The sequence below is a fragment of the Centropristis striata genome, chromosome 4 (assembly GCF_030273125.1).
Source record: "Centropristis striata isolate RG_2023a ecotype Rhode Island chromosome 4, C.striata_1.0, whole genome shotgun sequence".
NCBI classification, from domain to species: domain Eukaryota; kingdom Metazoa; phylum Chordata; class Actinopteri; order Perciformes; family Serranidae; genus Centropristis; species Centropristis striata.
This window is the reverse complement of record NC_081520.1, coordinates 17847068-17919156: the sequence shown is the minus strand read 5'-3', so window position 1 is coordinate 17919156 and position 72089 is coordinate 17847068. Positions and strand designations below refer to the sequence as shown.

Below are 72089 nucleotides of genomic sequence, written 5' to 3'. Positions count from 1 at the left end.
TACAAAAATCCTGGTTAGTTGTTATAAAAGAGCTAAGTAGTTACCAGGCGGCAACTTCCGGGTCTGAGCAAGGAGGCAAACCAGAAAGTGCCTTAAGCTGCATTCTACCAAAAATTCCAGCAGGGGGCGCTAAGTTTGGCTGCAAAAACATTTCTGTCCATCCATTTCAGTGCAAAATGAGAAAACTTCTCACTTGATTTATTACCTCAGAAATGTTTTTTAGGACAACACTATGGTCTCAATCACTAGTAAAAAACTTCTTCAAGACAATTTGATGTTAATAGTGTAAATAATGGCCCCATTTAGAATAAAATAGAAGATAAAGAATCGTATGATTTGGGGCGTGGCTACCTTTGATCGACAGGTCACTAACAAGGCGAGGCGTCATCAGGTGAGAAGCAGAACAATGCGTATCCACGGCAATGTGTCAATAAAGTTATATATAACGTTATATAGATATAAAAAAAGGAGGTTTAGCGGTTTTGTCTCATAACTTTGACGCTTTTACTGTATTTTCACTTAATGACAGTTTATTTGAACATTTTGTTCATTAAATGTCTTGTTCAGCGTTTGGTTGAACTAACAGACACTCCAAGGAGTCGCTTCTCAGTTTTCTGAGGTCAGTAACAAACATTTTGTTTTTGTTTTTTGCTAGCCAAAAATGGTTTTCGATCGCCCCGTAACCGCTTAGAGACCGTTTCGACCGTGACATCACATAAGCGACAGATTAAACATGGGAGACTCAACTGTGGCCGCTGTTGCTAACTGCACAACATCAGCAGCTGATCATAAACAAAGCAGCATGGCTAATTATGCACAGCGTCTCAGCTGATCATAAACATTGTGATGGTGAATTAACTGGCATCGCTAACTGTGCACAGAGTGTCCGGTGCTTGTTGTAAACAAACAGAGATCACTAAGTGAACACCTCCTCCCTATCAGCAATTTGCAGACTGGACACTAAGGGGTTAACATCCCCTCCGGCTCTGCAGCTGGGAGAGACTGCTGCAGGAGGACTGTGCCGCTGGCTTGTTAAGAAGAGTAAGAACGAGTCTCCAAAAGTCTCCAATAACACCAGAAAAAGTCGCTGGATTTGTCTCCAGCCGCTTTTTGGAACAATAGCCGCTAAGAGGTTCTGAAAAGTCGCTAAATATAGCAACAAAGTCGCTAAGTTGGCAACACTGCTTCACCGGCTTTTACAAATGTTGCGTGTTGTTGTGGCGTCGAGTACTACGTCACATCCTACTTAGCGTTCTATCCAATCAGCAACCAGGCTTTTTTCAGGGGAGAAAAAAAACGGCCTTGCTCTTCTACAGGGACGAAAAAAGTCCCGTCAAAAGTCCGCTCAGGACGGCTCGTATTCAAATTAGGGGCATTTCAGTGAGTGAGACCCGCCTCATTCCGGGTATTGGGCGGTAGTGGAAACAGCCCTAATAAGACACTAAAATTTCCAGCTCTTTACCAGATTATGATCAATCTCAAGGAGTTCCAGATGTGACCAAACATGAAAATACTGAATATGTACTTGGACAACAATAACGACCAAATAACCATCTGGTACACTTTCTACCAATTAAGTCTCACAGCACAGTAACATAGAGTCTCTGACAGACTTTAGATTGCGCTTTAGTTCATCAAACCACAGAACAGTCATATCATAAGAGCAACTACTCAATATAATATATCTTATGACGCAAGATGAACATTCAGCCACATGCAACATGTTCCTCTTTGTGTCCCAAAGCAGGTTATCCCAGGTATAAATATCAGCAAAACAAACAAACAAATTCAATCAAATTTTCTTGCAATAAGCTTTTCTAAAATAATTAAAATATTAGAACTGCATTTACCACCAAACATGTGAATCACACGATGGAGCCATGAGTAGAACAAAGAGCATAAATGGCAGTAGTTTGAGTCTGAAATAGCTGAAAAAGGTGCAGTGATCACGGTGGATGATGCCTTCAATTCTAACAAACTTCGGTTGATTTTACTTTTACAGAATGAATTTTGAACTAACCCACAAGTTATCAAACAGTTTGAACTGAGGCAAAGTACCTTCACAGTCGATAATCTTTCTATGTGACTAAGAAAATGTTTTTGTCATATGACAATTCTTTAATCCACTAAAATGTGCTCCTGTTTTTTTTTTGTTTGTTTTTTTGTTTTTTTCTACTAGTTGTTACTGTTGTTTTATTGATTTTATTGTTATGGTTATGGTATTGACATCAACCTGCCAAAGGGACTAAAGATGGAAATTAGCCGTTGGCTATAATCTTGCATATTTACATGTATATGTTAGAGTTGTCAAAAGTATCAATACTCAAAAAAGTATGGATACTAAAATGTTGTATCCGGATACGATACTCATTTTCAAAAGTGTCGAGTATCTAAAGCTTGTTATCATAGTTGCAGTTTCTTTTTGCACAACTGTTTTTTTATTATAAATATTTAACCTGTGGTTCTGTTAATATTTACAAATTACATTTTTCTTGTTAATAAAAATATTTCTGTTAAATTTTGGGGTATGTTTTTATCCTTGTGGTATCGAAAATGGTATTGAGTATCGAATATTTTCCTGATCATTGGTATCGAGTTGAAAATTTACTACATTAAAGTGGCAAATCTACAAGAAAAAAACTTGCAGACTTAAGAGATTTAAAGGAGATTTGTGGCAAATTTGCACAAAAAAAGCCGCAGATTCACCACTTTAAATCTCATAAATCTGCGCATTTTTTTCTCGTAGATTTGCCACTTTAATCTCGTAAACTTTTTTGTCAAAATATTACCCCCCTTCCCCGGGGGGGGGACATTCTGGCTGTATGTAATATCCTCCAATATTCTCTAGGGTTGAAATTTGGAATTTGCAAGTATTTCAATGAGTGCCCTATAAAGGATTAACATGTATTGTCCCTGTTTTAAATAAATAAACTCAAACTCAAACTCCAGTAAGACAGTAATTGATCCTGACCTGCATTGGAGGAAGGCGTCCAGGTGACTCTGAATATTCCTCGCAGACACTCGCACATGGTCGGCAGCAGGAGGCCGATGGAGGAGACGCCGACGGAGCAGCCTAGTCGAGGGCTGTGGGGCTGGGAGAGCTGGGAGAGCTGGGAGAGCTGGGTGGCAGCGCTGGGGGAGGCAGGTGGGCGTCAGAGGCGATCTGGGGATCGGTTTGACCGTTCGGGGCCCACGAGAGACCAAGCTACACTGTCAGTGTGGATCACAAATAGAAAGAAAGTGAGAGAGACAAAAAAGGGTGGAGGGGTCCCGGGATCGGGGGATAGAGGGATGGATGGAGGGAGGAAGAGGGATAGAGAGGAGGGGGGTTAATAGAAAGAGAGACAGAAAGACAGAAGAAGAGAGGGACTATCTCATCAGTGTGTGTACATATCAACATATGGACCACTGAACTTTCTTTTTCTTCTGCAAAAGCACCATAAAGTGAGCGATAGACATGGGGTATGTAGGTGTGAGTGTGTGTGAGGGAGAGGCGACAGCAGCGAGACGGGACAGAATAGGGGTGTATTAGCACTAGTGGACAGTCAGCAGTTTGCTCCAGCCCTTTGTAAAGCCCTGCTCCATTGTTTGTGCTGCTGGAGGCTTTAGCTGTGGCCCAGCAGGGCCTTGTTACTGGGCTTAGAGGGGCTGGACACTGGATACCAGTCAGACACAACCGCAGCCAACACAACCTCTGCTTATGGCACTGTGTCACTGAATGATCAGAAACTGTTTTATTTATTTGAGGCTGGCTATATTTTTTAATTAGGGCGCGTTAATTAAGATTAATTAAATACACAAAAATTAACGCTTTAAAAAAAATTGACGCATTTTAACGCACTTATTTTTGCATCGCGGAACGTTTCTCACTGGATGAGTTTCAGGCGGACTGATTATACTGGAGCACCAACTAGCGTTGATGAGTTCAGACAACAACAAACCACAGTGAACATGAAGGAAGAAGCTGATGAGACGCTTTGGTTGGCCCCGTGGATGATGGGACATTTTGTTAAAAAACCAACGGATGGAAGCGTCAATAAGAGCATGGTTGTGTTGCTATGCAACAAGGAATTCACATATCACCGCAGCACATCCAGCCTCAAGTATCACCTCAATGCTAAACATATAGCAGCTAGCGGCTAGTGTGCTAGCTAGCGTGGATTGTGTTTTACTTAAAAAACAAAGTATTCTAGTTTACAGAAGGTCTACCTACCTATAGGCTTCCTGAATTTATGAAATGTACTATATTTCTAAATATGCTATTGCTACACTTAATGGCAAAAATTGCACTGGTCTGTTGGACTTGAACAAAATAAACAATATTTTTGTTGCTTAAGCTCATGTATTCAGTCATTATTCAATGGTATACTAAAAATCCATGTGAAAAAAATTACTTCTCACTGTTCTCAGGTCAAATATTTATATGCGATTAAAATGCGATTAATTTCGATTAATTAATTACAAAGCCTCTAATTAATTAGATTAATTTTTGAATCGAGTCCCGGCCCTATTTTTAATATATGATAAAAACAAAACCAGAAATAACTTTCAAGTCCACTGGTTCCTATTGAAACAAGTGGAAACAGTGTTCTCCGCATCAACAGCTGAATCTGGTGCCTCTAAACCAGGGGTCTCAAACTTGCGGCCCGCGGGCCAATTGCGGCCCTCGTGACAATATTTTGTGGCCCCCACCTTGATATGAAAGTTTAATGTGAGTTTTATATGAATGGCACTTTACCGTGTTGTGTGTGGAAGGTCCCTTTAATTACTTTTTTTGGTCATTTTGTGTCTTTTTTAATAATTTTGTGTCTTTTTAAATAATTTTGTGTCTTTTTAAAATAATGTTTCTCTTTTTGTAATTTTGTGTCCTTTTCGGCCATTTTGTGTCTTTTTTTGGTCATTTTGTGGGTTTTTTTTTGTAATTTTGTGTGACATTTTTGTCATTAAGTGAAAATACAGTGAACGGGTCAAAGTTATGAGACCAAACCGCTAAATGTCCTTTTTTATATCTATATAACGTTATATATAACTTTATTGACACATTGCCGTGGATACGCATTGTTCTGCTTCTCTCCTGATGACGGCTCGCCTTGTTAGTGACCTGTCAATCAAAGGTAGCCCCGCCCCAAATCAAACGATTCTTTATCTTCTATTTTCTTCTAAATGGGGCCATTATTTACACTATTAACATCAAATTGTCTTGAAGAAGATTTTTTTTACTAGTGATTGAGACCATAGTGTCTCAAAATTCTGAGGTAATAAATCAAGTGAGAAGTTTTCTCATTTTGCACTAAAATGAATGGACAGAATGTTTTTGAAGCCAAACATAGCGCCCCCTGCTGGAATTTTCCTGGTTTGCCTCCCTGCTCAGACTCAGAGGTTGCCGCCTGGGTTCACCCAGAACAGATCTCCAAACTATCATAGAGACAGACAATCACACTCTCATACACACCTACGGGCAATTTAGTCACCAATTCAACCTAAGTGCATGTTTTTGGACTGTGGGAGGAAGCCGGAGAACCCACGCTGTGAGGCAAGAGTGCTAACCACTACACCACCGTGTACAAAAGTACCCAGAGAGTTTTTGTGTAATAGCATTCAATGCCAGAGAGGAGAAACAAAAGTTTGGCACTATAGATTTATAAGATACCTTACTGTAGTTTGCTCTGGGGAAAACAAATGTGTAATGCTTGGAAGCAGACATGATGAATGAGATGGGAGGCACCAGCGGCTGATTAGAGATTTGTAGTCACTAAAAATAAGTTATCCATGTTGCTTTTAATAGTATATTATGTGAACAACTGTGAGAATGTATTTATACATTATTATATATTATATTTCAATTCTATATATTTCAACATATTGCATCAGTAGCTGATGACTGTGGATTTATTGGTAGATTTATTTATAACTATTTAAAACATACATCTTAGTGTTATAACATCTTCTCTTTTATTTACTTATTTATTTGCTACTATTTATTAGTCTATACATATATATATATATATATATATATATATATATATATATATATATATATATATATATATTATCATGCTCTATTTCTAAATTATTTATTTATTGTTTTATCTTTTTTATCTAGCTTTTGTAAATTTATTTTTAAATTTACTTTCCATTGTTTTTATTGACTTTTACTTTATTTATTTATTATTATTATTATATTTATTTTTTTTAATCTTATTTTATTTTATCTTATCTTACTCTATTTTTTAATCTAATTAATTTCTAAACTGCCTCCAGTGTTTCCTCACTGCTCCATGTTGAGATGGCGCTTCCTCAGTTTGTGCTTTGTTTTTAATAGGATGGGTGGGTGGGGTGGAGGGTGTTTGCTTGTTTCTATGAATAATTTTTAAATTTTTTATTATTATTGGTATTTTCTCCTTTTTTATGTAAAGCGCTTTGTGTTGCATCTCTCTTGTATGAAAAGTGCTATATAAATAAAGTCTGATTTATTGTTAGATTTATTTATTGGTGGCTACAGTGGATGTGATAATAAGACCTTTGAGACAGATGATGTCATTCAGAAAGCTGCACAGCTTTGGGGCCTGTTAGTCCAACAGTGTTTCTAGGCCAAGTCATTACCTCTCCACGTCTCCATCCTCGCTCCTCGCTCCTGCTCATGTCCCCGTCCTTTCTGTGCCTCTGTCTAATCAGAGGAAGAAGAGCTCTCAGCCTGAGCTGCAGCTCGTCACACAGCTGGCTCATCCTGTTAGAGAGGATGTCATGTTGATGCTGCATCATGAACCAGGGAGCCTCTGTGACGAGCTTCATTTCTATAACTAATACATGTTGCACACTTAAATGTCATGCAAAGACCAAGCAGATTGTATATTTTGCAGGTGTTGTGTATTTATAAAGCTACACTGCAAAAAAGGTGAGTCTAAAAACAAGATAAAAACACTAAATCTGAGGGAAATGATCTTGCTGCATGGACAGATAATTTCACTTGACAAGATTTCTTAAATTAAGATTATTAAATCTAGAAATAAACATGTTGAGCACTTAAAATAAGAAATTAATTCTTAAAACAAGATGAATTAAAGCTGCAAGCAGCGATGAACTGGCCCAAGCAGAGTGACCTGATGATTATTTGTTTCTTATCAAGATAAAAAAACTTTTTGTGTCTTTTTGGTCTTTTTATGTCTTTTTTTGGACTTTTATGTCTTTTTTTGTGTGTTTTTTGGTCATTTTGTGTCTTTTTTTGGACATTTTGTTTCTTTTTTTGGTCATTTTTTGTCTTTTTACATCTTCTTTTGACCAAAAAATACAAAAAATGTACAAAACAGATCAAATTAAAGCTGCCAGCAGCGATGAACTGGCCCGAGCAGAGTGCACTGACAATTATTTGTTTCTTACCAAGATAAACAACTTTAGAAGTATACGAGTTATTATCTTATTATAAGTGTTCAACATGCTTATTTCTAGATTTATTAATCTTAATTTAAGAAATCTTGTGAAATTAGTGAAGTGAAATTATCTGTCCATGCTGCAAGATCATTTCCCTCAGATTTACTGTTTTTATCTTGTTTTTAGACTCACCTTTTTTTGCAGTGTACTGACCCATGTGCTATATGTTCATTTGTATGAGAGCTTATAAAGTATTATATGGTTTGTTGTTAAATCTTTGAATCTGAGTTGCATTGCTGCAGTTTTAACCATGTTAGTGTTGTGACACAAACTACTTGGTAAGGCAACAAAACGAAATGGTTTAAGGGACATTTATTGCCCAAATAAAAAGTACATATTTATTTTCTTACCTGTTGTGCTTTTTATTGCTTATTTTTGTGTGAGTGGCCCAGTTTTGGAGATTGCTCAAGTGCTGAAAAAAAGAATACATCCAGTGAACCAGAAAGCAATGCCTCTTTCCAGGAACCATGACCCGATTATTCAAGTGTCACATTCACAGCTAGTGAATGCGGGCAACAAGTGAAGCGGCTGAAAAACAGGTAAAGCAGGCAGATGGGATCATTTCAGTTTTATTTTTAATGGCCATATGAGAATATAAAGCTTAAAGAATGATGAAATTGGTCAGGGTCAAAACAGGACAGGCAAACAAATCTCCGTTCAATAAATGAATGCAAAATATATACTAAATGTATTACTTTTTGCGATTGACATTGGACAATTGTGACATATGACCATGAGCTACTCACTGAGCATGAGCGGCTCACTCGCCGAAACGCCCCTAATTTGAATACGAGCCGTTCAGAGCAGACTTTTGTCTGGACTTTTTTAGTCCCTGTAGAAGAGCAGGGCCGTTTTTCTCCCCTGAAAAAAGCCTGGTTGCTGATCGGATAGAACGCTAAGTAGGATGTGACGTAGTACTCGACGAGACAACAACACGCACCATTTGTAAAAGCCGGTGAAGCAGTGTTGCCAACTTAGTAACTTTGTTGCTATATTTTGCAACTTTTCAGACCCCCTTAGTGACTATTTTTCAAAAAAAGTGACTGGAGACAAATCCAGAGACTTTTTCTGGTGTTATTGGAGACTTTTGTAGACTCGTTCTTAAAAACGTAAGAACGAGTCGAAGCGGCACAGTCCTCCTGCAGCAGTCTCTGCCAGCTGCAGAGCCAGAGGGGATGTTAACCCCTTAGCGTCCAGTCTGCAAATTGCTAACAGGCTAACAGTTAGCTCTGTAGCAGTACAGTGTGTATGTGCTGCTGCTGTAGGAGGTGTTCACTTAGTGATCTCTGTTTGTTTACAACAAGCACCAGACACTCTGTGCACAGTTAGTGATGCCGGTTAATTCACGATCACGATATTCATGATCAGCGGAGACGCTGTGCATAATAAGCCATGCTGCTCATCTCGTAAATCCCTCTGGGGGCCTTTTTGTAATGGAGACACGTAGAGTGAACAGACATTTGAGAGGTTGTGACCTGAGACTTTCCTGGTGGCCACTTTTCCCCCTAGTGGAAATACGGCTTTTGTGGACAATTTTCTGCCGACTCTGACTCTGACTGGCTGGCAGGTCGAGGTTTTTAAATGTAAAGATTAATGTAGAATTGAACTTGTGCTCGCTGCTTTACTGAAGAAGCCTCTTTGCATTTGTACACCAGTTAAAGTACGAGAACCAGAGATGAGAGCAGTTCAATAATTTATTTTCTATTCACAGGATATTCATTCAAAATCAAATCAAAACATTAATTTATAAAGTGCTGTCATCAAACAAAATAATCCGACATCTGTTAAAAGTTCACAGCGTTAAAAACAAACAGTAAATTATTCAAAAGCCTTCCCCTCAAAAGCATTAAAACCTGAATTCATTTTGTTCCATTATAATCCTTTTTAAGACTGTTGTTTTATTGAAGAGATTGACCTTTTATTCTGAAAATGAGTGTTTTCTGCCCCACACAGAGAGAACGTGTGATGCTTCACCAGGTCTCAGGGTGATAAATGTAGTTTCTGTACTCATTAAAGGCTGTGTTTGTCTGCCACATGCCTCAGTTAATCCCTACAAAGTGCAGAGTAGTTGAGAGCTGAGTCATCGAGGATAGAGCCAGCGTGCAGCCACACACACACGCACACACACACACACACTGACTTCACACACAGCTAAAGCCCTGAGAATCCTGTGGGTTTAACAGAAAGTGACTCAGAAGGATCACACAGGTTTTTCTTCTCCCGATGCCCACTCACAGCTCAGACCTTCCAGCTTAAAAATGTAGTCGACAGCCCTCCTCTACTTTCCCACCGTTCAGACGGATGAATCATTTTGTTTTGAGCGATGACATGTCATTTCTCTAAAGACACAACTGCTGCTGTCAGAAATGCCACCAGAGGGGGAAAAGGAATGCAAAGAAACCAAAGCACATTTATGAACGGCAGAGTGTTTGTTTACTGGACAAATATTACACAGATTTCAGGGCCACGACACAGAAAACTAGGAAACTTTTGGGGCATCTCTAATCTGCAAAAACACCTGAGAGGGTTCCACGTGCATGGCAAAAAAGGTGTGTCTAAAAACAAGATAAAAACACTAAATCTGAGGGAAATTATCTTGCTGCATGGATAGATAATTTCACTTGACAAGATTTTTTAATTAAGATTATTCAATCTAGAAATAAGCATGTTGAATGCTTAAAATAGGAAATTAACTCTTCAAACAAGAATAAAACCAGAATAAAACCCACATAAACCAGAATAAAACCAGTTAAAACCAGAATAAATCCACAAAAAAACAGAATTAAACCAGTTCAAACCACTTAAAACCATTTAAAACCAGAATAAAACCAAGAGATTTCTTAAATTAAGTTTGTTAAATCTAGAAATAAGCATGGTGGACACTTAAAATAGGAAATTAACTCTTAAAACAAGATAAATTATCTAACACTTCTAAATCTAAAGTTTTTTTTTATCTTGGTAAGAAACAAATAATTGTCAGGTCACTCTGTTGGGGCCAGTTCATCGCTGCTTAATTTCTTATTTTAAGTGTTCAACATGCTTTTTTCTAGATTTAATAAACTTAATTTAAGAACTCTTGTCCAGTGAAATTATCTGTCCATGCAGCAAGATCATTTCCCTCAGATTTAGTGTTTTTATCTGGTTTTAGACACACCTTTTCTGCAGTGTGTTGAAAGAACAACCACTTTGCATATCTGACACTTTGTTCATCCAAACCACTTCACTCTTGGTGGGTTTATTTCTGAGCAGCAGATGAAGTGCAGTGTGGAGGGCGAGCTCTTGAGGACAATAGGGCACATTTCTTAGAAGTGCATTATGTTCACACTGTGTGGTGTATTGACAGGAGCCATTCAGCTGTCACAGCCCAACAGCATGCTGGCTACAGCTCATTCAAATGTAGTGATGACATGGTTCAAGACTATTACAGTTAAACATGCAATAAATCACAAAACCTTTATGGACCAAAAACAGCAATGGATGGCTCCTCTCTCTCTGCTGCAGGACGGAGAGATTCAAAAGATCCTTCTCTGGTTTCTGGTTTTACGATTCAAAATAAAACACATACTGACAAAGATAGGTTAGAATAGGTGTTGTGAGCCGGGATTGGCGTGGCGCTTTTATTTTGAAAGTGTCGACAAAAACTAAGGAGCAATAGACGGTGCATGGTGGTCCAGAGTAATTAACCAGTTTATTGGACATTAATACACATTCTTAATTGCCCCATAAGTGGGTAAATAAACTCATTTGAAATTGAAATAAAATAACAGACTACCATATGGTATTTTCCTCTCAACATACCTCTCAGCGATCAGTCTACTCATAAATAAATGCTTAAAATAAACCTTCTTCATATGTTATTTTGTCTTCTTAATATATATTATGATTAACTGATAAGATTATGTAAATAACTTTGATTGATTCTGATTAATCTGATTGATTGTCGGCATCACCGTGCAGGAATTGTGGCAGATTTTATGAACATATTTTGCCAATCCTCTTTGGTGTTTCAGAAAACATATATTTTGTGAGTTTAAGACCTAAAACAAGTCGCCATGGAGACCTGGTGAAACAGGATGATGTCAGCACTACAGAGCCACTGACGGCCAATCACATTACAGGAGAGAATTGATAAACGATGCAAATTAGTTGATAATATTCAGAAGCACGAGGGGATGAAATCTCAGGAACAGAATGCTTTATTTCCTTCCTCAGAACAAAACGAGACAACAAGACGGTTAAGACTTTGTTTTTGTATTTGGTCCCATTGGATTATTTACTAGAAAACATACAGAATAGGTCAATTATACACATCTTTATCAGTGACAAGTGATAATAAGGAGACACTTACTACACTGCAAAAAAGGTGTGTCTAAAACAAGATAAAAACACTAAATCTGAGGGAAATGATCTTGCTGCATGGACAGAAAATTTAACTTGACAAATTTTTTTTAAATTAAGATGATTAAATCTAGAAATAAGCATGTTGAACGCTTAAAATAAGAAATTAACTCTTAAAACAAGATCAATTAAAGCTGCAAGCAGCGAGTCAAGTGACATTATCTGTCCATGCAGCAAGATCATTTCCATCAGATTTACTGTTTTTATCTTGTTTTTAGACACACCTTTTTGCAGTGTATAAACTGCATTAGCTTTATACAATAACTCTTCCGCTAAACACAGTAAATATAATTTAATCTGAAGTTGTGATGCTGCGGTTCTTCTCCAGCGGTTCCAGTGTGATCTTACCTGGAGGAGAGAGAGAGTAAAACATAAATTATCACAGTTCAAGAGATTTGTTTCAGGGTCAAACCTGGATACGGTTCAGGGCCACATTCAGTTAAATGACAAGTAAAATTAAATTATGATAAGAAGAGTCGAAGAATCTTTATTATTAATGACCTACACAACCCAGTCACCAGGATAAAAGGTTGCCATGGTTTCTGCAAACCACAGATATGTTGAGTTTTTTAACATTTCTGATCTGCTGCAAACTCTTTTCATTCAGCGTGTCGACACTTTGTCAAGAGCCCTGAGCAACACTTTCTGACAAACTTTGTAAATTGGCAACAAAACTCCTTGGTTAAGGTTCAGAAAAACATCAGAATTACTTTCGTACATAATTAGACAAAACAACTAAACGCAACAGATGGTGATGTAGAGTTTGACATCATGATGGAAGTTAATTTTTTGGTTAATTTAAAATAACAATGTTGATTTTTGGTTTCTCACAGGAGAAAGTGTCAAATAATGTTCACAATGCCTCCACCTGCTACACAAGCTTAACAGTTTTATAGTGAGTATATAAGAGTGTGTATAAGAGCCTGGTGGGAAGTATTTTATCATTTAATATGATCATGTGGTACAGAAACCTGAATATTAAAGAGAGAAACAACCTGCAGAAAATATTGAACGTGGCCTCTAAGATTTTAGGGAAGCCACAGAAACATTTGAGCTGTCTTTATGATGAATTAATTAGAAGTAAAGCTGAGAAGATAATTAATGACTCCTCTCATCCCATGTACAATGAATTCAAGCTTTTGCCTTCAGGGAAGCAGTCTAGGCTCCCGACGGCAGGAAGAACCTCTACAAACAGTCCTTTGTCCCAGAAGCTGTCAACGCAATAAATAAGAGCAGAATACGGTAGATATTTACCCTTATTACTCCTGTTTTTTCCTTTGCTGAGGGTTTTATTCTCTGAATAAATCAGGTCTCAAGCCTACAGTTGTAAACTTGATTTGTACTATAGTGTGCTTTTATGTAATTATGTACTTGAATGGGTGATGTGTGAAGTACAGTTATTGCTGTAGGCTATTTTATATTTTTCTATCCTTGAATTGTTTTCTTTATTGTGTCACTATTTGTTCTGTTGTTTTTAGACATGTCTACGGTGAAACCAGAGAGAAATTTACACTCAGTGGATAATAAAGTTTTCGTTATCGCAATATTGACGTGGATGGTTTTATATTGTAGTATGCTTCATATTAATGTATCTGTGGTTTGCAGAATCGGACCTTGCCATCTTTTTTTGGTGACTGCGCAGGATTTACAAGTGCAGGTGTGTTAATTTAGGAAATTATAAACTTGTTGCCCTTAATTAAGGACCTGTCACTTACTGATTAACCTGTTGTGTTAAAAGTTAATAAAAGTGTCATGGATTTCTCAAAGAGCCATCAATTAAAACCCCAGCTGAAGGTATAGGGCTAAATAAACGCTGTTCTTATTACTTATAACCTATAACTCTATAAAGTTTCCCATCAGAGTCACATAATAAACATCATCCAGCAGCAGTGAGTGTGGTGGGGCCCCAGGGACATCAGACAGGTACGATCAGCACCAGCCGTGTAACAGACGGGACTCCACCTTTACTGTCTGCACCCTCGTCACCACATCTGTCCACTGAGAGGACACCATGGTAATTAAAGTGCAAAAACACACAAACACACACATACAAACACCACCCTGGTCATTATCACCTTCACCAGCAGTTAAACTGGAGAACTTCTGATCTGATTTGAAGAAGTTAACACAGGGGCACGGGGAGGGGCTGCAGAATGTAAAGTGCTATGTGGTATTTTCCTATTTTTTCATCTAGGTGCTTAAGACTTATCTTTTAAATTAAGGATCGCTGAATCACTGAATTCTTTTAAGTTACTTCTCATTTTTACAGACTTGCATTCACGTGATGTTGGTCTTTCTAACTTGGTATATGTATATATATATATATATATATATATATATATATATATATATATATATATATATATATAGAAACAAATAAGAAACAAATAATTGACAGGTCACTCTGCTCGGGCCAGTTCATCGCTACTTGCAGCTTTAATTTTATCTGTTTTGTACATCTTCGGAAACAAAAGATGTAAAATCACAAAAAAGACATGAAAAGACACAAAAAAAGAAACAAAAAAGATGTAAAAACACCAAAAAAAGACACAAAAAGTTTTTTTTTATCTTGGTAAGAACCAAATAATTGTCAGGTCACTCTGTTCGGGCCAGTTCATCGCTGCTTGCAGCTTTAATTTATCTTGTTTTAAGCGTTAATTTCTTATTTTAAGTGTTCAACATGCTTATTTCTAGATTTAATAATCTTAAATTAAGAAATCTTGTCAAGGTAAATTATCTGTCCATGCAGCAACATCATTTCCCTCAGATTTACTGTTTTATCTGGTTTATAGAAACACCTTTTTTAGCTTAGTCATTCTTCACTAATACTGAGTATTTTTTCTCTAAATCTATATATTTTTTTTTTACATAATCTTCAGCTTAATTTGCTAAAAGTAAGAAAACAGAATATGTAATTGCTTATATTTAGTGTATTTATTTGTATTATCTTAAAACCAGCATCTTATGCTTATTTTAAGCCTTCTAAATGCACCTGTAGACATGCTTATTTCTAGATTTAACAATGTTTTTTTTTATCTTGTTTTTAGACACCACTTTTTTGCAGTGCACACAAACACACACACACACACACACACACACACACACACACACCGTACCTGCTGTAGGTTCATCCTGCAGCATCTTGGAGCTGCAACATCTGCAAGAAGAGAAACACAAACAAAACTGATATAATCTGTCACAACACTTTAGTACATGAGTCAGTTTTACTGGGTGGTCCTCAGGGCAGCACACACACACAGACACACACACACACACACACACACACTGGAGTCATCCCCTGGCAGCAGAGACTCTTTCCATTACAGCATTATTATGGGTGGTGCAGCTCGAGGCTGCAGTGATAAGATGCAGATGTGAATAAACTAAATATTTCTTCACTGTTCGTCCCACCAGAGAAGAATTATTTTGGTTTTGTGATGTCTGTATGTTTATTTTTCCTTATTCCTCATGTTAGCACGACGGGTATTCTTTAATAATACAGTTTTCATGGAGTTTTATTATTTACAATTATGGTAGTACAATATCAATTACTGCTCGATAGCAGAATATCAAAAAAATAAAATAAAAATAACAATACACTGTAAAAAATGTCTGCAGATTTTACGGTGAAAAACTGTTAAACCATGACAGTAAAAGACGTAAAATGATAAATGAGTTAATTCAGTTTCAGTAACGATGAAACAGTATTTATGGAATAAAATGGCAATCTTAACCGTGAAATCAACAGTGCTAATATCCTTTTATATTATAAAAAACATTATAAAAAAGTTGCACTGTATTTATTACGGTAAAGTTCTGGCAACCACAGCTGCCGTTTTTTTTACCATAAAAACAACAGGTTTCTTTTTACAGTGTACATTTTGTCATTATCTTCTGCTGTGGACCTAATGGCGCCACCATGTGGCCATTTCTAAATCACTTTATCTTGTTGCTCATAAAAATAATTAAACTAAACTGTGAAGCATATCATTTTTATTTAACGTGAACTCCTTCATTTAAAACAAATGTCTTGTTGCAGCTCACACACATTTCACATTAACTGATTTCTTGACATTTCTTATTTCTTTTAAAACTGTTTTAATATTTCTCCTGCAAATGTTATCACTCATAGTTTTTTGGTAGAAAGACACATCGAATGCTGTCAGGTTCAGTTAGTGTTGGGTATAAAACTTAAATCCCCACATACACTAGATAGACAGGTGGGGCTGGAGACAGAAATAACCTGCAGGGTGGAGCTCTGCTGCGTTCCATGACCACCGACCACACAAAATACTTTACATACTGGGAGGAAACATGTTGGACATACCTCAGAGGATGTGTGTGTGTGTGTGTGTGTGTGACAGCCCAGTGCTCCCACTGCAAAAAAGGTAAGTCTAAAAACAAGATAAAAACACTAAATATGAGGGAAATGATCTTGCTGCATGGACAGATAATTTACCTTGACAAGATTTCTTAAATTAAGATTATTAAATCTAGAAATAAGCATGTTGAACACTTAAAATAAGAAATTAACTCTTAAAACAAGATAAATTAAAGCTGCAAGCAGCGATGAACTGGCCCGAGCAGAGTGACCTGACAATTATTTGTTTCTTACCAAGTTAAAAAAACTTTAGATTTAGAAGTGTTAGATAATTTATCTTGAGAATCAGAGCAACACTGTGGAGTGAGACAACAGGACAAGAGGACGATCAGAAGAGACTGTCGGTTTAAACCTGCTGCAATACTGCACACAAGTGTTAGACATCTGCTACTGCAACATGCAATACTACATAAATGCTACAAGAATGTATATATATATATATATATATATATATATATATATATATATTACTCCACTATAAAATACACTGGCACTGTGTTTTAACAAAAATATACTGAAATATATATACAAGCCATCACTGTAATTTTTGCATCTATTTTTTGTAAAAAAGTTGTTAAATGTACTAAACACAATTTTCTTGTCAATTATATGGCAGAACAGCGTTTCTTTTGATGGAAAAACCTTTTTTTTTTTTTACGGTAACATGGAATAAAATGACAATCTTAAACGTGAAATCAACAGTGCTAATATCATTTTACCGTAATATTAGAAAAAGTTGCACCGTATTCATTACGGTAAAGTTCTGACAACCACAGCTGCCGGTTTTTTTTTTAACCGTAAAAACTGTTTTTTACAGTGCACTTTAAAACAAAATATTTTGTAGTTGTCAAAGATCTTGCCTCCTCCATGTGCATATCTAAAAATACCAAACCATAATGATTTTTATTTAATATTCCAGTATGTTGTAACGAGTCACGTGTTTCTGTGTGAAGACACCAAGTCAGAGGAGCTTTTTTTTTTACCGTAAAAAATTACAGATTTTTTTTGCAGTATAGAGAACAAAGTTACCATAACGCAGCATAAAACATATTTTACATGAGATTAAAGTGTGTATGAAAAGTTGCAGCATGTGAGTGAACATGATGTACCTTAAAGAGCCGGTGGAGAGACATCTGCGGGGCTTTAGGCGCTGAAAATGCAGAGAGAGAGAGACAGCAGGTTAACGACAGATATTCTCACAGAAACACTGTCAATGTTCTTCTTCTACTACACCAGCAGCAACTGGTTCACAATGATCAACAAGTAGAGCGTCAAACTTTGCTTTTAAAGTGACATGATGCAACATGTGCGCGTCAGGCGCCGTTATATGTGCCACACAAACAGCCACTCGGAGCCATATGCTGCAGATCTAATATTAGCCTGCATGTGTTCAAGTTCCAATATAAGTGACGCGCCTTATATGGTCCAGTTGGTGGTGTGTTAATCCATAAGAGCCTCAATAAACTCGGTAGGAAGTTGGAGAAAGCTGCAACATTGCTGAGAACCAATATTTTTATTCGGGGGGAAAAAACATTTAAATAATTTCTTGGCTTGAAATTGATTAAGTCTTATAAACTCATACCTTCATTCCGCCCTGGTTCGGAGCTCTGCTTGGAGATTTTGCAGCCTCAACCCGCGCAAAATCACAGATTTACGCACCAAAACGCAGCAGCAGCAGTATCTCCTCGCAGGAAAAACAAATGATTCCGTGTGGAATCAGATACATGTTGAGTATAAAAGCTGACTAACAGCCTCTCCAGTGAGACACAGGGCTGTGTGCCGCCATGTCCGCCCTGCCACTGACCGGGTCCCGGCGCCGTTAACGCTCCTCCTCCGCGCCGAGCGCTGTGAGCAGATGGAGGATTATAGGAATGTATGGAGACAGAGAGGCCCAGCACGGCTATTGTGTTGGGGAACAAGTTGACAGCAGGCGGCCAGAGGACAGGCCAGCTGCCACCATGGTAATCATATCATAACATATTCACAAGGGTTGGTGGTTGGTTATTGTCTGCTTAAACATAAACAGCATATTTATCTGTTGGCCTCAGGTTCTGAAGGTATGGAAGTTCATTACCAACAGAAAAAAAGAAAAAAAAAAGATAAAACTTAGCCTTTATAAGAAAAATATCCTCAAAGTAAGTCGACATAATGAGATAATAAGGCATAACTATGAGATAAAAAGTCATAATAATGAGACAAAAATTCATTATTATGATATAAAAAGTCGAAATTATGAGGCAAAGTCATAATTATGAGATAAAAAGTCATAATTATGAGATGAAAAGTCGTTATTATTAGATAAAAGTCATAATAATTACATAAAAAGTCATTATGAGATTTAAAAGTCATAATTATGAGATACAAAGTCGGAATTATGAGATAAAAAGTCGAAATTATGAGATAAAAAGTTAAAATATGACATAAAAAGTCATAATTATGAGATAAAAGTCACAAGTATGAGATAAAAAGGTTATAATTATGAGATAAAAAGTCACAATTATGAGATAAAAAGTCACAATTATGAGATAGAAAGTCACAAGAATGAGATAAAAGTCATAATTATGAGATCAAAAAAGTCAAAATTGTGAGATAAAAAGTCATAATTATGAGTTAAAGTCGAAATTATGAGATAATCATGAGATAAAAAGTTGAAATTATGAGATAAAAAGGTGAAATTATGAGAGAAATATTCAAGTAAAGTACACATACCTCAAAATTGTACTTAAGTACAGTACTTGAGTAAATGTACTTAGTTACATTCCACCACTGCTTCCTGCCACACAGATCCAAAGTTACTGTTGCCTTGTAACATAGTAAATGTGAAGGAAAGGAGCACAACATGTCATCAGTTTGTACTTTTAACTGAGCTCTGTGACTTTCTAACAAGAATTGTTAATAACAGTCATTTCAAACAAAGGCTCTTCAGGTTCAGGGGCCCGCTCAGTAATCCCAGACCCGCCCACAGGAATAGCTGGGCCCCTGAAAAGGTTCCAGTGAATGGGCCCCCCCCTGAATCTGCTTAACTCATATTAATGCATGCATGTGCTCCCTCTCCTTTACTAAACGCCCGACACAGCAAGAAAAGCCACTCCACTATTGGTAAATAGTTAGTTTAGATCAGTAAATGTCTCAGGTCATGTGGGCAAAGAGGTCAAAACTCCAGCTGGAGTTTCAGCCTTTGTTTCCTTCTCCACACACCTTAGAATCAGAAGCCTTTATTGTCAATGCACAGAGTAACAATTACTACAAAGAGATTTTCCATCAACCCGTCCAAACGTATACTTAAAACACACATACAACATGACAGAGATGGACAGGACAGGGTCTTCACCACGTCAACATGGTGAAGATGAGCTGCTAAAGTTGAAAGCGAGCATCAGAATGGGGAAGAAAGGTGATTTAAGGGACTTTGAATGTGGCATGGTTGTTGGTTGAGTATTTCACAAACTGCTGATCTAACAACCATCTCTAGGGTTTACAGAGAATAGTCCGGAAAAATGAAAATATCCAGTGAGCGGCAGTTCTGTTGGCTCATTCAGTACGTTTACATGACACTTGAAAAGAATTAATTATTGCCTTAATCTGACTGTAACTGGACAACAGAAGTGAATGTGAACGTGTTAGTCCGACTGATGTTGGAGTTCTCCAACTCTGATTAGGACGCCCAGATAATGTGATTGGAATAGGATTTTCGCCGGCATGTCTGACAAGACAAGCTCAGCATGCTCCACCCCCCGCGCTGGTTTATGACCCCGGAACAAAAACATCCAAGAAAGCCGGTTGCAGTAGCCACTCGCATTAGTCGTTCATTAGCTGGTTGCATTAGCTGCTCGCATTAGCCGTTCATTAGCCGCTCGCATTAGCTGTTCATTAGCTGGTTGCATTAGCCGATCGCATTAGCTGTTCATTAGCCGGTTGCATTAGCCGTTCATTCGCCGATTGCATTAGCTATTCATTAGCCGTTCACATTAGCCACTCGCATTAGCTGTTCATTAGCCGGTTGCATTAGCCGTTCATTAGCCGGTTGCATTAGCCGTTCATTAGCCGGTTGCATTAGCGGGTCACATTAGCCGTTCATTAGCTGGTCACATTAGGCATTCATTAGCTGGTCGCATTAGCCGGTTGAATTAGCCGTTCATTAGCCGGTCGCAGTAGCTGGTCACATTAGCCGGTTGCATTAGCTGGTCGCATTAGCTGGTTGAATTAGCCGTTCATTAGCCGGTCGCAGTAGCTGGTCACATTAGCCGGTTGCATTAGCTGATCGCATTAGCTGGTTGAATTAGCCGTTCATTAGCTGGTCGCAGTAGCTGGTTGCATTAGTCGGTCACATTAGCCGGTCAGATTAGTTATTATCAGTAGCGACGGCACAAAGTGTTGAACTGAGGTCAACAGAAAGGGCGCCATATTAACCCGCTGAAACGACGCATATCACCACCCAGTGTTGAGGAGGAGGACACGTTCCCGTCAGTTATTAGATTTTCTCAGTTGCCTGTAAAATGAGACAAGGACAGAATACCAATATCGATTTTTAAGCATAGCTCGATTAAACTGTGCATGTAGATGCACTGATTGATGCCAGAGGTCAGAGGAGAACGGTCAGACTGGTTGGAGATGATAAAGTCAACAGTAATTCAAATACCACACTCGTTACCACCAAGGTCTGCAGAAAACCGTCTCTGAACGCACAACACGTCCAATCTCGAAGCAGAAGAACACACCACCACTTTATTAGGTACACCTTGTAGCAGGTGGGTGTAAACATTTTTTATTGTCCATAAGCCTGAACAGGTTAATCTAAAATATTTTAAATTACGTGTATCAGAGAGCACATGAAGAACTTTGAATAGACCGAAACAGATTTGATATGAATACATTTATTGAGAATAATTTTGTTATAAAGAGGAGGGAGATGAGGACAGAGCTTTGTCATGCTGTCACTAGTTTACACGCTTCTCTGGACAGTAAAAACTGGCCATAAAAATCACCTCTTCACTAATCAGTAGTTTCAGTCAATCCACACAGTGGAAATTAAATTAGTTCGTCCTCATTTTCTTCTGCTGCACTGCAAAAAGGTGTGTCTAAAAACAAGATAAAAACACAAAATCTGAGGGAAATTATCTTGCTGCATGGACAGATAATTTCACTTGACAAGATTTCTTAAATTAAGATTATTAAATTTAGAAGCATGTTGAACACTTAAATTAAGAAATGAACTCTTAAAACAAGATAAATTAAAGCTACAAGCAGAGCAGAGTGCACTGACAATTATTTATTTCTTACCAAGATAAAAAAACTTTAGATTTAGAAGTGTTAGATAATTTATCTTGTTTTAAGAGTTAATTTCTTATTTTAAGTGTTCAACATGCTTATTTTAATATTAATAATTATGCTTATATAAATTATCTGTCCATGCAGCAAGATCATTTCCCTCAGATTTAGTGTTTTTATCTGGTTTTTAGACACACTTTTTTTTGCAGTGTACAAACTTCCAATCTATTGTATGCACTGCTGACTTTAGTGTTAAATTCATGTATTTTAAAAACAGTCCAGAAGGTTTAAAAACCCTGCATCTTATTTACAGTACACACAGCACACCAGCTTGAACATGAATTATTCCAAATTACTGCAAAAAAAAAAAAAAAAAAAAGACTCAAAGTTCACTCCCTGAGATGAGCTGGGATAATAAAAAAAAGTTCCCACTGAGGCTGATGTTGTGTAAAATGAATGCATTGTGGTAGATTTTTTTTGACCAATGAATAGATGACTCAACATGGTGACTTTGGGAGCCACGTGAAAACTTGACTGAGCCTCATTTAGAGACAGATCTGACTGAAAAGCTGATGAAAACCACGTTTAATTAATTCAAGGTAATCCTACGTAAGTCTGTTGGAGGTTTGTGAGTGAAACAACTGCAACTGTTGGTGCTTTATCAATGCTAAAAACATGTCGAAGCTATCACCCACACATGCTACGTAGCTTGAATCCTGGGCCAACTTTGATAAAAACAGCAAAAAGGGGCAAAGTAATTCTTGCCTCTTGATAAAAAAATGCACCCTTTGACATATGTTGACAGCGTAAGACTGGCAGAACTGGGCAGTTTACTGGTTTGATAGCACATTTCTCTGATCAAAAAGGCACAAAAGCTGTGATCAGCCAGATTTACTGGAAGTCAACTGTGTTTCTTTGGACCTCAGCAAACAAGGAAACTCTGTTGGTGATTGTTCAGTTCAAGAGTTTCAATTGTTTCACTTGGCTTGTGCAAAATGCACACAATCGTAAATACTAAAACAAATGAGCAGCTCTAGCACACGTTTGTCGAGCAGAAGTTTCCACACTGATCCGGTATTTGTAATATTTGCTGCTGAATCTAACAGAAGTCTCTGAGGTTTGAGTCCTGGGTGAGAGGAGTGCTGTAGTCGGAGTTCCAGTCTCTCTCAAACACAGCCTTCAGCTGTGATTGGACGGTTGTCTCCTGGGACGGTGATGCGGTCTGGTTGACAACCAGCGCTGAGCCAGCTGTGCTCACAAAGTAGTCACCTGACCAGTTAGAAGTACCTGAAGACCAAAAAACATGGATTACACTCAGCACATTGTCATTTAGATTGAACAGATGGCACAACTTAAGGGTGAAAAACCAGATGTGATTGTTTCATAAGCATGCAGTGTGTGTGTGTGCGTGCTGCCTTACCTATGTAGGCGATCTTGTCAGTCACCATGTACTTGTTGTGGTTGACTCTGGCGAAGGGAATCTCCTTCTGCTTGGGGCTGGCAGGCACCACAAACAGTCTCTGGATACAGGAAACAAGAGCTCATCAGGTTATGGTTATTACGAAACAATATGCATCATAATACATGCACTCAGACTGTGGTCACAAACCGCACTTTGGATAAAATCTTGGAGAGACTGACGGCCCTGGAAAAGCGATTGGATCGATCTGGAGACCAGTATGTACATTGTGGACAAAATGGTTAGCTGGAAATTGCATGCTGCCACTTTCGCCTAAACCCAAATTCCAACCTTATCTGGCCTTCCCTAAACAGCGAGACGGATCTTCTCTACTTCCCCTGCCCCCTCAACCTCCTACAGACACCTGTTGACTGTCTGCTGCTGTCTGGGGCCTAAGCAAGGCTGTCTCCATAGCAACTGCTATGTTATCGCTTTTTGTCATTCCAGCAAGCTGAGACGGGACTGATTAGGTACTGGGCAAAGACTCAGTCTTACACACTCGAACTCCCACACATACAGTAGGGTTGTCACGATACTAAAATTTTCAACTCGATACCGATACTCAGGAAAATATTCGATACTCGATACCAATTTTGATACCACATGGATAAAAACAAAGACCCCAAAATTTAACAGAAATATTTTTACTAACAAGAAAAATGCAACATGTAAAAATGAACAGAACCACAGGTTAAATATTTATAATAAAAAACAGTTGTGCAAAAATAAACTGCAACTATGATAACAAGCCTCAGGTCTGAGGAAGTGCAAAAAATAAATAAATACAATAAACAATAACAATTAGAACAATATTTTTCGGCTGTGTGTGTTAATGTTTGGTTGCAGGTCGACTTTTCGATCGATACTTTTGAAAATGAGTATCGTATCCGGATACAACGTTTTAGTAACGATACTTTTGACAACCCTAACATATACAGATATACAAACACTCCCATATGTCATATTGTATGTGTGTTTTAAGTATACGTTTGGACGGGTTGATGGCAAATGTCGTTGTACTAGTACTTGTTACTTTGTGCAATGACAATAAAGGCTTCTGATTCTGATTCTGACATACAGCCCCCTTTTACATGATGATGACTAGGTCCTTGTTACAGAGCTACTTACCACCTGGATGTCCAGTTTGCTCTTGGGGTCATAAACTGAAGCCAGAGACTTGAGAAAGGGAAACATGATGGGCTGGGTGCTGGCCCAGCAGCTGATAAGCATGCGCACTTTGACCCGTTTCTCGTAGCCCACTCGCCTCAACTGGGTGTCGATGTCTGCCCAGTACCTGCAGGGGGCATCACATGCATGAGTTTGAAGATATATCTGTAGTTCCTAAGAGATTCACTGACCATCAAACCTAACTGTGACTCGCAGAGGACTCAGCTGTACCTTTTAGGGTGTGAAAACTCCATGGTGGGCAGGTAGTTCATGACAGCGATGTAGATGAAGCTCTGGGCGTCCTCCATCACACTGAGGATGGACTGAAGGTCTGAAGTCCTGCCGGCTGCACAGAAGGACGGAGGGGAACTCTGAGAGAGAGAGAGAGAGAGAGAGAGAGAGAGAGAGAGAGAGAGAGAGAGAGAGAGAGAGAGGGAGAGAGAGAAAAGATATCTGGTAAATGATTGTTCATTTTAGCAACATTTTAAACTAAACAAGAGCCTTGATGAATAATAAACTAAAGATAAGGTATGGTTCCAACAGCCCTGATGGTTCCAATAGTCCCAACAGTTCCAATGGTCCCAACAGTCATGATGGTTCCAATGGTCCCAACAGTCCTGATGGTTCCAATGGTCCCAACAGTCCTGATGGTTCCAATGATCCCAACAGCTCTGATGGCTCCAATGGTCCCAACAGCTCTGATGGTTCCAATGGTCCCAACGGCCCTAATGGTTCTAACAGTCCCAACAGTCCTGATGGTTCTAACGGTCCCAACAGTCCTGATGGTTCCAATGGTCCCAATAGCCCTGATGGTTCCAATGGTCCCAACAGTTCCAATGGTCCCAACAGCCCTGATGGTTCCAATGGTCCCAACAGTCCTGATGGTTCCAACGGTCCCAAGAGCCCTGATGGTTCCAATGGTCCCAGCAGTCCTGATGTTCCAATGGTCCCAACAGTCCTGATGGTTCCAATGGTCCCAACAGTCCTGATGGTTCCAACGGTCCCAACAGTCCTGATGGTTCCAATGGTCCCAACAGCCCTGATGGTTCCAACGGTCCCAACAGTCCTGATGGTTCCAATGGTCCCAACAGTCCTAATGGTTTCAATGGTCCCAACAGTCCTAATGGTTTCAATGGTCCCAACAGTCCTAATGCTTTCATTGGTCCCAACAGTCCTGATCGTTCCAATGATCCCAACAGTCTAAAGGTTCCAATGGTCCCAACAGTCCTGATGGTTCCAATGGTCCCAACAGTCCTAATGCTTCCTAATGCATCCTATCGTTTCAACCTTTGGCTCAGAGGGACTTTAGTTTACGCACATTGTTAGTAAAAAATTATCATGAATACAGACATCTCTGTGGTTACTGTCTCACCAAAAACACTCAAAGCCTTTATAATCACATCTATACTGCAAAAAATAAAGTTTACAAAATGATATTATACCCATAGCATGCAATACATATTGACAAAATGATTGTTTTACCAGTTGTCTGTATTAACTCTGCATGTTTTGATCATGACTGCTTGCTCATTTACAGAATAAACAGAGGAATAATCTAGCTATCAGCCAGCTTGATGAGACCAATCATGATCTTTAAGACCACATTTGGAAACGACTGTTTCAAAAAAGAGAACTAGATGCAAGAAAGTGTTGACATCAAGAGTCCACATCCTGCTGATTCGTTGGTGTGAGACGCTTGGCGACAACAAACATAACGACGGGACTGTTTCATTCCCCTCCTTGTTCTTCTTACCGACAGGTAGACTTTGGACGGTGTGTTGTTGAGTGGCAGCTGGAGGGGCGTGTCCTTGTTGTAGAGGGTGGAGAAGCTGGTGGGCCAAGGTGATGGGATTGACTTACTCTCCCCCAGGAACCAATAGGCTTCAAAGATCTTACCCAGGTCCGCGGCCAAGCAGCTGCAGTTGTAAACCACTGCGCCCAGCTCCTTCACCTACACACCAACAGCACAGTATTAAAGGCACAAGTAGGTCTTTCCTTAACAATGTATAGACTCAAACTAAAGTTATCCCTCTTGTAGCTTGTAGAAAACTGTGGTAATGAGTAGAGAAAAACAAGAAGCAAAATACATTAACAAAAACTACTTTATAACTGTTGCTCGCTCACTATTACTCCAGGACTCCTACACAGTTTCATTTTCTAATTCCATCATTTGACCAGGAAATTATTTGACTTACTGTCATTTAATGCCTCCAAGTATGATTTTATAACACTATGCAAATAGGTTTTTCTTCACACAAACAAAAAGTGTCAGAATGTAAGAGATGACATATGTCCAAAACCATAGATTTGTGAAGATGTATTTACTTTATACCAGGACAATATTTTCAATAACAGCGACACACTAAGTGTATTTTGCATTTCATTTAACTACTAATTCTTTTAAAAAAATCAGACTTTTATGGGATGTTGGTAAGGACAGAATGTTCATGCTCAGCAAAAATGAGTATAAATATGTGATTAGGAAAGCTAAAACTGAGATGTGGTTTGAGACCATCACAGGATTAAACCAAATCTGGACTCTTCCTTCACCATGGCATGTGACTGAAGGTTTGAGCCGACGCAAGAACTTCCTCTTAAAAGCAGAAGGAACATAATTCGGCTTTTATTGGGCACTGATCAAACAAAAGCTTTTAGTTTAGTTTAGCAGACATGGCCTGAAATCCTTCATAAACCTGTAAGACTAAGTGAGACTACTAAGTGAGTGAAAAAACGAAACACCGTTTCATTTCCTAACCATTTCCTTCCAAGATTCCTGTATATAAATATATAAATGTTGATTCTGTGTGTGTGTGTGTGTGTGTGTGTTTGTATTCTTGTACTTCCTACATAGTGAGGACCGGAACACGTTTTTAACCAACAGAGTGAGGACATTTTTGAAAAATGAGGACATATCGGCCGGTCCTCACTTCTTTAAAGGCTTTTTTGATATTTCAGACTTTGTTTTAAAGGTTAAAGGTTACTATTAGGTTTATGTTAGGGTTGGGCATTTAGTTGTGATGGTGAAGGTTAGGGTATGGGGTTAGGGAACCAGGTTATTGTAGTTAAGGAAAACAAAACGAAGGTTTACGTATGTAAACACGGTTTTGTGAATGAAGTGAACCTGTAACCATGTAACCATGTGACTACAACCCTCGGGTAGGAGGCATTATACCAAATTAATCGCAGCTGTGGGTGCGCCGTCAATCACTACACCTGTGTATATATGTGAGGCGCACCCACGCACTCTCCCTCTTTCTATCGACTGGGAAGGATGCCCAACTTCATCGCCGAGTGACCTCGTATGGTTACAGGTTCACTTCATTCATAAAACTGTGTTTACATACGTAAACCTTCGTTTTATTTCATTTCAGTGAACCTGTAACCATGTGACAACTGAATACCAAATCAGTCACGAGGAGAGGGAGGTGGCACCACCTGCAGGTTAAATACAGGACATTATGTGCACAGAGGTCATTCAGATGACATCTCAGGAAATACATTGAACACAATCAACTGGGTTCAAGCTTTTTATTATCATGATTGAATAAAGCATGGTAAACAAAAAATCCGTCTCTCTGGAAAATGGTGTTAACAGAAACACATGACCCAATGTCACTCAATCGTACATAAGAGAGGGAAGTGACATTATAAACAAAAACAGCAACAAATTTAATTTTGTGCTGTAACCCCGAGAACAGATGACGGGATAACAGAAGAAGCCAGGTTCAGACGGTAAAACCGGGCGAATGTCAATGAGGAAGACCAGCCAGCTGCAGCTAACACCTCTTCCAAGGGTGCACCCCTTAACATAGCCCATGTAGTGGCAATTCCCCTGGTGGAGTGCGCCACGAGTCTTGAAGGGGGATCCACCCCGGCATGCTCATACGCAAGGGCTATGAGATCCACTATCCAATGGGCCAGACGTTGTTTTGTAACAGCCCTGCTCAATGTGGTCCCTCCATAAGACACAAACAGGCTGTCTGAAGCACGGTAGGACTTTGTGCGGTCAACATAGAATCTGAGGGCCCTCACCGGGCACAAGTTGTGAAGCCTCTCAGCTTCTGAGGAGGTATGTGGTGGTGGATGGAAGGCCTCAAGAACCAGAGGCCTGGATACAAAATTTTTAGGCAAAACCTTAGGCTGAAAAGCTGGATTTGGCAAAAGCTGGACCATATTGTCCCCAAACCTGAGACATGCCACGCCTACGGAGAGGGCATTCAGCTCACTCACCAGTTTGGCCGAGGCAAGTGCCAAAAGAAAAACAGTCTTCCAACTTAGAAGACGAAGGTCAGTGCCCGATAGTGGCTCAAAAGGGGGAAGGCAAAGAGCCCCAAGGACCACCTGGATATCCCACGGGGGTAGCAGAAGTTTCCGGGGTGGACGTCTCCGTGTCACCCCTCGCAAGAACTGTGAAGCCAGGGGATGCGCACCTGGGGAAAAACCATCACACTTATCATGCACAGTTGAGACTGCAGCAAGATAACCCCTGATGGTAGATTCAGCCCGACCCAGCACAAAAAGGTGCTGAAGGAAGGAGAGGATGACCGAGATGTGACAAGTCAAGGGGTCTTTGTTATTTGCACGGCACCAGTCCGTAAACACTCTCCACTTACTCATATACTGCAGTTGAGTGGAGGGGGCCTGCGAGGCTTGCAAAGCCTCCACGACCCCTCCCTCCAAGCCAAGGGATGTCAGATGCTGCCGTTCAAGGGCCATACATGAAGGTTCAGAACCAGGGGATTTAGGTGCCATATCTTGCCCTGCACCTGGGATAACAGGTCCAGTCTGATCGGGAGACGCCATGGGCAACCGTCCAGCATCTCGCAGATGCTCGCCATCCACGGCCTCTGTGGCCAGTCGGGTGCCACCAAGAGCACCTGGGCATGCGAACACCTGACCCTCCTGAGGAAAGCCCGCTGGAGAGGGAGTGGCGGGAATGCATAGAGTTTCACCTGAGGCCATGACAGGCTCATTGCATCTGTTCCCAGGGGTCCTGGAGGCCCGTGCATTGATGACCACAGAGGACAGTGGGTGTTCTCTGATGTGGCAAAAAGGTCCACCAGTGCCCGACCAAAGTGACACCAAATTTGGTCCACCATCTGTGGGTGCAGTCTCCACTCGCCAGGGTGAGGACCTCTCCGGGACAGCAGACCCGCCGCCACATTCTGAGGTCCTGGAAGATAAAAGGCTCTCAGGAACACCTTCATGGACTGAGTCCACAGGAGCAGCTGGCGCACCTTTGCATGTAGGGATGGCGACTTCAACCCGCCTTGACGGTTGATGTAAGCCACCACCTATGTGCTGTCTGTTCGAAGGAAGTGTCTCAGGGCCAAGCGAACAGCTTCCTTCTCCAGGTGGTTTATATGCCACCCCTGCTGCGCTGTGCCCCAGTGCCCCCGAGCAGTCCTGCCCTCCCAGACTGCGCCCCAGCCTGATAGGGAGGCATCGGTTGTTATGGTGACCCTGCTGCCATCTTGGCCCAAGGGAACACCATCTCGGACAGCCTGTGACCGGCTCCACCACCTGAGGACTTCGATGCCTGAGTCCAGAGTAAGGCCCAGATACTCGACTGACCTGGCTGGGGCTAGGCAGCTCTTTTCTGCATTCACATGCAGTCCGAGTGTAACTAAATGTGCCAACACTGCCTCTGTGTGGCTTTTTGCTAGGACCTCGGATGAAGCACATACCAGCCAGTCGTCCAGATAATTTAGCACTCTGATGCCTTTCCGCCTTAGTGGAACAAAAGCAGCATCCATGCACTTGGTGAAAGTTCGAGGTGAAAGGGACAGACCAAAGGGAAGGACTCTGTACTCGAAGGCCCTGCCTCGAAAGGGAAACCTGAGGAACTTCCTGTGGTCCCGACTGATGGGAATGTGAAAATAGGCGTCGCGAAGGTCCACTGTTGTGAACCAATCGCCCGGACTTATGGCCTGAAACAATGCTCTCAACCTGAGCATCCTGAAGTGAAGCACTTTCAGATATTTGTTTAGTTGCCTCAGATCTAGAATGGGGCGGAACCCCCCGGTCCGCTTGGGGACAAGGAAGTAAGGGGAATAATACCCCTGTCTTGCTCCGTCTGGAGACAGGGGCTGTATCGCACCCTTCCCCAATAAGGCGGAGATCTCGTCGGCCAGAATAGCAGATCGAGTTGCATCCGTCATTGGGGTTTCCACAATACTACGAAAGCGAGGGGGATGGACCCTGAACATCAGACGGTACCCGAACTTCAGAGTATTCATCACCCATGGACAGGAGGTGCACTGGCGCCAAGCGTTTAGCTGGGTGATGGAAAAAGCCAGCACCAGTGGATGCGCACCGTCAGGAGCGCTGGCGGGGCTCTGCTGCCCTATAATCAGCACGTCTGCGTCTTTGCTGGACCTGCACCTGATGCCGGGGAATCCCCTGCCGCACCTGTCCGAAACCCCGTGAGGAGCCCTGCTCCATGGGACGAGTCCGCTGGGGGTTTCTATGCCTCTCCAGAGGACCCTGAGCAACAGCTCTAGATGGCCCAGGCCTAGACTGCCCAGGCCAGTGAATGGACTGCGTGCGCAGCCTGACCTTCTGGGCCTCATCCAACGCAGCCTCTGCTGTCGGCCCGAACACGTCTCCAGGGGTAATAGCAGCCTCTAGGACAGCAGCCCTATCACCATCAGATAATCCTGACTGGCTCAACCACACATGCCGCCGGGCCATTGTCAATTGCGCCATGGAGTTACCAAGAACCCTGGCTTGGGAGCTAGCACCCTGGATCACAGTGTCCACCACCTTGATCATTTCCGGCAGGTGATCAGCTGAGCCTTTGGACTCCAGGTCCCGAATCAGGCTCTCCAAATAAACCAGCAAAAGAGCATTGGTGTTTGCCAGCCGTGACGCCATGGCTACAGACTGGTAAGCCTTAGCGACTAATCCATCAGTCGTGCGGCACTTCTTATTAGGGTGGCGCACAGCTCTACTGCTCGTAGGCGGAGCCCCTGCCAACAATGCAAAGGTCTTGCCCACCTTCGACACCCCATCCAGGCCATGCTCTGCAGCACCCTCCAGGATGCTAAGTGCAGAGCGGGCTGCAGTTGCCTCTTTTGGGTGAGCCCAAGATTTCTGCAAACGTGCAACAAAATCAGGATACAATGGCAACAGGGACTGTCTCTGGCTCCCGGGATCCCGGTCCAGTGCAGAGGCCTTTGGAGGTGACGACGGGGGAGGAAGCCCAGCAGCTGCTGCTGCCCGTGTGAGCAGAGATCCAACAGAAAAATCCCTGGACTCAGGACAAACCTTGTCCATTTGGGAGTTGGTGTTATACTCCTCATCACTATAGACATCTAGCTGCCCAACGGAGCCACAGCCAGAGCTAGTGGTCTTATCCAAGTTATTTGAGGCAGAGAGAGACATAGCATCAGGATGGGGAGGCACCCCCAGAGGGGTGTCGCGTGGTAGATCAATGAGGCGGTGCTGATTTGCAGCCATACATTCGATAGACTTACGCATTTCCTCCAACTGCTGTTGCATAAGATCCACCCTTGGATCGTTTAAGCGGTCTGGCTCGGTCCACTTCCGCTTCTTACTGGCCTTCTTCCCGCCAGCTGGAGCATCTGAACTCCGTGGAACTGGCTCTTAGCCAAGTGTCATGCCATCATCAGGACTACTGCAGTCCTTGTCGCCATCCAGAGACGCCATCCTTTTCGGGTAGGGAAAATGTGGCGGTCACACCAGATCTGGAAGGTTTTATACAACAAACATGGAACAATATATTCCAAATTCGTTTTTTTCTTTCTTTTTTTTTCAGAAAAAAACCAGTGAGTCCAAGCATGAACAAATTGTCAGCCTGGGTGCAATACCACTCCAGAACACCTGCGGCGCACCAGCCGGAGGGGCCTCAAAACTTGCTCAGCAAGCCAGATTAATTGCGGAGCTGAATGTAATACCACCCCAGAACGAAGGGTGGCGAGAGCTCACCAACCGCAGGTGAGCCCAGTAAATACTCACCAAGCCAGCGAGCGAGTCTGCCCAAGACGCCACGTCTCTGACAAACTCTTCTCTCTGCAATAAACAGACAAAATCCACGGCACGCCAAAGGGGTGCCAAATGCAAGGCAGCCCAACAATCGGCACGAACGCCGTGAGGAATCAGTGAATTGTGAATACTCACACACAGGTATAAGCCTTACCGACCAGGAGGATAGAAAGAGGGAGAGTGCGTGGGTGCGCCTCACATATATACACAGGTGTAGTGATTGACGGCGCACCCACAGCTGCAATTAATTTGGTATAATGCCTCCTACCCGAGGGTTGTAGTCACATGGTTACATGGTTACAGGTTCACTGAAATGAAATAAAAGCACTAGAATTGAAAACACAGGAAATAAAGGCAAGATTTCCTGACTTTTTTTAATCTCCCATCCAACAAGTATCCCATTACAAAAAACTAAAACTAACACACTAATAAAAACTAAACTAAAACTAGCAAACTCACTCTAAAACCTAACTGAATTTGAAAACAAAAATTCACAATGAAATTAAAACTAAAACTAATGAAAAATTCAAAACTATTATAACCTTGCAAGGGAATTCACTGTTCCAATGAGGGTCCTCACAAAGATAGAAGTACAAGAATGTGTGTGTGTGTGTGTGTGTGTGTGTGTACCTGTGTGAGGGACCTCCAGTCCATGTTGGCGCTGCCGATGTAAATGTGTTTCTTGTCCACAACCCAGAACTTTGTGTGAAGGACGCCTGAGGTGAGCTCTCTCATGTTAACTGTCCTGATATCAGCTCCTGAAACACACACATACCGTTTTTATGTGGATCGTGAACTCTAAAAGCTCTAAAGCCCAAAAAAATATCACAGTAATCTTAAAAAAAATATAAATACAATACTGAATTTTATGCCAGCCCAAGTCAACACAGACAATCCCACGCTGTGGTTTAATATAAAGACACAGTTAACACACACCTGAGTCGTTGAGCAGTCGGAGGTCTCCCTGCGGTTGGCTTCCCTGTGGCGTGTTCACCGTGATACGAACAGACAACTTCCCAGAAATTTCAGCCAGTTTCTTCAGAACAGTCTCACCCTGTACACAGTAATTCTTGTAAAGGTCATTCTGGCTGCTAAAATCACATTTTCACAACATTAAAACATGAAGATGAAGAAGCCTTTTCCTATGTGCCATTAAACAAATACTTTAAGAGGCATTTATTTGGCCCTTCACGGCTCCAGCTGACCTGATAGGCTGTGGGCTCCTGAGTGCCGGTGTCTGTGTTATTGAGCGTCCAGTAGAAGGAGGCGATGTCGACGCTGCTGCGAGCTTCGTCCATCAGGTTGAGCCAAGCCTGGTAGATGGAGGGGTGAGAGGTGCTGGAGTTAAAGTCCAGACCTTCAGGGATGCTCTCCACCAGAACGATCCTGACAGCAGGAAAGAGAGGAAATGATTACTATGTGTACTTCAGGTTCTTCCTATAGAGTAGAGCTTCATAGACACCTTTACATAGTTTTTCAAATTATATTTAAACTCTAAAATAACATGCTCATTACATATCCTGCCCTCAATTAAATACAATTTAAAAATGTTACAATTCAATCCACTTGCCTGGTATTGTGCTGTGGATCGAAGGAAAGGTCAAACTTAACTTTTAGCCAATATGTATGAGAAGTGCTTTGAATAATTAACACTTCTTCTGTTGATGAAGACGGAGCAACATGTTGCAGAATCCTTTGATCAGTCTTCACATATATTTTCCTCTCTGATTATCAGAGCTTACATTATGCAACAATTGATGTAGTTTGAAACAAAGCTGAAGGAAGGTTTTTTTGCCCGTGTGTGTGCAGATGTTTGCTTACTTGCAGGGCTCTGAGCAGGACTTGGGCTGGGGCAGAGGGAAGCTGCTGCAGGGAGGAGGATGGGAGGAGGAGGAGGCCCTCGGGGTCAGGAGGTTGTAGAGGGCCGTGGCGGCCAGCAGCAGAGTGGCCACAGTGGCCAGAGCAACCGCACATCTGGAATACTTCAAGAGGGAGAGACAAGACTATGATGTTTCAACAGTACAAACCCATATCCAAGAAAGTTTGCATGTTGTCTGATGCTGAGCTTCCACCAAAAGATGTCCCCAGTCCCAGACTAAAAGCTGAAAGTCTTTAGTAAATCTAGGAGTTTTACTGGAGTCACGGGGCTCCCGTCATCTTCATCATGAAGTTTAATCGAAATAGACACAAATTGACCAAAAATAGATGTAAAAATGATTAAAAAGACACAAAATGACCAAAAATAGATGTAAAAATGATCAAAAAAGACACAAATTGACCCAAAATAGATGCAAAAATGATCAAAAAAGACACAAAATGACCAAAAATAGATGTAAAAATGATTAAAAAGACACAAAATGACCAAAAATAGATGTAAAAATGATTAAAAAGACAAAAAATGACCAAAAATAGATGTTGAAATGATCAAAAAATGACCAAAAATACAGTAATGAAAAAAAGTATTAAACCAATCTGCTCTGTTTCATATCAGTCTTTTCCTAGTCTTAGTTTGGATCATATCAAACGTATTTGATATTATCTCAAGTCTCAGTGACGTAACACAATCACCAACCAATAGATGAGCGGGGGAAAGGTCCCCGGTTCCAGACCGGCCAGTAAAACCACTTCCACAGGAAAAAGGAACATCACAATAATGCCTCAATAAAAATATAGTGATGTCATTTATTTAGATGTTTCTTAGTAAAGAGAACAGTAAGGAGACCCAGTTAAAATGTATAAATAAATGCATACATAAATAAGTCATAAATAATCCATGATTCATGTATGATTAACTAAATGAAAGTTGATAGAGCTGATAGATATAATTATTCAATTAAACAAATTATGATTAAATAGGATATAAATGTATATCATGAGTTCATTTCTAAATGTTCCTTTCCTTAATTCTTCCTTATATCAATTTTTACTGTAAAATAGTCAACTTTTCATGTGATAAAAACAGAAACCCTTTTTCAGCTTTGTGAGGGGCATTTTGTGGCGTCTTCTCCTCTTCTAAGTTTTTACTTAGAGCATGATGGGAAAAAAATTGCATGGTAGGAAAAACTGCTAAACGAATCTAGTTGTAGTCTTGTAAATAGTTTCCCTGCTAGATTGACAGTCTGTCTAAAATCTCAGTGTGAGACTAGAAACTCTAAACACTTGTCTTTAGATGTGAGCAGGTGGGACACAAAGTATTTTCCAAATCTTTTAAAGTCTTCTGATGTATAGGGAGCATTAGACGTAAATAAGACAGAAAGCAATAATTTGCTAATCCTTAATGACATATAGTCAATTAGAAACTGTACAATAAATATTATGTTCAAACTGCTAAACTTTAGTATTCGGTAAATAAAAACTCAGAATTCTGAATTTGATGCATCGTTTTTTACGTTCCCCATATCGTCCCGACTTCTTTGGAATCGAGGCCATAAATAAATATGGCTTGATTAAATTGTGTGTGTGTGTGTGTGTGTGTGTGTGTGTGTGTCTGTAACATACCAGCTGTGTTTTCCTGTCGGACTCTTGTCTCCTCCTCTCCACGTCCTCCAGCTGCAGGCATCACAAGAAAACATTAACACTAAATAATAATTTTAATGATTATGATTTCAACCTAATCAAATTTGCAATATGCAGCATTGTGAGCTACAACATATAATCAGCAATACCATGTTTGTGACTCATGAGCAGAGACTAGTGGGTAGATATTTTTACTTTTAATCTTTAACTCCCTGACTTCCTTTGTTTTTGGTGTCTTACCATATATGTATAAAATGAAAACGAATCAATGACGTGGAGCTGTGATTCACAGCAGACAAAACTGGGAAACTCCACTGTTGTGATCTGAGTAACAAGCTTACTTAACTTGAAAGAAATAAAGACATCATGTGAAACAGAAAGCATTTCTTCATCACACAATGTTAAAAAATACAACACTAATTAGGGCTGCAAGATTATGGCCAAAATGACAATCACGATTATTTTGATCAATATTGTAATCACGATTATTAATCACAATTATTCATCATGTTAGGGAAAACATCTGTATTTTTATTGCACTACTTTTAAACAAAGAGTGTCCGGTGCTTGTTGTAAACAAACAGAGATCGCTAAGTGAAAACCTCCTGCAGCAGCAGCACATACACACTGTACTGCTACAGAGCTAACTGTTAGCCTGTTAGCAATTTGCAGACTGGACGCTAAGGGGTTAACATCCCCTCTGGCTCTGCAGCTGGGAGAGACTGCTGCAGGAGGACTGTGCCGCTTCGACTCGTTCTTACTCTTCTTAACGAGCCGTCGGCCCCCGCAGCTCGTTCAGAAGAGTAAGAACGAGTCTCCAAAAGTCTCCAATAACAGCAGAAAAAGTCGCTGGATTTGTCTCCAGTCGCTTTCTTGAAAAATAGTCGCTAAGGGGGTCTTAAAAGTCGCTAAATATAGCAACAAAGTTGCTAAGTTGGCAACACTGCTTCACCGGCTTTTACAAATGGCGCGTGTTGTTGTGGCGTCGAGTACTACGTCACATCCTGCTTAGCGTTCTATCCAATCAGCAACCAGGCTTTTTTTTGGTAATTTACAGATTAATTGAATTTTTAGGGCACACAATGTCAACAAAATGCCAGTCAAAAGAGTCAAAAGTTATAAATATTAGAAAGGTTTCTTTTCTGACAAACGTCAAAGATTATAAATTTTTGAAAATGCACAAATTAACTCTCACATTAGAGAAGCTTTAACCAGTAAATGTTTGGTATTTTTTACTTGACAGCTCAGAAAAACAATAATGAAATCAATCAAAATCTATTTTCTGATCAGATCAGATTCAGATCAGATTTTCCTTTTTTGTCATTGCACAGAGTAACAAGTACTTCTACAACGAAATTAGCCATCAACCTGTCCAAACGTATAAAACACACATACAATATGACAGAGGTGGACAGGACAGTGAGACTGAGATGAAAGAAAAGAAATACAGCACAACTCATTGATTAATTGAAGTAAAGCTCCTTACCTGGTTATAAGGGATGTCCGTCTTCATCGTCAAAGACAGAATGACATCTGATGTGATCGAGATCTGTAGTCAAATGAAGCTCCGCAGCTCTGAGACACAACAAGAGGAACAAAACACACAATGTTATATCATGTCCTCATGTTTCTGTGATTACAGTTTGAAGAACTACCAGAGAGTGAAGATGCACAAAGAAACTTTAACATGCTGGTGGCTTTTAATGGCAGCATGTGGTGAAAAATCTTAAATTAATTACACAGAAAACTTTGTGTGTCATCAGTAAACTGGACTGGACACACTGGTGTTTACCAACCAGGGTCAGTTGGGGCTTTATAAAGTCAATTTGACTATTAAATATTTTACCAAAGGGAAAATCTACAGGCTTTCTGTGCTGTAAGAGGCTTTTTACTGGTTTTAATATTACTCTGATTATAGCTTATCTTCACTGAGTCCCTGTTCATTTTAGAATTGATTTTAAGATTTTACTGATCGCTTTTAAAGCACGACAGGGGCTGGCTTTTCTTTCTTCTTTTAAGTCACTTCTCAAAACACATTTTTACAGACTTGCATTCACGTGATATATATATATATATATATATATATATATATATATATATAAATATATATATATATATATAAATATATATATATATATATATATATATATATATATAAATATATATATATATATATATATATATATATATATATATATATATATACCACACTTTTTCATGCTTGTTCTGTCAAAACACTTTGTGAACGCTGTTTTTAACCCTTCATCATGCGAAGAACCGTATTTGGTAACTTCAGCGGATATTAAAATAAATAAAAATAAAAATATTTAGAGAAAAAAGTTGCAGATTTAAGAGATTTAAAGTGGCAAATCTGCGTGAAAGATTTACGAGAAAAAAGTGGGGAAAAAAGCAACTTTTTTCTCACAGATTCACCTCTTTAAATCTCATAAATCGGCACATTTTTTCTCGTAGATTTGCCACTTTAATCTTGTAAATTTATTTCTCAAAATATTACCCCCCTCCCCCGGGTCCATATGTTTTTTTTTTTTTTTACACATTCTGGCAGTATGTAATATCCTCCAGTATTCTCTAGGGTTGAAATTTGGAATTTGCAAGTATTTCAATGACTGCCCTATTAAGGGTTAAAGGTGCTATATAAATAAAGGTATTATTATCATTATTATTATACCGGTAAATGTGTTTTATTTAACTTAAAGTAGCTACAAAGCTATGAAACAACACACCGATCTCAAACACCATTGTCTCCCCTCTACACACACACACACCTCTGTCGAACCTTTACAGACGTGACAAAGAGAAGTTTCTAGACTTTTTCAACACCACAGACAGAGAATAACCCGCACAGCACAAAGACTCACACGGCTCCAGCTGCTGCAGGGAGCCAAGCTCACAACCACCAAAAACACACCACATCAGAAAAGTGATGACAGGAATCTGAGGCCTCGTGATTAATGATTGCTTCAACAGAGAGAGGAAGCATAATGCTGCTGACAGGAGCAGAGAAGCTCCTCTGACTTCACACAGAAACATGTGACTCGTTACAACATAGTGGAATATTAAATAAAAGCATTATGGTTTGGTATTTTTAGATAGGTACATGGAGGAAACAAGCTCTTTAACAACTACAACATATTTTGTTTTAAAGTGCACTCTAAAAAAACCCCTGTTTTTACGGTAAAAAAAAACGGCAGCTGTGTTTGCCAGAATTTTACCGTAATAAATACGGTGCAACTTTTTCTAATATTACGGTAAACATCACGGGTCTCAAACTCGCGGCCCGCGGGCCAATTGCGGCCCTCGTGACAGTATTTTGTGGCCCCCACCTTGATATGAAAGTTTAATGTGAGTTTTATATGAATGGCACTTTACCGTGTTGTGTATGGAAGGTCCCTTTAATTACTTTTTTGGTAATTTTGTGTCTTTTTTTTTAGTAATTTTGTCCTTTTTTTGTCATTTTGTGTCTTTTTTAAAGTAATTTAGTTTTTTTCTTTCATTTTGTGTCTTTTTTGGTCATTTTTTTATCTTTTTTGGGTAATTTGCTGTCTTTTTAAAATAATTTTGTGTCTTTTCTGTGTATTTTTCGGTCATTTTGTGTCTTTTTTAAGTAACTTCGTTTTTTTTTCTTCGATTTGTGTATTTTTTTTTAAAGTAATTTAGTGTTTTTTCAGTCATTTTGTGTCTTTTTTTAAAAGTAATTTTGTGTCTTTTTTTGTCATTGTGTGTCTTTTTAAAGTAAGTTAATGTTTTTTCAGTCATTTTATGTTTTTTTTTGTTGTAATTTTGTGTCTTTTTTTGGTCATTTTGATACTGCCTCCAGCGGTCCCCAGGTAATTTGAGATCGAGACCCCTGTGCTACACTAAGGATTCACTCCTGCTCCAGAGAACACATCACACCCATCCTACAGCTCCTTCACTGGCTCCCTATCAGCACAGAATCCACTTCAATATCCTGCTCATCACCTACAAACCCCTCAATAACCTTCTCCAGGACCAGACACCTCACCGTGGGGGGACAGAGCTTCTCCTCTGCTGCGCCAACCCTCTGGACCTCTTTAGACTCACTCCAAACCTTCAAAAATCACCTCAAAACCTTTTTAAAACAGCTTACAAGACGTGAACTCATAATGTCTCATCTCAGCATAGTTTTAGTTTTTTTTTCCTGCATTTTGTGTTTGTGTGTCTCAATTCTGTTAAGTTAAGCAACTTTGAGTACCTTTTAAAAGCGCTATAAAAATCGAATGTATTATTATTATTATTAATAATAATAATAATAATAATAATAATAATTGAAATGATCATGATTATATTTTTTCAATAGGTTTAAATCAATCTGATTGAACCCTAAACACTCTGTAAATATGTTTGATACATGTTAAATATCTTTCTAGTACATTTCATTTTTCCATTTAACTTTAAGACTATTAAGTTTCCTGCTGCTTTTCCAAAGTCAGATTCAAGCACTTCAATCCTGCACTATAATCTTTATAAAATTAAAGCTTTTTTCTATTGAGCTTTAAACGAACATACTACAGAACAAATTAAAGGAAAAGACAACAGTTTTTTGATTAGAATGTGCCATCAGTTTGTATACATATACATATATATATAGACTTGGTGTCCTGTATAACCTAAATTCTAAGCAGTTTCAAGCACTTTTATGAAAATCCAAGCACTTTAAAAAAAACAACTTGAAAACACCACAATACAATTTAAGTGTTTTCGGCCATGGCTACATCAAAATGATTCCAATGAACATACATGAAGGTGTCCTCAGTATACAAGATATCAACTATATATAGTTGATATCTAATTTAACTATCCATCCATCCATCCATCCATTTTCTTCCGCTATCGTGGCTAAAAAAACCCCATTGAGAACTTCTGATAGATGATATAGCGTTTGTCAGTGTGCCAGATCTTTAAGTTGTTTATTCTGCCCTACAAAGTCTAACTGCGGTAACTACACAAAAGGTAAAACTGAGAAAAACTGCCTCAAAGTTTAAAAAAATTTTTTTTTTAAGTGTTCGGCTAAATTGGTTATAGGTAGGTAAATGATATGACACTTATTTCTACATGTAATGATTATGTCATATTTATGCTCAAAAATATGATGATTTATTTGACCTTTGACCCCAAAAACATAGTTACTGCACTCTTGTTTTGCTGTAAAAGGTTCTAATAGTAATGTTGTCGTCTTCTTTCAGCTTTTACATTTTGTTTTCAGTGAATAAACATTTTCAAATTGAATTTGTTATCAGTGTATTTAAAAGTGTTTAACAACTCTATTCAAAGATTTGCATATTTTAGACTTAATATTATAAAGACATGTTATATTTTCGTCTTAATATCATTTTATCTCACTTTTTTAATTCATCACTATCTAGATAATAATTTCCCTTTCAAATTAACTTATAATTTCTATTATTTTATGTTTAAATTAGTATATATATCCAAAGCGTGGTAAGTGCAATTACTGCTTGGTTTTGAGTTGGATTTTGTGGTTTTTATATAATTATTTCTCTGAAATAAAGTGAAATTGAAATCTAAAACTTTGTCACAAGATAAAACAGACAACAAGGAGTTCATTTTTAGTTAGAACTCAATCTTGCTAGCTACTGCAGTTAGACTTTGTAGTGCAGTGTAGCAGAGAAACAGACAGAGAAAGCTTGTTTATCTGTGCAGAGGAACAAATCACATTAGAGAAAACAACTCTAGCTCTTTTGGCTCAAGTTGTGGAAGCGAGAGTGAGTCAGAGAAGATTTCTCAATCCTTAAATTACCCAAAGAAATACTAAAATACAGAGCAACACCCTAATTAATGTGTGAGCTTCTTAGTAGATAACAGACAGAAAGCTAGCCAGCAAAAGGCTAAAAAAACATTAATGTCGTTATTGAGGTCACGTTTGAGTAAAGCGAAGATTTGAAGGTTTTAAAACAAACATTTAGCTGCAGAACCCTCTTCTGACGATACCTTAATTCATCAATAAATCATTAATAAACCTGTTTTAGTTTACAGGAGTTAACCGAGAGTCGCTGACAGTGAAAAAACAACAACAACAAGGCAGCTTTCAACTTTCAGCTATTTAAACTGTCAACCCACCTGTTATTGTGCGTCCAGGTGAATTAAAACATCTCCTATAACGGCGTCGACGTCTTTTCTTTACGTACAATCACATTTAAGGTCGTTGTTTCATTGACAAATAGACGAAAAACAGAGAGAAAAGATAATTCGCTTCGCTGTTAAAGTGCCGATTTAGAAACAGACAACACAGTGTGTCATGTGATCACTGACAGCCAATCAGAGGGGAGATACCTCCGTGACGTAGCAACAGGCAGGTTACAGTACTGCAGTTCTCATTTTCCGCCACAAGAGGGCGCTGTTTATCCATAATATATATATATATACACACATTACAATACATTTACAAATACACACGTATTTGTAAAAAAACAAAATACAAGTTACGGTAATGCTTTATATTAAGGTCTTTGTAATAACCATTAATTAACAATTAATAAGGCCCTTGTAAGTCCTTACAAGATGCTTATTAACATTACTGTGTGTTTTTTAAGCCTATATAGGCGTTAATAATGGCATTATAATACAGCTAATAGCAGGCTATAAGACATGTATAATAAGAACATTAATAAAAGCCTCATGAGTATCTTATAATTCTTCATAATAGCATTACAAACACCCATAACCCACCCATTATGTCTTTGTCTTTATCTTTATTAATCTTTTGTTTGCTTATTGACATTAAAATATACTTTATTGCTCATCTATTATAAGTTAACTATGCACTTGTTAACAGTCAACTATGCTTTTTGCAGCTAAAGGGATCTAAAGCCAGAACAATGCCTTATTACTTGTTAATTAATGGTTATTACAAGGACCTTAATATAAAGCGTTACCCAAGTTACAAATTAGAAATTTGTATTTGTGGATAGCAAAACACAAGCACGTGTGCAAATCAAGGAGTATTTGTAGGTCACCCTCTGTGCATTAACAGGTATTAATGAGACAAATATAAGCCAATACCTTTTAGTGTGAATACGAGACTAACTGTAACTGAAGCTGTGATGATCTTAGTACTCAACAGGGGGCGCCACAGTGCAACTACAGACTCTGAGCTCTTCAGAGATGAGTGATGGTTAAAAATGGAGACAGCAGAGTGGAGAAAAGAAAGGAGAAGACAGAGGGAGAGCAGTTTGTTTTCAACAACAGCTCACAACACAGAGCGACTACAAATATTCACATGAAACAAGATTCTAGAAAAAAAAAAAGACTTTCTGAAAATTAAAAATGGTCGTGTTTCCCTTTGTTAGTGCTAAAATCGACTGTTTGATAAGACAGAAAGAGCCAGACTAAAAAGAATTCCAGGATTATCACACACACACACACACACACACACACACACACACCTTCTCTCTCTACGGGAACACAATATAAACATTTGCACTACGAACCAGTACCCCTGTTAATTAAGAACCTTTAAGTGTGTTTATTTCCACGTTGAGGTGTGTGTGTGTCAGTGCATGTGTGAAACCATGGCGACCATATCCCAGAATATCCTAGACAGTTTTATTTTTTTACAACAGCAGCTTTGGCCGAGTTATGGAAAGGCTATAAAAAGCTCACAGGCTTCACTTCCGCAGTACAGATCCTTCTGTCCTCTCCCAGTTAGAGATGGCTTTTAAAAAAAATTGTTTTATTCTGGTTTCAAATGGTTTTCTTCTGGTTTTCTTCTGGTTTTATGTGGTTTTATTCTGGTTTTGTTCTGGTTTTATGTGGTTTTATTCTGGTTTTTATTCTGGTTTTATTCTGATTTTATGTGGTTTTATTCTGGTTTTTATTCTGATTTTATGTGGTTTTATTCTGGTTTTTATTTTAGTTTTATTCTGGTTTTATGTGGTTTTATTCTGGTTTTTGTTCTGGTTTCATGTGATTTTATTCTGGTTTTAAGTTGTTTGAACTGGTTTTATTCTGGTATTAAGTAGTTTGAACTGGTTTTATTCTGGTTTAAAATTGTTTTATTCTGGTTTTAAGTGGTTTGAACTGGTTTAATTCTGGTTTTATCTGGTTTTATTCTGGTTTTAAATTGTTTTATTCTGGTTTTAAATTGTTTTATTCTGGGTTTATGTGGTTTTATTCTGGTTTTAAGTGGTTTTAACTGGTTTTATTCTGTTTTAAAAAATCATAACAGTAATTTCTTGTCATTGAAGTTATTAGATGTCCACTCTGAATGTTATTTCTTTGTTTGTTTGAATACACAACTGGAGTGAAAAAATGAAAAATCAACAGAAGCTGTTGTCTGAAGACCTAAAACAAGTCATTTTGGATCTCCCACCATCACTGTTCAAACCTGTTGTATGTACACCATGTAACAGAACACAACAACCACTTTTTTGCTTTCTTTCTCAACTTCCTGAATCACTTACTAGTGGGCAGATAGCAGATTACTATGAGGGTTTTATTTTCCTCTTGGAAGTCCAGCAGGTTCTCAGTGGGTGTGTTTGTGTCCCTGAGTCACCGGGCAGCTACCTGAACTCAACAGTTCAGCCTCTGCTTGACACCACTTCCTGTTTTTTACTAGAGGTAGTTCTGCTTAAAGATGCTTGTCACATAAAAGACTTTCCCCTTTGCATTCTGGGTAACTGAACGTCCAACGGCATTCTCACCATTATCGTCAAGTTGTTTAATTAAAAAAAAGTCTCAAAGTGTGATCTGGTGATATTCCACTACATTTTCTGTCCCTTAATGCAGCTATTCTCAACCTTGGGGTCCCGACCCCAATTGGGGTCGTGAGATGATTTCTGGGGGTCGCTTAATCATTTTGGAAGTCAGCTCTGTCTCCACTGTGTTACAGTCTTTATGTGTTTTACTCTTTTTGGTCATTTTGTGTCTTTTTTATCATTTTGTGGTCAATTTGTGTCTTATTTTAGACATTTTGTGTCTTTTTTTGGTCATTTTGTGTCTTTTTTTAGACATTTTGTGACTTTTTTTGGTCATCTGGTTTCTTTTTTGTGCTTCATTATTTGTCCAAAATGTGTTGTATCAACTGAGTTTGTATGATCTGAACTGTGAGATTGTGTTCAGTGAGCGGGGGTCGCAGACAACATTCATGTTAAATTGGGGGTCGCGACTCAAAAAGGTTGAGAACTACTGCCTGGATGCATACATATCTTATTAATCTTATTTTATTGGGAATCTATACAGCACAATACCATACAATTGATGGGATAAACTACATTAGAAGAAATGAGACAGGTTTACACCTGTCTGATGTGTGAGATTATGTAAATAATCTGTTTTGGTCCTTTATCCATTGATGATTCTCTCGAACGTTTGTTATTTATGGCTGTGTGAGCAATAAAAAGAAACACTGACGTCATTCAAGCGAGCCGCCGATCCTATTGTGGCATAACTGTTTTATTGTAACTCCGTCATTCTGAGTCAGTTTCTTTTCCCAGTATAAAGAGCAGAACTCCATGGAAAAGGTGTGGAGGTTTACTGTGAATATCACATTTCATCAGCAGTGCATGCACTCTTCAAAGTGTTTGGCAACAAAAAACTTATCAACAAAAATGTGTCATTTCTGAAGGAAAAATACCAAACATATCAGCTTTTTAAATGTAAGAAGTTGCTCTTTTCTCTGTTATATATCATTGTAGACAGGACTTTTGCTGTTTTCCCCAATATTTGACTGAACACATCCCTGTTAATTATAAAACACTGACCAGTTCCAGCTTCTTATTTGTGAATATTTGCTGCTTTTATTTCTCTCATGTAACAGTTGATTGAATATTTTGGGGGTTTGAGTCTGAAACAGGAGACTTGAAGATTGTCACTGTGGTTCGTCAGACATTTTATTGGTCAAATTTATAATTGATCTTCCACCTGATATGTCTTATTTGCCTGCAAAACAAATAATCAGTTCCTGCCTGCACTGCAGGGACTGATTATTTGTTTTATCCTGGTTTTAAGTGGTTTCATTCTGGTTTAATGTGGTTTTATTCTGGTTTATGTGGTTTTATGTGGTTTTATTCTGGTTTTATTTTGGTTTTAAATGGTTTCATTCTGGTTTTATGTGGTTTTATTCTGGTTTTATTCTTGTTTTTATAGTTAATTTCTTATTTTAAGCATGCAACATGCTTATTTCTAGATTTAATAATCTTAATTTAAGAAATCTTGTCAAGTGAAATTATCTGTCCATGCAGCAAGATCATTTCCCTCAGACTTTTTTGCAGTGTGCTAATTGTTCTGGGTCCCTTTAGTGGCTTTTGCAATGTTTTGCTGTCATGTACTTTGAAGGAAAATGTGCATCCCAATTTCTTCTCCAGGTTGAGTTAAAATAGTGTTTTTGTCCCGTAATGGAAAGGAACAAAAGGAAAAACTCACAGGTCTCTAAAGCACACTGCTCTGCTTCTAACAGAGTTTAAAGACAGTCACAGGTGCTGACGCCCACAGGTAGGACCTGATGTCCTGCACTGACTCATGTCTTCCTGCTTTATTACTCACTCACTATTGATCTGTTGTTCCCTCGCCAGTTCTCTTTCTGTCACTTAGTGTGTGTGTGTGTGTGTGTATGTCCTTCTTTCTCTCTCTCTGTGACACGCACACACGCACACACACACACAGCTTCCAGGATCTTCGGGAAGCCAGTCATCTGTGCAGTTAAAGGATGTAGAGAAGGAAGTGGAACGACTGCTCCGGCTGCTGGAAACCAGTCACCACCCAACTAACTGACTGACTGACTGACTGGCTCACTGTTTGACTTGTTGACAGATTTAATGGAGAAACAGTTTGTGTCTCCCTTTCTAACCCCTAACTAACTCTAACCTGACTGATCACCATACTGTACATGCAGGACCCAAACTAACTTTACCTTAAATCTAATCTAACGATAACCATAGACCCTCAAAAACCAAGTTCTAATTTACAGCGATGGAACAAATGCCCTCATTCACTGCAAAAACCAACTGACAAAAATAAGAAATAAATAACTAGAATTAAGCAAATACATGCTTGAAACAAGTACAATTATCTGCCAGTGCAGTAAGGTAATTTTTCTTTGTAAGAATTCTTTAAATAAGTAAAAATATCCAAATATACTTACTACGACTGTAGTGACATTAAAAGTTAAAAATAAGCCAGTAATACTTGAAACGAGCATGTGTTCGTGGTCGGAAATGCTTTTGAAATAACATTTAAACTACATGCAGCTAAAACTCTCAACTGGAACCAATATTTTAGGTAAAAACTCACCATATTCAACAGTTGAATAGATTGAAAAGCAGGAAAAAGCTCACAATATCAATCCTAAAAACAAGTCTTTAAAGCTATGGTCAGTAGGTAAATTATACTCAAAACAATATAATTAAGACACTATTGCTAGATATAAGAATAAAATACTTGTTAAGCTTCATGTTTTTTTGCAGTGCTTTCCAAGCTGTCTGCACTTTATCTTTCTCACGCACACACACACACACACACACACACACACACCTGGACCACACCTAGCTCTCTCAGTGCCACAACAAAACATTCTTTAAGTCAGAGTTGCTCAACTCCTCATATGTAATAATTTTTTATGAACTGAGTGAAAACTACATGTGCCTCTGCTGTTGTTGTTGAATATATTTTGTCACGTCAACAATATTTCTACCTCTGTAAATCTATATTAATGGCTTCTTGGCTTGATGAGAATTTGTCTTATAAAACCCATATAGAGAAACTTGTAAAAAAAGCTGAAACCAAGTTTAGGATTTTATTATCAAAATAAGGCTCGCTTCACTATGTTAGCCAGGAAAAAAACGTACTACTGGATTATGGGGATGTTCTCTATATGCATGCTACATCTTGTACTCTCCATCTATTAGATACTGTAAAGTGCTCTACGGTTCATCACTAATTCTGCTCCTCATACTCACCGCTGTGTGCTGTAGAGCTTAGTCAACTGTCCCTCACTAAAACTACGCAGAAAACTCCATTTGAACATCATCATCTACAAGCCATACCGGGTCTCCTCCCGTCTTTCTTATGTAACCTCCTGACACAGATCAACAGCAGTGCTCGGCTTCGTTCCTCTAAAACAGGGATGGGCAACTGAAGTTACTGCACTGTAAACATATTTAAAATTGCAGTTTCATCATATCTGGTTAAGGGCACGCTCCTATATGTGGCCCTGTGGTAGTGAACATGAAAAATTGTGCCCCCCTGTAGCATTTAAGTTTAATTTTAAGTTGCACAAGAAACACAAAAACACACCAAAAAATTACAAAAAACCCATACAAACAAACAGAACACATACATAAAAACACAAAAAAAACATAAATAAAAAGAAAAATTGCAAAAAAACTCAGATAAAAACACACAAAAATTACAAAACACACAGCCCAAAATCACACAAAAAACAGTTAACACAAAAGATTGCATTAAAAATGTTGAAACGCACACTGCAAAATCTGAAAAATCTCTGCAAAAAAAGTAAAATCATGTTACTACACTTGGTCAGGGGGATTTTAACCATTGCTGAAAAAGAGTTGACGCACTAAATTTGACATGGAAACTTTTGGAAAAACAAAATCTCCGTTTTTACATCAAGTCAGGTGGAAGAAGTCATGCTTTCGTGGACTCCAGAGGGTTAAATATGTGTTTTTCTCTATACAATCTGGATGATTTTTTTGGCCTACTAGAGCAGATGACATGACAAGAAAATCGATTTTGACAGACAGCCAGCTCCTCTTGTCTGAGTTGGACTTGGTGACCAGCAGCGGGGGACTGGGGGGGGTGGGGTGAGGGGGACGAGCAGAGCGAGAGGACAGACTGTTCAGCCACAGATAAAGGCTGATGAGTGGCCCAGATACTGGTCCGGGGGTCAAAGACAGATCTTCGGGGATCGACACTATTCAACACACGTCTTCGGTTGAGTTTTGTATTTTTTCATGAAAGAATATTTCCTATTGTCAAAAGCACGTCCTGGTTAATCAGGAGGTTGTTAGGAAATGCTTTGATCACGTCAGCACACTTATAATCACATATTAACCCTCTGAAATCTTCGGCTATTATGTCCATCAAAAAATCTGTTAAAAAATCTTCACCATGTCATGTTGGTATCAGTTTTTTCAGCGCAACCTCACCTATATGTCCTGATAATTAATTTTGACTTACTTGATCAAAATTTAGAACCCAAAAGAAACATAAAATCTGATTTTGAAAATTATGTTCTACACACAGAAATGTGCATGTTGCAAATATGAACACTGGTTGCAAATATAACATATAACAGGTAAAATGAGGATAATATCTAGTTCTATATTTTTATACTAAATATATTTGACATTATCTCCAGTTTTACTTGGCTGAATATCATAAAAAAAAAAAAAAATCTGGTATGGAGTTTCAAGCCAGAACTTTAGAGGGAAGCCGATGACAAGACTCAATGTTGCTTCATTTTTATGTCTTCATGTCATGAAGAAGTAATGTGCAGGTGGTTTCATGGACTCCAGAGGGTTAACATGACTTAAATCTTTTTTGAAAGCATTCTCTTAAGTGTATGCAACCTTAGCAGCTGGCTAAAAGCTCCTATTTACCAATACAGGCTTGAATGACCAAACAATACAGGCTTGAATGAAAAGGATAAATAGTGTAATATCTATCTCAATAATGAAAAGGTTTGTAGTCGTAAAAACCCAAATAAACAATAGCGTTGTGGCTTCAAAAATGTCACTACTCGACTCACACATTGAGGAAGGAAAAGTGCCAAACATATCAGCTTTTTAAATGAAAGAAGTTGCTTTTTTTATATATTATATATTATTGTAGACAGGACTTTTTTTTTGTCATAGCTGAAGCTGTTTTTTCCCAAATATTTGACTGAACACATCCTTATTAATAATAAAACATTGTCCAACAGTTCCAGCTTCTTATATGTGAATATTTGCTGCTTTTATTTCTCTCATGTAACAGTTGATTGAATATTTTGGGTTTTTTAGTCTGAAACAGGAAACTTGAGGATTGTCACTGTGGTTCATCAGACATTTTATTGGTCAAATTATTAATTGATCTTCCACCTGATTTGTCTTATTTGCCTGCAAAACAAATAATCAGTCCCTGCACTGCAAAAAAAAAAAAAAAAGGTGTGTCTAAAAACAAGATAAAAACACTAAATCTGAGGGAAATGATCTTGCTGCATGGACAGATAATTTCACTTGACAAGATTTCTTAAATTAAGATTATTAAATCTAGAAATAAGCATGTTGAACGCTTAAAATAAGAAATTAACTCTTAAAACAAGATAAATTATCTAACACTTCTAAATCTAAAGTTTTTTTTTATCTTGGTTAGAAACAAATAATTGTCAGGTCACTCTGCTCGGGCCAGTTCATCGCCGCTTGCAGCTTTAATTTATCTGGTTTTAAGAGTTAATTTCTTATTTTAAGTGTTCAACATGCTTATTCCTAGATTTAATAATCTTGATTTAAGAAATATTGTCAAGGTAAATTATCTGTCCATGCAGCAAGACCATTTCCCTCAGATTTAGTGTTTTTATCTTGTTTTTAGACACACCTTTTTTGCAGTGTATAAATCTATTCATGGAAAAAAAGCAAAGGCTACTTATTGAAAGTCAAATGCAATTCAGTGATGGATGACTTTATTGACTTGCAGTTTGGTTTGTGTTTTCGTCATGTGTCCAGATGAGTCTACACTCACTGGCACGCTCTGCTCTGTAAATAAGAGTAAAATGGCTGGAAACACAGATGTGGACTCAGACCAGCAACACTGAGTCATATGTTCTGGAGCTGTTTGTAGCTATCAAATTACTGGGACGATATCTTTCAGACTATCAAATATCTTACATAGATCTATTAACGTAGATCCATTGGAGGCGGTTCTAGGAATTATTGATTCAAGCAAGACAAAAAGCAACACGGAACATAGTCTGGTCTTCGTTTGAAGATTGATATTACTTACCCAACTTATTCAAATCTTCTGACAGATGCTATGAGACATTTAGAGCTGGAGAAAATAAGATTCTTACTGAAAAATCAGGAAACAAAGTTCTATAGAATTTGGCAACCATTTATTGATTATTTTAACCAGAACACAAAGTCTGAGGGCAAGTTATAGAAGAGGTCTTAATAGAAGGAAATAACTTTTATTTTATTTTATTTTATTTTTTATTCCTGTCTCTGTTTATTGTGTATTTATTTATTTATTCATTTATTTATTTTTTACTTTTGAAGAGTGTATACATATTTGGGTACAGATATATAGGTATAATCTTTTAAAAACATTTTTTTTAAATTAATCTCCTTACATCTGTCTACATTTCATTTTGAGATACATAAGTTAATGCAACTTAAATTACCTTTTTATGTAAACGTGTACTTGTAAATGTTTTTGGTGTCTCTAGTGTCTGATAGGTTTTATGTTCAAAATGAGGAAAATCAATAAAAAGAGTTGAAATGGCTGAAAACACATTAATGTATGTGTTTTCATTTTGCTTTGAAATTTCAATGTGGACAGATTTCTTTAAACATTTTTTTTACTTTGTGCAACAATTATGAGACCTAAAAAGCTTTTATCCCTTTTAGTTTGGACATGGCCTGAGTTTTCAAGTGGACTTTGGGGGCCGTGTGTGTGTGTGTGTGTGTGTGTGTGTGTGTGTGTGTGTGCTACGTGGGTAGTGCAGGTCAGATAGAGCAGGTAACTGATTACCCAGTCCGGTCGAACCAGGTCTGTGTGCGGGAAGAGGAGGAGAGGAGCAGAGGGAGGTGGTGCATCCTGAGCTCTACCTTTATATCCTCATTAGTTTAACCCTTAAAGCTTTACACCCTAAACTTTACACCCTGACCATGAATGCCGAGGATTTCCTCTGCATTGTTGTGTTTTAAAGTGTGCTTTTGTTGCGTTAAGACACAAGAAAAACAGACGGAGGGAGAGAAGCTCTTTAAGAAGCTGAACCCTCTGCAGTTTGGACAAACAAACAAGATTTTAGTCACTCAGGGTTTCAAATAACAACCTGCGGCTTGAAATGAGACGAGGAATTTCTTTCATTGAAAACTATTCAAGTTATTCCACGTCGCATATGAGAACCATATGAGAGACTTATAACGACATCCACAGAATCAACATACAAGTTAAATTATTAGACAACTAAAATAATCAGTCTGAGAAATGTCACATGAAGGTAAAACACTTGAACCCAACATTATTTTATGACTGCATTCAGTGGAAATATTTTAACCCTTTAAAGTCCAGTTTGATTGCACAATATCACTGATGTTTTTTATGGAAAAAACCCCACAAAAATGTAGTTATTTTCCATATAATAAATTATTTTTGGCTGGGGCATTGTTTCTTATCACAGTCATGGCTATGTAAAAGAATAAGAAACAAAATTAACAAAATTGATTTTGATGCACTTTTAGTTTTTGTGAAGTGTCAGATTTCAAATGTAAAAACCCCTTTCTTTGAAAAACAGTGACATCATGTAATAAACCCCTAAAAATCTTTGAATGTTCGGTCATTTTGAGCAGGGCAGAAGTTGTTTAAAACAAACCCACAGGCCGCAAACTGTCGCAAACTGAGGCTAAACCCCCAACTGAGAGGCATGTTTCATGTCTAAAGAATGCTCCAAAAAGCTGAATAATATCAGTATTTCCCACATGTCTATATCAGAAAAGGTTACTTTCGGAATAAAGCAGAATACAGAATATCCAAAAGCTGTTTAAGTAACCCCGATAAAATGTGAAATACTGTCGTATTATGAATATTAGTGGAATATCAACCTGCATGCAAAGGTAGTGAGTGTTAATAAATCATTTCAGATGTGATAGAAAACAGACCTGCTTAAATAAATTCCTGATCTAAATCTCACCATCAGTCTCCCCTGTCTTGCTGTCCAGAATGAGGAAGTGAAGCTAAAGTGCCGAGGTCAAAGGTGAAATTGACTCTTTTAGGTCAGTATCAGGGGTCTTATCAGTGCTCTCTAAACTTCTCTGAGATCAATATGAATCCGCTTCACATTCCAGCTCACTCAATTTTTAAGAGTCCAAATAATCAATAAATACTTTCATATTTCAATAAAGAATATTTGGAGGTTTAAACTAATTTCCACGTTGAACCTGAACAGAACAACAGTGACTTGCACTCTGATCGGTCTGTTTGTTACATCACTTACAGGAATTTCCCACTTTGAGATCAATAAACCACAGCTGCACTACTGTTACTTCTAATGTTGGTATTTACACAACAACATTTGTAAAAGCCAGCGAAGCAGTGTTGCCAACTTAGCAACTTTGTTGCTATATTTAGCAACTTTTCAGACCACCTTAGCGACTATTTTTCAAAAAAGCGACTGGAGACAAATCCAGCGACTTTTTCTGGTGTTATTGGAGACTTTTGGAGACTCGTTCTTAAAAGTAAGAACGAGTCGAATCGGCACAGTCCTCCTGCAGCAGTCTCTCCCAGCTGCAGAGCCGGAGGGGATGTTAACCCCTTAGCGTCCAGTCTGCAAATTGCTAACAGGCTAACAGTTAGCTCTGTAGCAGTACAGTGTGTATGTGCTGCTGCTGCAGGAGGTGTTCACTTAGCAATCTCTGTTTGTTTACAACAAGCACCAGACACTGTGTGCATAGTTAGGGATGCCGGTTAATTCACCATCAGGATGTTTGTGATCAGCGGAGACGCTGTGCATAATTAGCCATGCTGCTTTGTTTATGATCAGCTGCTGACGTTGTGCACAGTTGGCCACAGTTGAGTCTCCCATGGTATATCCATCGAAAACCATACGTCACCTCCATCATTCCAAAAAATAGAATAAAATCACAATCTTAAACATGACAACAATGCTAATATCATTTTACCATAATATTAGAAAAAGTTGCACCGTATTTATTACGGTAGTTCTGGCAACCACAGCCGCCGGTTTCTTACCGTAAAAACAACAGTTTTTCTTTGCAGTGTGTCCAGCTAATACACAAGGCTTGTACCTTTGGTAGGTTTACTGTATGTCTGCTACAAACACCATTAATCATTAAAACAAGTGTAGGTGACTGTGAGTAGTTTAACCCTCTGGAGTCTCCAAAAGCTCCAAATCCAGACTTCTTCATCACATCCAGACTAGAAAACAAAGCAGCGTGGAGCCCTACTGTAAATTTACCTCTAAAGTTCTGGCTGTAAACTCCATGAGGCCAGTTTCAGTTTGATGATGATATACCAAGTAAAACTGGAGACAAGCTCAAATAGATTTAGTATAAAATGATAGAACTGGATGGAACCCTCTTATATGTTAGATTTGACACCTTTGTTCACATTTGCAACATTTAAAATTCTTTATTGGGCATGATAGTGTTTTGAAAGTAAAAAAAAGATTCAAAATGACATTTTATGTTGGACTAAAGGTTTAAAAAAAGACACAAAATGACTAAAAAAAGGCACAAAATGACCAATAAATACACAAGATGAGAAGACAAAATGACAAAAAAACACACAGAAGACACAAAATGACTAATAAAAGACACAAAATGACTAAAAAAGACAAAAAGACTGACGCTGAACACACAGGACACAAACAAAAAATGGACAAAATAGCCAAAGAATCCATAGAGTTAACACTGTGTAATCACGTGTGCTGTGTGTGTGTGCGTGTGTGTGCATGTGTGTGTGTGTGTGTGTGTGTGTACTAAATCTTGTGTGCTAGTTGTTTCTGACACATCTTCCACTGGCTTCCAACAGGTGGCTTGTTGTAATGTCTTTTCTTGTCCCTGCTTGTTTGTGTCCTTCAGTTCACTGAAACAACTGTTTAAAAACGGTATCACTAATATATTCAAGTGCAGACAACAAAGGTCCAGTCTCTCTCTCTCTGTCTGTTAAGCAGCCCCCCCACCCCCTAAAAACTTACCCTGCCTTGCCGTCTTATCAGTGTGTATCCCAGCCAACCCCCACCCAACCCACCTGTAGCGCCAGGCCACATTGCCACGGTTACTCATTAACCAGGACTTCCTTTTATCCAGCCCAGACAACCCCGAGGTCACTGCCCGGCCCACAGCGCTCCGTTTCACATCTGACACTGTACTGCTGCTGCTCACATAGAATCAACAACCAATCTGAATTACAGAAGGAGAAAACAGTTTTAGAAATGTGATGAAACTGTGTTTCTTTTAAACAGCCTCCCTGCTGCTCCTTTTTTTCTTCTTCTGCTTATTGACATTATTCATTGCCCACAATGAGAGGTGTAATTCTCCGTTTCTCCACACGGTCACAACAGCAGCACAACACTGATGGATGTGACTTATGGTTTCTGTTATGGGAGCTGAAAAGAGAAATGCAGAGGTATACAGTCAGGTGATGACAGGATTAAAAGTTTGTGTTATGGTCCTTAAATTAGATAATTAGATTATATACTGCTGCTCTAACAAAGTCATCACTTCACTGCAAAAAACATGAAGCTTACCAAGTGTTTTCTTCTTATATCTAGCAATAGTATCTTAATTATATTGTTTTGAGTATAATTTACCTACTGACCATAGCTTTATGTGTCTTTTTGTAACAAAAATGAGTGAATAACCTCTTCACAGGGATTTCAGTCTTGTGTAAAGACTTCTTTTTAGGATTGACATTGTGAGCTTTTTCATGCTTTTCAATCTATTCAACCTAAAATATTGGTTCCAGTTGAGAGTTTTAGTTGCATGTAGTTTAAATGCTATTTCAAAAGCATTTTCTACCACCAGTATCTACCCACAGATACTGAAATCAGGAAAAAACATGCTAGTTTCAAGTATTGCTGGCTTATTTTAATGTTACTAAAGTCGGGCTTTGTCAAGCCACAATTGCTCGAAATAAGTATTTTTGGACTTCTTTTAAGACATCATTGTTTTTCTGGTGACTCGATGTTTTTACTTACTTAAAGAATTCTTACAAAGAAACATTTACTTACTGCACTGGCAGATAATTTTACTTGTTTCAAGCATGTATTTGCTTAATTCTAGTTATTTATTTCTCTTTTTTCCCACTTGGTTTTTACAGTGTATTATGGGAGCTGAAAAGAGAAATGCAGAGGTATAAAGTCAGGTGATGACAGGATTAAAAGTTTGTGTTATGGTCCTTAAATTAGATAATTAGATTATATACTGCTGCTCTAACAAAGTCATCACTTCATATTAGATTGCATTAGGTTGTTGAAGCTTCAAAAGCTGGTACTTCACTGTTTGTAGAGATAGCCTTGAAAGTTTAGGTGGCAGTGCTGCAAAATTATTCTGTGCTTTTCTGAGGAAAAATAACTGACGCCTTCCTCAGAAAATGGACAGCGGTCACTTCAGCAAACGCCCAATAAGGAAGTCTGTTTATGTTCAAGTGGCGAAGCCGTCTACAGCCGTAAGAATTATCACTCTTGTCCGTTGGGAGCAAAGCTGCCAACTTTTCAATTTAGTTTGGAGTGAGATTTGGTATCTGTGAAGTTTATGAGTAGGCCTTCTGTGACGTTAGCCACTGCCAGTTACCCCCAGCAGTTTTATTTAGAAAATTCAGCAGCCAAATTCACAATTTTAGACCTTTAATGGATGTAAAGCCAAGTTAAATATCATGTATAAGTAATGCCAGCCTCCAGGTATCATAGTCTAAACGATGCTGATTAATCAGCTTTTACTTTAAAGCATCAATTCTGTTTTCTGGTTCATTAAACTTTGCTATAAGTTCTGTCACATAATTCAGTTAATTATTGTGACCATCTGGAGGTATTGGTTCCATCTGCAGGTCGTTTTTTTCATTTTCCAGTTAAAAGTCTATGTTGCTTTCCTTTAGGAGAGGAGGATTAACTTCAGCATTAGCTTTCTTTGCTGGTCAGTGACTTAAATTTCCCACCCTCCACACCAGTAATTACTACAATGTCACCTTCTGTTTTACCCATATGTTCAGAAAGCTTTCTTTCAATTACTTTGATACTGAAGAAAAATTTAAAAATGTGATGATTCTATCATGTGTGCACACCCAAAGACAGTTACAGGTCAAACAACTAACTAGCCAGCAACTAATGTATCAAAGCAACCAATGCTCATTTCAACTCCTGCTACTTATATTGATATTAAGGGTGTTTCCACTACAGCCAAATACCCGGAATGAGGCGGATCTCACTCTCCGAAACGCTCCCTAATTTGAAAATGAGCCCCCCGGAGCAGACTTTTTTCCGTCCCTGTAGAAGAGCAGGATCAATTTTTTAAAAAAGCGACTGGCGACAAATCCAGCGACTTTTTCTGGTGTTATTGGAGACTTTTAGAGACTCGTTCTTACTCTCCTTAACGAGATTCTGGGGCCAGAGGTTCATTAAAAAGAGTAAGGACAAGTCGAAGCGGCACAGTCCTCCTACAGCAGTCTCTCCCAGCTGCAGAGCCGGAGGGGATGTTAACCCCTTACAAATAGTAAGCGACAATTCGTGCAAATTATTTACTTTATTACTCTTTTAACGGCTAAACATGGCTATTGGCTCCCATTATTGCGTTGATATGATGAAAATCTGGAACACATGAGAGGTAAGATGAGCAAGTGCCGGAACAAAACATCATACAAATTACAAACATGTAGCCGCTGTGTCCTGACCGCTGCACTGCAAAAAAGGTGTGTCTAAAACCAGATAAAAACACTAAATCTGAGGGAAATTATCTTTCTGCATGGACAGATAATTTACCTTGACAAGATTTCTTAAATTAAGATTATTAAATCTAGAAATAAGCATGTTGTACGCTTAGAATAAGAAATTAACTCTTAACATAAGAAAAAATTAAAGAGTGTACTGCAAATTGTTTGTTTCGTGTTAGATAATTTATCTTGTTTTAAGAGTTAATTTCTTATAAAAAGCCTTCAACATGCTTATTTCTATATTAAACAATCTAAATTTAAGTAATATTGTCAAGTGAAATTATCTGTCCATGCAGCAAGATAATTTCCCTCAGATTTAGTGTTTTTATCTTCTTTTTAGAAACCCCTTTTTTGCAGTGTGAGGAGAGGATGCCACAGGATGTCACATGAAAGCCCACAGCTCCACATGTACTGGGAGCTGGTTAGGTGTGCAGTGGTGTGCAACACGCTGTGAACAGATGTCACTGTGGATAAAGACCCTCCCTCCATTACCGTCTGTCTGTGCTACTGAACGGAGGATTCGCTTGACTCGACCAGGTACGGCTGCATGTTTGAATCTCTGTCCAAAGTAGTTTCACATTGTTTCTCTTTTTTAAAGCATTGATAAAGAAAGAACAAGCAATGTGGCACATTTAGTTTCAGTAGCTAGAATCGGGACTGTTAATGGCATACATAGATCTCATACCTCCACTTGATAAGATTTAGTTTCTATTCAATGCCTAAACGATAAAGAATTATGCTAAAATAAAGAACCTGGGCGAGGGCAGGAGGCAGGGCTGAACAATCATTAATGCAGCAGGTATGCCCCATGTTGTTATCAGCTGGCAGACGGCCAAGTCCCAAGCCGAAAAACAAAAAAAAAAGTGGCTTATCAGTGGAGTTCTGCTCTGCTCCTGACTGATCAGGCCTTGAGGGCCCTGGGAGTGAACCAGGGAAACTCTGACATGAGTTTGAACTGCTGAAATAAATGAATAAGTTGTGAAAGAAATCACTGATACCCTGATCTACTGAGATCAACCATGGACAGATACAGTCCAGTCACAGTATTCACAGTAAATCAACAGGCAACAATGTGATGCGCAAATCTGTCAAATTCTGCACCTTAATTCACTTTTTTTCTATCAATGGCCCAGTTTTCTACCACACTTAACCCTTTATCAGGCAAAGAACTATATTTGGTAACTTCAGGTAATATTTCGAGAAAAAAGTTGCAAATTTACTAGAAAAAAAGTTGCAGATTTACGAGAAAAAAGTGGGAAAAAAGCAACTTTTTTCTCCCAGATTCACCACTTTAATCCTTAATAGGGCACTCATTGAAATACTTGCAAATTCCAAATTTCAACCCTAGAGAATATTGGAGGATATTACATACCACCAGAATGTGTAAAAAAACATACGAAAATAATATTTTGAGAAAAAAGTTTACGAGATTAAAGTGGCAAATCTACGAGAAAAAAAATGCGCAGATTTATGAGATTTAAAGTGATGAATCTGGGAGAAAAAAGTTGCTTTTTTCCCCACTTTGAATCTCTTAAATCTGCAACTTTTTTTCTTGTAGATTTGCCACTTTAATCTAAATGTGCAACTTTTTTCTCGAAATATTACCTGAATTTACCAAATATAGTTCTTCGCCTGATAAAGGGTTAATTTGAAATCTTGGAGCAAGTATTTCAGATACCCTTCAAACATACAAACAATGTTTAACAAAATTACAAATTTTACCCTTTACATCAGGCCTCCTCACTGTCTGTTTTTAAAAGTAATCTTAAAACCCATTTTTATTCCCTGGCTTTTAACTCAACATGAGCCTTTGCTCTGTTTTATCTGTTTTTATCTGTTCAATGTGTTTTTTTAAAATTAAAATTAACTTTAAACCCCACTTTTTTTTTACTGGTTTTGCATGAGACTTGCTGTGTTTTAGTTGTTTTTACTTGTCTTTGTTTTTTATTGTTGGTGTGTCCTGCCATGTACAGCACTTTGTATCAACTGTGGCTGTTTTAAAGGGCTCTATAAATAAAGTTGACTTGATTTGATCTGAAACAAAGAAATAATGCTGGAAACAAAACCTCCTTGATGAAGCAAATGTATGTTTTATTGTGATTGGAGTGGATACTGTCTGTATGAAAGCAAATAATTGTGGAATATACTGTAATATAGCGAGAGATCTTCCATAAGGAGGCGGCATCCTGACAAATTTAAAGTTAAGAAAGACACGGCTGTTGAGAAGCCGATTTCAAAGGGTTGTGATATGCATCAGAAATGTGTGTTTATCAGTCTGTAGCTTCCCATTATAGTGTTCCTTAGGAATTCCAATCCAAACATTCACATTTGTTGTGAAGGACAAATGCTATTTTCTTTCCAAGAAAACCTTTTTTTTATTTTTACAAATGACCTGATGTAGATTTCTGGTGACTTTAAATAGAGCAATAAAATGTGAAAGATGTTGTTCAGCCACCTAAAAAATGTGTATGCTATTTAAAAAAAAATATAGGATACTGAGGCTGTCATCTCTGCTCTCTTCAAAGCCACCAGACTCCTTTGATAAAAATAAGATTTTACCCCACAGAACACAGGAGAGGCAGATCTAAAGTTTCCGCCACCTTGTCTGGTTCGTTTGTTTATATTATTATTAAGTGACTTTTGAATCCAAACTAACATCCACTGCAGTTTATTCTGTATTTCCAAACAGCACAGCTAACATTGACTCAGCTAGTGATAGTGTTCTGTGGTAACATAAAGCCTGTTTCCGCTACCGCCCAACACCAGGAATGAGGCGGGTCTAATTCGCCAAAACGCCCCTAATTTGAATACGAGCCGTCCGGAGCAATCTTTTGTCGGGACTTTTTTGTCCCTGTAGAAGAGCAGGGTCGTTTTTCTCCCCTGAAAAAAACCTGGTTGCTGATTGGATAGAACACTAAGCAGGATGTGACGTAGTACTCGACACCACGACAACACGCGCCATTTGTAAAAGTCGGCGAAGCAGTGTTGCCAACTTAGCGACTTTGTTGCTATATTTAGCAACTTTTCAGACCCCCTTAGTGACTATGTTTCAAGAAAGCGACTGGAGACAAATCCAGCGACTTTTTCTTGTGTTATTAGAGACTTTTGGAGACTCGTTCTTACTCTTCTTAACGAGCCGCCGGCCCCCACAGCTCGTTAAGAAGAGTAAGAACGAGTCGAAGCGCCACAATCCTCCTGCAGCAGTCTCTCCCAGCTGCAGAGCCGGAGGGGATGTTAACCCCTTAGCGTCCAGTCTGCAAATTGCTAATAGGCTAAGAGTTAGCTCTGTAGCAGTACAGTGTGTATGTGCTGCTGCTGCAGGAGGTGTTCACTTAGCGATCTCTGTTTGTTTACAACAAGCACCGGACGCTCTGTGCACAGTTAGTGATGCCGGTTAATTCACGATCACTATGTTTATGATCAGCGGAGACGCTGTGCATAATTAGCCATGCTGCTTTGTTTATGATCAGCTGCTGACGTTGTGCACAGTTGAGTCTCCGTGTTTAATCCGTTGCAACGATTGAAAACCATACGTCAGCGGACATTTGAGAGGGCGTGGCCTGAGACTTTCCTGGTGGCCACTTTTCCCACGAGTGGAAACACGGCTAATGCTTTTTGTAAAGGCTAAGTGGGCATTTCCATTACCAAACCCAGAAAAGAACGCAGCTGGAGTCGGCCTTCAAGTGTTTGTAACTTATAGGAAAAATATAAAGTGGTGCCTTATTCTATTAAGAGTTGGTTGCTTATAAATTATGGTATATGTAATAAAACCTGGCTTTGTTTTTGTTTGTGCATGTGTGAGGTCATGGATGTGTTAAGTGTTGATGTGTTTCTATCTAAGAATCAGTCAGAATCATTGTGATTTCTGTCCTCTATTACACTCCCCTCCCCTTCACACACTCACACACACATACCCTTCTTCTCTCACCCTTGTCGATCAAACAAGGGTGGGGTTGGGGCAGGGTCACTCTGAGGCTTCCAACTGATCCCATTAAAACCCATCAACTGTGTGTAGTGTATGTGTGTTTGCTCAGTGGTAAAAACCTGAAAGAACCCCCTCCTCCTCCTCCTCCTCCTCCATAAACCCTCCCCTTCACCCAGAACCTCCCAGGACACCCAGGTGTGACTGGACACACACACACACACACACACACAGACACACACACACACACACACACACACACACACACACATGAACCACACACACGATATGGGATAAAAATACCACACACATCACTTTCTCAAGCCTTATGTATGTTTATGTTCATTTTATGCAGACAAATTTAAAACTGTATCCCACCCTGTGTGTCTCACTGAGTATGTGTGTGTGTCTGTGTGTGTGTGTGTGTGTGTGTGTGTGGGCTGAGACCCCCGTCCCCTGCACTGACAGATAGAGCCGGTGCTATTAGCTCAGTGCCAGGTGAGTCTGTGAGTAAACAGAGCAAACAATAGATCCAGCCCATCTCCTCCTGTCAGCCCAGCTCTGTCAAAGCCAGCCATTGTTCTGCACAACCTGTATGTGTGTGTGTGTGTGTGTGTGAGTACTCTAAGTAGGAATATACCCCACTGTATACAGACACACACATCCACACCGACATGCACAAAACATGAAATTACTCACATAAAGGCGAGTGTGTATGTGTTTTTGAGCATCGAGGCTGAGGTAGATACAAGATGCAATAAATTAATTCACTTCTGGACAAAAAGCCAGAAAGACTTTTGTTTTAAAAGAGTCCACCCTAGCCAATAGGCCTCATGCAATAACTAATATACAGACAGATTGTAGAGATGTAGGAGAGCTTGTTGCATTAACCAATTTCCTCGTGTTTTCTGAGTTTTCTCTTTGGCCCAAAGACAATTTACAAGTGGTACAAGGTAAAGCTGGTTTATGGCCTCGCTGCTCAACTGTTTGACCTTATGGGCCCACAGTCAGCAAATGAATTGAATGTGAGCTGAGCAACTCACTCATTATGTTTACATGCACTATTTAATTGAGCTATGCTTAAAAATCGATATTGGCGTCTAATAGGACTTCTGTCCTTGTCCCAGTTTACATGCAACTGAGAAAATCTAATAACTGACGGGAACGTGTCCTCCTCCTCAACACTGGGTGGCATAATGCGTCGTTTCAGCAGGTTAATATGGCGCCCTTTCTGTTGACCTCAGTTCAACACTTTGTGCCGTCGCTACTGACCGGCGATCGGCTAATGTGACCGGCTTTCTTGGATGTTTTTGTTCCGGGGTCATACTCCAGCGTGGGGGGTGGAGCATGTGTTGTCTTGTCATACATGCCGGTAAAAATCCTATTCCAATCTCATTATCTGGGTGTCCTAATCAGAGTTGGAGAACTCAGACATCAGTCGGACTAACACGTTTACATGCGCATCAGTTGTCCAGTTATAGGCAGATTAAGGCAATAATTTGTTTTTTTCAACTGTCATGTAAATGTACTGACTGTACGATGGCCGACCAACTGTTTGACCTTATGGGCTCTCAATTAGCAAGTGAATTGAATGTGATTTGAGCAACCCACAGTGTCAGCTTACCTAATAAAAGGAAATTCAAAATGTTCCCCCCAAAAATACATTTCATAGATGTATTTCCAACATAATCTCAGTTCATGTGTTATCCAAGAAATATGGTTGCCTGTACAAAACATCTGTACAATTCTCCATGTAGGGACGTTCAAATGGCCTTAAATCAATCTAAAGAAATTACTACTACAGCAGGAAAAGAAGAGGCTTTTTTCGGGAGGTTAAGGAAAAGGCAGGCAGTTATTTCAACCTGGAAAACAGAAATATTAATAAGTAAATAATAATAAAGTATACAAATGCAGTGTTTGGCGCTACGTTGGCGTTTCGTAGAATCACCTCCAGCTATGCCACGATGTTAAACATGAGTATAAACAAAGCTTTAGTCTGCATGACTATAATGATGTACATTTGTCATGGACTTGTTTTACTGATTAGATAAAAGAGTTTCGGGTTTACATTCTCCCCAATCTCAATAAGTAGAGATGAAACATTATGGTAATTACCTTATTTTTATTGTGAAGTTAAAGATGGGACTAATCAACTTAGTTAAAGTTTAAAAGAAAAGTCAGTTTATTTTCTTGTGATATAGAATCAGAATCAGAATCAAAAGCTTTTATTGTCATTGCACAGAGTAACAAGTACGAGTACAACGAAATTTACCATCAACCCGTCCAAAATGTATAAAACACACATACAATATGACAGAGGTGAACAGGACAGGAAGACAGAGATGAAGAAAAAGAAATACAGCACAACATAAGCACCTACATAACACACTTCACAACAACAGACTTATGAAATGCCACAAATAGAAAAAACTTAAAATGACTTTCTTGTGAAACACGGCTCCTTTAAAACCGATAGAATCTGTGTGCACTTTTGAATAATATCATGGAGATTATCAACCAAATAACAATAATAAAAACATGATGGCACAGACTTTTAATGCATGACAAATGCAGAAGTATAACACACGTCATCACAGGACAATAAAAGTTGGCTCATCATGGGATTTGTGACTTTCAAACCTTGAAATAATAAAAGTAGAGCAGCTGATGAGGCTGTCTGTGGCAGTTTGGACAGAGGAAAGAACATCCCTGACGAAGGTTAACATGCCGCTCCTCCTCCTCCTCCTCCTCCTCCTCCTCGCCACCATATTGTGCAAACACACCATGTAAACAGCTGGAAAGAGCGTGTGTGTGTGTGTGTTTGGGCGCTCTATATGTGTGTGTGTGAGAAAGAGAGAGAAAGAAGGAAAAACTGTGACAGAGAATATTAAGAAAAGTAAAAAAAAACAGGATTAAAAAAAGAAGAGCATGAGGATTAAAAGTGAGAGATAGTGATGCAGAGACACAGAGGCCTTTGTCTCTCTTATCCTCTACTCATAGGTGTCACACACTTTAACCCCGTGACTTCTTCACCTCTCAAACCCCCGATCACCCCCCCCTCCTCCCTTCTCTCCTTTCTCCACACCCTGCCCCATTCATCCCTCCATCTCAGCATCCCTCCGCCCTGCACTCCATCCCAGTGCAAACACTCCTCAGCGCTGCAGGAACAAAGCACAGATGAATAATGGCAGTGAAATGTCATCGTTTCTTCATGGCTGCCGCCTCCTCCCCTCGCTCCTCGCCAGGGCCGAGCCCGACGTTAACCATTAACCAGCCGCCAGCACCTGAGGCTGGAACAATGAACAGAGAGAGGGAGGGAAGGTGAAGGCTGCACGGAGAGAGAATCAACTACAGACCTGGAAATGTTTTTATATTACAGCACTCAAAGTGTCCCAGCCTGACTCAGTGAGATTCAGAATATTTGCCCACTGTCACAGAACAATTTAACAAAATTCAAACTATTTAAGCCACTATTTTCTGATGTGATGTGAATGTATGCTTAAACCTTTGGAGTTTGGGCTATTTTGTTGGCTTTTGACTCTTTTTCATTTCCCCTGTATATGCAACTTACATAATGATCACCGTGCCATGCTGGTACAAAAAACACACAGAAACACACATTAAAAACACACATAAAAACACACAAGAAACACACAAAAACACACAAAAAGCCACACAAAAACCACAAAAACCACACAGAAAACATACACAAAATTACAAAAAACACAAATAAAAAACATAAAAAAGAAACAAATAAAAAGCATACAATATTTTTTTTTTTTTTTTTACAAAAAACACACAGAAACACATAAAAACACACAAGAAACACAACACACAAAAACACACTAAAAAATTACAAAAAACACAAATAAAAAACATACAAAGAAAATAAATAAAAAGCATATAAGAAACACATTTTTTTTTTTACAAAAAACACACAGAACACACACAAAATGACAAAAAATACAAAAAATTAGAAAAAGCACACAAAAATAGCCCAAAATCACACAAAAAAAAAAACAGTAAACACAAAAGATTGCATTAAAAATGTTGAAACGTACACTGCAATATCTGCAAAATCTCTGCAAAAAAAGGAAAAAAAAAAGTGACTATAAGACCACATGTGTCAACAGACTATCATTGACTCATTTAAAGCATTTTTAGGCACTTCAAAATTTCACCTTTTTCTTCTACTGTACTATAACCTTTTTTAAAATTAAATTTTGATGACACTAATGGCATTTTATCACGCACTATACTATGGCTTTTTTTAAATGACATTTTTATAGCAGACTATAATGTGTCTTTTTTATAACCAACTATTCTATGAGTTTTTATTGCATTTTTTATGGCATACAGTACTTCCCCATGAGTTTTTGTCAGTAGTTTGTTCTGACATAAAATAAGGCTAAACTAGTCAATAAGTGTATTTCTTAAAATGCCAAATTACTTCTTGAAATTATCTGTTTTAATACATATAATTAACATTTACAGGTAAAGTTGAACCATTTGAGATTTGAGAAAAAAATCCCACTGGAGCTGAGCATTGAAAAACAGGAAACTTATTGTGTAGATTATTGAAATTTAAAGGTTCAAACAAGTATGTATACCTTTGTTGCTCTTCACTCGTTACTGTGGTGTTTTTGTACTTTTTTGTTTTTGTAGTTTTGTTTGTGGGCGTTCTTTTCGTTGTTGTGATCAAAAACCCTCTGAGACTGAAACCCTCTTTACCTGCAAAGCAGCAGACAGACACAGCTGGAGACTGGATGCTTAACATAGTGGTTTATAGCTTTATGTGGCTAACGAGTCAGATATTACCCTCAATGAGGAGTTGGTAGGGACCAAAACCAGAGCTAAAACACAGAAACACAACTCAAAATAAGTGATCATGTTACTGGAAATATAAGCAACTTTGTGTTCACAAGTTCACCAACTATAGCTGTGTTTCCTTTATGGTGAAGAGTGTCCACCAGGAAAGTCTCAGGCCACGCCCTCTAAAATGTCCTCTCACTCTGTGTGTCTCCATTACAAAAAGCCCCCCCGAGGGATTTAGAGACTCTGGAGGTGACGTATGGTTTTAGATCGTCTCGTAATCGATTAGCGACAGTTTCGACCGTGATCTGTGAACACATACGTGACGGATTAAACACGGAGACGCAACTGTGGCTGCCGTCGCTAACTGTGCACAACGTCAGCAGCTGATCATAAACAAAGCAGCATGGCTAATTATGCACAGTGTCTCCACTGATCATAAACATAGTGATCGTGAATTTACCGGCATCGCTAACTGTGCACAGAGTGTCTGGTGCTTGTTGTAAACAAACAGAGATCGCTGAGTGAACACCTCCTGCAGCAGCAGCACATACACACTGTACTGCTACAGAGCTAACTGTTAGCCTATTACCAATTTGCAGACTGGGCACTAAGGGGTTAACATCCCCTCCGGTTCTGCAGCTGGGAGAGACTGCTGCAGGAGAAATGAGCCGATTCGACTCGTTCTTACTCTTCTTTGTTAACAAGAGTAACAAGGAGTCTCCAAAAGTCTCCAATAACACCAGAAAAAGTCGCTGGATTTGTCTCCAGTCGCTTTTTTGAAAAATAGTTGCTAAGGGGGTCTGAAAAGTCGCTAAATATAGCAACAAAGTTGCTAAGTTAGGAACACTGCTTTACCGGCTTTTACAAATGGTGCGTGTTGTTGTGGCGTCGAGTACTACGTCACATCCTGCTTAGTGTTCTATCCAACCAGGCTTTTTTCAGGGGAGAAAAACGGCCCTGCTCTTCTACAGGGATAAAAAAGTCCCGTCAAAAGTCTGATCCGGACGGCTCATATTCAAATTAGATGTATTGGGCTGTAGTGGAAACACCCTTTATATCAACTTAAAAGGTGAATTAGGTGATGGTTTTTGTGTGTGTTCACAACTTGTTTCCAACACTCTAAAGTGGCCAAATAAATCAGTTGGTACACATTTAAAGATCCCTTAAACGCTTGGTATATATGTAAAAAAAATACTCAGCTTTTAATTTGTCTTGTAATTTTCAATTTTTATTTTTCATTTGAAAAGTTTAACGATGAAACACAAGATGTGTCCTACACTAACAAACATCTGACTGACTTTTCCTGCCTGAGAAATACAAAAGAAACAGTTAAATCTTTAGAGACAGTGAGACCGGGTTTCTTCTTGACTCTAAAATATATGATTATTACTTTTTAATGTTTTTTCTCTTCTTGTTGAAGACTCTAACCTCCCTTCACTGGCACAGATCCCCTCACTGCAGTTATAATAATGAAAAAAGGCAAATATTACTCTTTATTCCTCCTCAACTTCACCTCTTTGTCACTTTTATTTCCCTCTCAGATAGAGACTCCTCCCTCCATCACTGCTCTCTACTTTCTCCACTATAAATACCTCCGTGTGTTCCCTCTCTCTCTCTCTGGCCTCTAGCTAACACTGGTACCTTTGTACAGCTAACATGCCAGATGAAACTAAAATTAAATACTCTTTAATTGCAGCTTGTGCCCTGGTATGTGTGTGAGGTGAGGAGGATTTACGAAGAGGAAATGATATTTTTAGGCCGCGATTTAGTGATGCCAACTTATTACTGTTTAATGAGAGAGAGAAATAATTAAGAGAGCGTTTTAACTAATCAAAACCCCCGAGGGCTTTAGGAAGGAGCTGCAGTAGGCATGAGTTCAGGAATATGTGGGCTCCAGAAAATCTATTTAGTACTTTGTATTTTAAATGTTGTTTGTTTGTGATGATTCTTGAACATGCTTTTTAAAAAATGGTTCTCTTTTTATACCATAAAGTAAAGATTTCCTTTAACTCTATGGAGTCTTAGGCTATTTTGTCCATTTATGAATCCTTTTCATGTCTTTTTATGTCTTTGTAAGTCATTTTGTGTTTTTTTTTTGGTCATTTGTATCTTTTTTGGTAATTTTGTGTCTTTTTTAGTCAATTTGTGGGTTTTTTTTTTGGGTCATTTGTGTCTTTTTTGGTTATTTTGTGTCTGTTGTTGTGTCCTTTTTTCTTTATTTTGTGCCTTTTTTGTCATTTTGTGTCTTTTTTGGTCATTTTGTGTCTGTTGTGTCTTTTTTTAGTTATTTTGTGTCTTCTGAGGTTTTTCTTTATTTTTGTTTATTCTGTCTTCGCATTTTGTGTCTTTTTTGGTCATTTTGTGTCTTTTTTTTTGTCATTTTGTGTCTTTTTTTTGGTCCGCTATGTTTTCTAGTCTGGATGTCATGAAGAAGCCATGCTTTGGCGCTTGTGGAGACTTGTAGAGGCTTGTGTTGGAGACTGTGTAAAACACATTACATGTTTAGCAAAAAAATGTTGGCATTGTATGTTTCTGCAAACCACAGGTACGTTCATCTGCAGCATGTTTTTGTCTGCCTTAAAGCCGTCACTGTGGGAAAGTCGATGGCACAAACCAACCAGGAGGCTGGTGTTTGTGTCCTGTTGTTGGAAGTTATGTGTAGAATTAGTGTTTTTTTTTTTTTGTTTTTTTTACATCAGAAGACTTTTAAAAGATTTGGAAAAGACTCCTGTAAAACTCTGGTGTCCCACCTGCTCACATCTAAAGACAAGTGTTTAGAGTTTCTAGTCCCAGTCTAGTCTCACACTGAGATTTTAGACAGACTGTCAATCTAGCAGGGAAACTATTTACAAGACTACAACTAGATTCTTTTAGCACTTTTTCCATCATGCTCTTAGTAAAAATTGACTAAATGGTATATTTTACAGTAAAAATAGATATAAGGAAGAATAAAGGAAAGGAACATTTAGAAATGAATTCATGATATACATTTCTGTCCTATTTATTTATAATGTGTTTAATTGAAAAGTTTTCAAAGTGTTTAAAATTGCAATTGTCACATTTACAACGGGTTGCAGCAGTTAAGATTAAAAAAATATTGAGATTCAACGCTAGTGTGGTTAACAGAAACTTCCAATGCCAACATTTCAATTCAATTCAATTCAATTCAAACAACTTTATTTATCCCAAATAGGGCAATTCAGTTTGCAGTCTCCAGTCAGACAGCGCACGAGACAAAACAAAAACAAAACAAAACAAAATGGATTTATTCCGGTGCCTAGATTATGAAGCATTATTATTATTTCAATTTTTAGAAAAGTAATTTTAAACTCAAACTTCTAAGTTGCTAATGAATGTATCTGCTTTAATTAATGACAAAATATTTTATTGTCATTTCTGGTTCTTGTTTCAGTCATCAGTGTAATAAGCTACTATTTAAAGTTATAATCAATAATCATTACATTTATTTACATTCAGTTATTTCCAACAACAGCATTTTTCACATTCAGTAAAACACATTGTGTATCTTTGAGATCTAATTAATATTTTGATGCGTTTGCTGCCTCATAAAACTTTTCATCTGTTGGTGCATTGCTGTTTTATGGCAAATTGCCACCTGATAATCAGTGGAATAATAAACAGGAATGTGTGTTTTAGTAACTAAAGATGGACCTACTCAGAAAAAACTGCTCTGAAGCATTAATAGTGCTTAAACACTCTATAACATGGGTCTCAAACTCGCGGCCTGTGGGCCAATTGCAGCCCTCGTGGCGATATTTTGTGGCCCCCACCTTGATAAGAAAGTTTAATGTGAGTTTTATATGAATGGCACTTTACTGTGTTGTGTGTGGAAGGTCCCTTTAATTACTTTTTTTGGTAATTTTGTATCTTTTTTTTCGGTAATTTTGTGCCTTTTTTGGTAATTTTGTGTCTTTTTTAATAATTTTGTGTCTATTTTAAATCATTTTGTTTCTTTTTTGGTAATTTTGTGTCTTTTTGTAATAATTTTGTGTATTTTTTTGGACATTTTGTGTCTTTTTCAGGTCATTTTGTGTCTTTTTTAAAGTAATTTTGTGTCTTTTTTGGTAATTCTGTGTCTTTTTTGTCATTTTGTGTCTTTTTTTAAGTAATTTAGTTTTTTTCTGTCACTTTGTGTCTTTTGTGGTCATTCTGTGTCTTTTTTATGGTCATTTTGTGTCTTTTTTTTTGTAATTTTATGTCTTTTTTGGTAATTTTGTGTCTTTTTTAGTAATTTTGTGTATTTTTTGGGTCATTTTGATACTACCTCCAGCGGCCCCCAGGTAATTTGAGTTTGAGACCTCTGCTGTATACGGCAACTATTGAGGCATTTTTTTAGCAAAAAAATGAATGTTGTAATGCTGTTAATTATCTTAATATTAGCCAATAATACATAAATATTATGTAAAAGTAATGCTTTTAGTGATTATAATAATAGTAGGTAGTCTAATGGTGTTTATTATGTTAAAGTGATACATGTAAGTCCTTTAGAGGACCAAAAATAACTGTTAGAACCACAGGTGCTTATTTATTCTGATCTGTATTTTTTTCTGTTGAGCAGTCAGAGAGCTCTTTGAGTCATGGCGGTTTTATAGCGAACCACCATGGTAACCAAAGACCTTTAAAGAACCTTCCTCTTTCTGGGCGTACGAGAAGGAGACAGGGGAGGAGACACGGAGGAGACGGGTGGAGTGGCGGTGTCGGGCCAGAAGAGGAGGGGAAAGGGATGGAGGTTCGGGCGGAGGAGGGGGCCACTCGGTAAATAAGATGTCTGATTCATGGAGCGGATGTTTTGAAGGAAACAGACTGAGGATGTAGCTGCACTAACTGTACCCTCTGGGTCTCGCTCCCTCGCTCTGTTTTTACTGTGGAAATGAACTGGACCTGTTCTGTTTGGCTTTGACTGGAACCTCACCTGTACCTGCAGCAGGACACATTCTCCATTGATGCAGTTCACTTCCCTCTGTCTCCATGGCAACCTCACTGGCAGAGTAACAGTGGCTCCACTTCCAAAATGTCCCGCTCATTACTGCAGACTCTGAGCCGCGGCCAGCTCTCGTCTCCCTAGAACAGAAATATCATTAAAAAAGTGAGAGACGAGGAAGGATTTAAATGTCAGTCACCACCCTGGGCCTGTTTGCATGTCAACAGTTTGTTAAACTCCATCTGAAATAAAGCTCTGAGCCAATTCATGACACTCAGCGTGTCCTACACTGCAAAAAACATGAAGCTTACCTAGTATTTTCTTCTTATATCGAGCAATAGTATCTTAAACCTCTGCAGTCCAGGAGATTTTGTTACAAATTTGTCAGCTTCCTATGCACTAATTTCTGTCTCTGTTCAGCATCTTTCAGTCTGTCCTTACATCACATGCATGGCTCCTTTTTCTCCACACAAACTTGGCTATCAGTCAGATTTTTCATTGTATTTTAATTAACAAAGTATAAAGCTGCCAGGAACCCAAAATACAAACAAAAGACACAGGTGTCTATGGAAATGTACATATTTTTCTACCATTTATACACACAAAAAAAAAAGCAGAAAATAAAAATAAAATAAATAAAACTACAAAACAGTCTATTTGCATGTAAAGTGAAGATAGTAATAGTTTTCATTGTAGAAAGAAAATTCACATTTTAAAAATGGTCTAGAAACAACAACAAAGTTATTACTGTAAATAAAACATGTATTTTCAATAAATAGATGAACTCCAGAGGGTTAATTATATTGTTTTGAGTATAATTTACCTGCTGACCATAGCTTTATGTGCTTATTTAATTATTGGTATTATTATTATGTGCTTATTTAATTATCTTATTGTTTAAAGATTTGTTTTAGGATTGACATTGTGAGCTTTTTCATGCTTTTCAAGCTATTCAACTGTTGAATATGGTGAGTTTTTACCTAAAATATTGGCTCCAGTTGAGAGTTTTAGTTGCATGTAGTTTGAAAGATATTTCAAAAGCATTTTCTACCACCAAAACATGCTAGTTTCAAGTATTTCTGTCTTATTTTAATGTTACTATAGTCGGGCTTTTCAAGCCACAATT

General features: G+C 38.5%; 1 protein-coding gene and 1 long non-coding RNA gene across 3 annotated transcripts; both read right to left on the bottom strand.

The window, feature by feature from the left end:
• Window positions 1–11934: 11934 nt before the first annotated feature.
• LOC131970586 (uncharacterized) lies at window positions 11935–17672 on the bottom strand. Its single transcript, XR_009394193.1, has 3 exons — window positions 17317–17672; window positions 14943–14983; window positions 11935–12174 (listed from the first exon to the last, which is right to left on the bottom strand). It is a non-coding gene; the product is annotated as an uncharacterized LOC131970586 (long non-coding RNA).
• A 3389-nt stretch (window positions 17673–21061) lies between these two features.
• Window positions 21062–41905, bottom strand: pld3 (phospholipase D family, member 3). 2 transcript variants are annotated; one of them, XM_059332009.1, is made up of 12 exons: window positions 41745–41905; window positions 37111–37199; window positions 35607–35657; window positions 33930–34090; window positions 33314–33494; window positions 33045–33162; window positions 32739–32866; window positions 25855–26052; window positions 24333–24472; window positions 24063–24228; window positions 22896–22995; window positions 21062–22762 (listed from the first exon to the last, which is right to left on the bottom strand). In XM_059332009.1, the coding sequence occupies exons 2-12, from the start codon at window positions 37135–37137 to the stop codon at window positions 22575–22577; spliced, it is 1458 nt and encodes a 485-aa protein (XP_059187992.1). In that variant the 5' UTR covers window positions 37138–37199; window positions 41745–41905; the 3' UTR covers window positions 21062–22574. The 2 variants fall into 2 exon arrangements, with proteins under 2 accessions (XP_059187992.1, XP_059187993.1); XM_059332010.1 differs by lacking the exon at window positions 25855–26052.
• Between the last annotated feature and the right edge of the window lie 30184 nt (window positions 41906–72089).

Bases quoted from the DNA above. Each gene is read 5' to 3' on its own strand.
- pld3 (XM_059332009.1), bottom strand. From the start codon at position 37,137: ATGAAGACGGACATCCCTTATAACCAG. The intron at 33,163-33,313 runs GTCAGCTGGAGC...TACTGTGTACAG, and splicing joins AGGAGCCCACAGCCTATCAG to GGTGAGACTGTTCTGAAGAA. The intron at 22,763-22,895 runs GTAAGGCAGCAC...TTTGGTCTTCAG, and splicing joins TGACAAGATCGCCTACATAG to GTACTTCTAACTGGTCAGGT.